This window comes from Bos indicus x Bos taurus, chromosome 17 (genome assembly GCF_003369695.1).
Source record: "Bos indicus x Bos taurus breed Angus x Brahman F1 hybrid chromosome 17, Bos_hybrid_MaternalHap_v2.0, whole genome shotgun sequence".
Lineage (NCBI taxonomy): Eukaryota > Metazoa > Chordata > Mammalia > Artiodactyla > Bovidae > Bos > Bos indicus x Bos taurus.
The window spans coordinates 37672358-37744446 of record NC_040092.1 but is presented as its reverse complement, the minus strand read 5'-3'; the positions used below and the strand labels follow the sequence as shown (position 1 = coordinate 37744446).

The 72089-nt window shown below is 39.5% G+C and overlaps 1 protein-coding gene across 1 annotated transcript; it reads left to right on the top strand.

The window, feature by feature from the left end:
* Positions 1–26120: 26120 nt before the first annotated feature.
* Positions 26121–33262, top strand: IL21 (interleukin 21). Its single transcript, XM_027565963.1, has 5 exons — positions 26121–26288; positions 26397–26432; positions 31069–31224; positions 33071–33148; positions 33239–33262. The coding sequence occupies exons 1-5, from the start codon at positions 26121–26123 to the stop codon at positions 33260–33262; spliced, it is 462 nt and encodes a 153-aa protein (XP_027421764.1).
* The last annotated feature ends 38827 nt before the right edge of the window (positions 33263–72089 follow it).

Sequence of the window (72089 nt, the reverse complement as noted above, 5' to 3'; positions counted from 1 at the left end):
GATGTGATGAAAACTACGTGCCACTCTCTATAAAAATGCAAACACCTACAAAGACTCAAACACTGTCCAACTCTTCTCCAGAGCAGTGGTTCTCAAATTGCCAGTCCAGTAGAATCACTTGGAGAATTTAAAAACAATACAGATGCCTAGGCCCTATCTCAGAACAATGAAATCAGCATGGATTACAGCAGGGCCGGGGTACAGTATAATAGTAAAAATCTCTTCAGGTGATTCTTATGTAAGGAAGGGCTGAGGGTCAGAGCCCTACGGCACTGCTGCTGCTAAGGCTGCTGCTGCTGCTGCTAAGTCTCTTCAGTCATGTCTGACTCTGTGCGACCCCATAGATGGCAGCCCACCAGACTCCCCCGTCCCTGGGATTCTCCAGGCAAGAACACTGGGGTGGGTTGCCATTTCCTTCTCCAATGCATGAAAGTGAAAAGTGAAAGTGAAGTTGCTCAGTCGTGTCTGACTCTAGCGACCCCATGGACTGCAGCCTACCAGGCTCCTCCGTCCATGGGATTTTCTAGGCAAAAGTACTGGAGTGGGGTGCCATTGCCTTCTCCGCCTAAGGCACTAACTGAACACAACAAGAAAAGTCTAGGAAAGTGTCTAGGAACAAAGAAAAGAATACCAAGAAAAAATCTCTAAAAATACCCAGGTAGCAGGATCTCCTATAGAAGGTACAAGAGATGAAGAGAAAAGAAGACAAGAGGGCAAATGACTGGCTCCTCACTGCTAATCCCAGACTGTTCTTGCTTTCTCCACCCTAAAATAAAATGCCTGCAGGCCACAAGGCCCATACCGCTAGCTAGTCTCCTAAATTTCAGTGTTTACACCACCCACCCCCTCCGCCCACTGCTACCAACATCCCTTCCCTCATTTCTTAAAATTTTAACTCTTAGTTAACTTCATGCACTTCCTTCAACACTGATATTGACAATTCTTGGAGATTTAAATTATAACATCATCTCCTTGACCTCATTTGTTTCAGAGATCTTGCCTATCCTCTTCCTCTGCCAGTCACATCTATGGTCATATGATCCTAGTGGAACCAAGCAGGACCCTGTGGAGCCCTTCTGGGTGCAAAAGCCTTTCCATGTCTCCTATTTCTTAGTGTTAGTTGCTTAGTCGTGTACCCATGGACTTTGTGACCCCATGGACTGTAGCTTGCCAGGCTCCTCCGTCCATGGAATTCTCCAAGCAAGAATACTGGAGTGGGTTGCCATTCCCTTCTCCAAAGGATATTCCTGACCTGGGGATCAAATCTGGGTCTCCTGCATGGCAGGCAGATTCTCTACCACTGAACCACAAGGGAAGCCCCCCAAAGTGTTTCTTATTTGTAGGAAAAATGCTTCAGCCTCCTAGACCTTTCCCAAGTTCCAAAGGGCAGATTCAGACAGTTACTAGTCAGGGAAGGGAGTGAATGAAGAAACAGAGAAGCAGTCAAGAAACATGAGTGCAGTGATGAAGAAGGGTCCTGGCTCCTCCTCGAAGGATGTACAGAACAATATAGCTCTGAGTTCTGCTACAGGATCTAAGACCGCCACCTAGGGAGACAACACCCTTACCACCAGCCAATCAGAGGATGGTCACCCTACCATCAGCAGACCTACCCCCAAATTTTGCCTATAAAACCTATTCCTTGAAAACCCTGGAGAGTTTGTACTTTTTGAGCATGAGCTGCCTGTTTCCCTTGCTTGTGCAAGGCTCCTGTGTTTAGGTTTACTTGGCCTCAGTGTGCATTGGGCACATGAACTTGGGTTTGACAACACCAGGCCTTATCATTATCAGTCATTTAAGTTCCTTTATATCCTCAGTTCCAAGCATCCTACCCTCTGACCAACACCTTCTATCCTTCCAGTTTATTCTCTGTAGTGACCCAACTCTAATAATCCCTCACCTCACCTCTTACGACTTACTGCTCCTACTAACTTTGGATTGTCCCTTATTTCATCTTTTTGTCATCACTTCTCTCATTATTCATCATTATTACCTCCCCCCTTTCTCATTTCATTGTCTTAACCTACTATGAGTACAACCATGGTTAAATTCACCTCTTTACTTATTCTGTTCTCATATACCACAGCTGGGTTTGGCTGGAAAAACATCCATGTCAATTAATTTCAGTAAAAATGCATGACCAACCATTTGAAATAGGTCACAGGATCTTCTGACAGTATCACTAATTCTTTAGTCCATTCACTATACCTCCACTCCCACATGATTGTGTGTGTGTTACTGGCTCCGTTGTGCCTGACTCTTTGTGACCCCACAGACTGTAGCCCTCTGTCCGTGGGATTTTTCAGGCAAGAATACTGGAGTGGGTACCCATTTCCTTTTCCAGGGGATCCTCCCAACCCAGGGATCAAACATGGTCTCCTGTACTGCAGGCAGATTCCTTACCATCTGAGCCACCAAATGATTATTTTACATCTTATTCCTACAATACTGCCTTTCCCATCTGTACTCTCACTAATGACCTTGCTCTCATTTTTCTCAGAGAAAAGGGAAGCAGTCAGAAGAGAGCTTCTTCATGCCTCACCACCGTAACTACCTGTGTTCACACACTCAGCTTCTCCTCCTGCTGTCCTGGAAGGACCACTTGTGCTCCTGTCTAAGGGCAGGCTCTGTAGATCGCACCTTTACTTGATCACTCAACAACACTGCACAGCCATGCTCCCCCTTCTCTATTGTTATGTGTTCTCATTTCTAGTGAATCATTTAAATTAGCGTGCAAATAGGCTACCATTTTTCCTATCTTAAAAATAGTTTTGACTGTTCACCTCTCTCTACCTACCATTTCATTTCTCTGCTCCCCTTTACAGGCAAAACTCTTTGAAATAATGATCTGTCTCTTCCTACTGACTCTATTTCCTTTCCTCCCATTGTCTCTCTAATCCACTATTCCCCACATTTTTGTCCTCACTAATTAACTGAAATACCCCTTTTCAAGTTCACCAACTACTTCCACATTGCTCTCTCCAGGTCAAATTGCAGTCTACATCTTTATTCCTCTATTAGCATTTCTCTGGGTCCCAGCACTCCCTCTCTTCACTTGGCTTCCACTCTGTTGGGTTTTCACCCTTCTTAGTGTCCATTTCATGTCAGTTTCCTTTGCTCTTTGTTACTCCAGACCTTAAACTTTTGAAGTGTTTAAACTTGTGACTTAATTCTCATATTTCCTCTTTTCTTCATCTACGCTAACTCTCTTGGTGGTCTCAACCAGCTTCTTAGTTTTAAATACCATATACACGCTAATCATACAAAATGTAGATTCCAGCCCTGAATGCTCCCCCAAACTGCAGATTTCTCTCCACTGGCTATTCCCTCTGCCTGACATTTTCCTTCAACAGATATTCACAGGGCTTACTTCCTCACTGCTTCATTCTTAAGACCTTCTTTGCACACACAAAGAAAAATAGCTCCTACCCCCAACCCGCACATTCCTTATCTTCCTCTGATCTCCTAAGCAGTTCTCAGGGTCTGATGTACCTTACATAATATTTTATGTTACTATCCATTCATTATCTATCTCTCCACCAGAATATTACCTCTATAAAGGCTGGGGTTCTTGGTCTACCTTCCTGGCACAAATTGTGTATTCAATACATATTTCGTGACTGAATGGATGATCCAAAACTCCAGATTCTGAAAACCAGTGGGAGAAAACATAGAGAGCATCCCTCTTGCATACTAGATCACTAATAAAGAGAACTTTAAGGGTGTTTAGTAGACTCTCTTTATTTATCTGTGCATGGTGGTAGCTGAAGTTCATTCATTGAGACCCAGTGACCAGATGGAAAACCTGGTCGGGGAGCTTGCTCTTTGCAGCTGTATTTCCCCGGAGGGATGCTCCATGACTGTGGTAGGGATGTACCTTCACAAATTAGACCAGAGTCAGTCCTGTACGACTTGCCCCATTTGATGCTCCACAAGGAAGAGTCTCCATGGCTATGCGCACACTGCTAGAAAGTCACAGATGCAACTGCAAGTTAAACAGAAAGTCCTGCAGTCAAGGAGCATGGTTTAATGCTTTTCCTATGCATATTTAATCACGCGGAGTTTTTGTTCATAACTCCTTACTATTTACTTGAAATACATTTTTTTCGAACTCAAAATGAGAGTGGGATGAAGTACACTAGAGGCAACTCTGTAAAGTAGAACCTGCAGGGATAACTCTCTTCTTCATGCCTTCAGCCAACCCACTTCAGCTATTTGTGTGAGAAAATACTAAGGTTTGAGGAGTTAAGGAAAGAAAGAAAAGAAGAAAGGAAGGGAGAGGGTAAGGAAGGAAGGGAGGGAGGAAGGGAAGGAGGAAGGAAAGAAGAAGGGATAAAAGATTAGAGAGTTGCAGTAGTTCAAGCTGAATATAGTGAGCACTGGACTGCTGGTCAAAAGAGAAGCACCTGTCAGTGTGCATCGTTAGAAGAATGGCTCATGAAGGCTAGCATTTGGGGGGCTTTGCTGTTATTAGAGTTACAAGAGATTTTGGTTATCCCTTGGGGTGATTGAGGTTAATGCAGTGAGGCAGGTGACGGCAAATCACATCATTTGGTGCTGACTACTCATTTATAGGCAATCTCTTGTTATGGAGAATATCAAGGATAAACTTGGAAAGAGCAGGAGTCTTATTGTGACGCATGCATCTTGAAGAGCCTGTGGAAAGAGGGAGGGACTCTGCTACCATCTGCCATGGTGAGAAGGGTGAGTTTACTGACTGAGTACACTTATGTCTGAAACCCTCAAGGTTTTCCCCACACTTGTGCTTGAAGCCTCCTCTTATTCTTCCACACAACACCTCCTGAGTCATTTCCTAGCCACCTGTCGTTATAACGTGTGCGTGTGTTGGGTGCTGGGGGGAGGGGTGGACAACGTGTAGGGCCTGAGAACTGTCCCAATTTATCATACCTGGGACAGCACTGTCGCCACATTTAAGAGCAGGCGTGGCAAAAAGCTGTGAGCGCTAGAGAAAAACAGGGAACCCAATGATAGTATTGTTGGAAACTAGGTCCTATAGGAAAGTATTAAACCAGTCTGGTTAACGAGTTAGAGAGGAACAGACCACATGTTGTCTTCAAATATTTAAGGGAATGAACCATTGTGCTTCTGTGGTAGAATTTGGAGACACAAATTAGAAGGTATATTGACTAATTTTAAGAGGATTTTTTCTTTTGTTGACCCTAAAGTTAAGGTCTAGATGAATATTCTAATAGACAACTTATACCTTGAAGGACTTGCAGGTCATAATAACCGTGGTTTTGCAAGCTGGTTAGAAGCAGCTCCTTGATGGGTGTACTCTGTCCTCCCTGAGCTGGCTTCTAAGCACCAGGACAGCCAACTGCTATGAAGAGGGAGCTCCGTCTTTCACACTGTTATAGGTGGCGGCATTCCCAAGCATGTCACTTAACTGCATAATTCAATGCTTCAGCCTTACCTTAGCAGGGATAAAGTCCCCCTACATTTTAATTTTTTTAATCTAACCTTAGAAGGACTTTGCTAACTGATTTCTAAAAGAACAAAGTAGAAGTTCATGAAGAGAATTTGGCCAAGATTTCACTCAACTTTTAACACTCCTCACCTGCCCACCAACTGTTCTGTGTCTAAAATGTTCGTGTTCTGAGCACATGGGGCCCTTGGGATGCCTCCATAAAACACCATTTAGTCCATAAGGAAGTCTTTTAGCTGCTCTGGCAGGTGGCAATTACATGTGTGGTGACAACTTCTCTGAAGACCCAGACTGAGCCATGCAAAGAGGTAGAAAACAACATCAGAACATTTCAGACATGATTTTAGGATTTGATTAGAAACTATCAACTTATTTCTGGATTTTGAACTGTTTTTCAAGACATTTCCTGTGATTAAAACAAGAAACAACTGTATATATACATATCAGTATTATATGTTATATATATAATAACATACATAATACACATTCAATTACTACTATGTATATATGTTGTTGTTGTTGTTTAGTCAATAAGTCCTGTCCGACCCTTTTGCAACCCCATGGACTGTATCCTGCCAGGCTCCTCTGTCCATGGCATTTCCCAGGCAAGAATACTGGAGTGGGTTGCCATTTCCTTCTCCAGGGGACCTTCCTGACCCAGGGATCAAACCTGTGTCTCCTGCATTGGCAGGCAGATTCTTTATCACTAAGTCACCAAGGAAGCCCAATATATGTATATGTATGGACATATGAATATATATATATATACATATTAATGAATGAATATTAAAACACTGAAGCTGACTACTAGATAAGCTTATAAGCTAGAAATCCTCAAAATAATATTTGCTGTGTGTGGTAGGTTGCAGTTATGGCCCCAGTTTCTCATTCATCCCTCTACTTATATCCTTCTATGCTTACTTTGGGCTTGGCCACATTACTTGCTACTTGCTTTAGCTAATGAGATAACAGTGAACTTGACCCAAGTAAAGACTTGGAAAGAGATTTGCTGTTTCTTCTTTTTCTTTTGGACTCCTGCAACCACCATCAGAATTTGCCTAGGCTGGAGGGATGTGGGAGCCAAGTAAGAAAGAACTTAGAGGTCTGGGTCAAGGCCAACCTGCCATTGATCACAAAGGAATGAGGGAACCCAGCCAAGGTCAGTTAAGCCTATCCCATATCAGCAGAGCTATTAAACCATCCCATAAACTTGTGAGAAATGATAAATGGTGGGTTTTTTAGCCACTATACTTTGGGATTGTTGGTTAACAGTAATGGCTAAATGTACACTCTACTTCTTAGGTGCTTCAGGAATTATATGCTTAAGGGATGTTGAGGTGTCAGTACAGATACCAACTGATTCAAGAAAAACTGCTTGGCACTTGACCCTTCCTTAGAAAGATCAAAAATGTCTTAGGTGGTATTACAATAGTGTTAGGAGACTGAGGGCAGTAGCTTTGTCAAGGCCTACAAATGAATGCCCTTATTTACTACAGATAAGTGACCCAGAGGATGTTATCACTGGCTGAGTGACAAATGTGGATAAACTATTGAGTGTTAGTGAGATGACCAATGCTAGATGGATGGCTGCGCTTGGTTTCCTAGAGATATGGAATCACATTGACTAAATAATAATGATAATAATAACAATAATTAACAATTATTGAGCACTTATTCTGTATATTTTCCTACATACTTTACATGCCTTATCTCATTTAATTCTCCTAATAACTCTATGAACTGCCTACTAGGTACTATCATCTCTACTTTACAAAGAAACAAACCAAGGCTCAGAGACATCTCCAAGGCCAAAGTGCTCTTAAATCACAGAGCCAGGATTCAAACTCAAGCAGCCTGACTCCAAAGCCTACACTCCTGACATCTCTACTATGTAATCCAGATACATAGTTTTTAGCAGGGGATGGGGAAAGGGAAGGGGAAGACCACATTTAGTTTAACTCCTTCATCTGGCAGATAGACAACAGAGTCTTTGGTACAGAGATTCTTTGACTAACGTGGATTGAAGGAACTTTCTCCAGTTTCAGTACAAATCACCAAAAGTTGAACAAAAGCCAAACTGTTTTTGTGAGGCTTCAACTAGACCAGCTTCCACATTTAGCCAAGCCTTTGTGGAATGCAGAGTGGTGCCCAGGAACGGGCTGAAGCATGCAATTACCTCATCAAGTCCCTTGCCCAGGTATAAGTCTCCATCCTCTGAGAGGAAGAGACACTTTTGAACACAATTCTTTTGCACACAGAGGGAGCATTTTTTAAAAAATGTTCACAAAAGTACCATATGTGCTAGGAAGTCCCTGCTAAAACATCTACAAGTTGTGCTCAATAAAACACAGCTAAAAGACCATCCTATTTTTTCACACTTGGAAAAACTAGAGTAGAAAAGTGTGACTAGTTGGCGCTCAATAAATACTTGTTGAATGAATTTTAAATGAACAAAGATGCCCTCATTATACCCAGACACATAGGGACCAAAGTGCATGGGACATGCAAATTCATAACTGAAGACTGAAAGACCAAAGCCATGGTACAAAGCCATTCATGAGAAATGATTGATACAATCTAATTTTGCACGCTCTTTAGAAATAAAACAAAAAACAAAAAAACATTATATGCACTTGTTTCCTGAGACGTCATAAACGAGTCTTTCATGAAATTCATACTCAAAGTTTAGAGCCATATTTATTCATCTGAATTTATTCCCCAGCAACCCTTCTCTGCTAGAACAAAAGAAACCAATTACCCTTGCCAGGCTAGGTGGCTTGCATTACAAATTTTAATGTTTCACCAGAAAATGAGCAAGCTGGTTCTCTCCTCCATTCTCAGATCCTCCCCCACGGTGGCCCACACCTCTGCTGACTGCAGCATCTGAACTGAGTACCCATGAAGGCCACTATTCTCTCTCTGCCTCTAATAACCCGGTCTAACAACCGTGGTGAGTAATTTCCTTACCACTTCTGTTGTGAACAAATGCTAATAATGCTGCGCCACACAGATGGAGCACGGCTACTGAAAAAGAAACTACATAAATTATTTTTTCAAGTTGTCATCAAAAGAAATGCTTTTCTGCAGGAAATTCATTTTAACTGCTCAAGGCATTTGCCTAGGTTTCTGCTCAAGTGACCGCTTCTTTGTTAATAGTTAATGGAAATAGTTTGTCTTATCTAGGGAACAACTGCTAGTTTTGGTTTTTTTTTTTCCCCCGTGGATGTAACTGCAGGCCAGTCACCATGCATTTTCTAGAACCTGAGTTATCTGCTTTCAAGATGCTGAGGTAAACAGACTGTGGGTGGTCTCCTCCCATTTTGGTGCCTACTGTGTCTCATTCTATTTGCAAGAATCAGAGTTGAGCTTGTGATTGGTTTCCTGTTATATCCAACTGCATTTCTTTTATATGCCCAAACTCAGCTAATGAATAAATTCACTCATTCATTTAATCAGCCATTCATATATTCAGGAGACAAGTGCCTTTCGGTGTCAGGTATGGTGCTGGACCCTGAAAAGATAGTCTTTACACCCCACCGTGGCAGGAGGCAGCTATCAGAAACTTTGATGCCTACAAGGGGGAAAAATGACTGAGGAATTTAAGCCAATATTACAAAATGAATTCTAATACAAAGCTTAATAAAGTAATACCACCAGCACATTAAATGGCTGAAGTTCTTATTTCATAATTCCCCCAACTAATTTTTTCTGGTAGATGAATTCATATGTAATTAATACTGTTGTAAATTCCATATCTTACTAGTGTCTTACACTAATGTCAGTTTTACTAACCTTTTCTGAGTTCATAAAAGTACAGATTATTTTTACTGACGCATCATTTGTAAGATGATGATAAGTACTTTTGCTCATGGTTTTAGTTACTATCAATATCTCAAAGACAAACCATTTTATGAGCAAAGACTATACTTCTAACCTGTGCTGATCATCTTAAGATTCTGACACAGGTCACCAGCAGTTAATGCGCTACAGAAATTATGGCAAGAAAACTCACTGCAACTGTAAAACAAACCTCAAATGCACATTTGTCTGATCATATTTAGTGTCATTTTCACACATAAAGACAAGCACGCTTTCATTTCCTCAAGCATGGGTATAATTAAGTGTTGCTTTGTATCTTCGTAGAACAGTGACATGATAGCATCTAGGAGAATACCAAATACCAAACACAGGCTTGGTAAATGTTTTCTGATGATGTAATGCTTCCTATTTATTGTTTTAAATAGCAAGCCATTTTATCATTCAGATTGGTACATTCTTATGGTAATTGCTGAATAATGAATTAAAAATCCTCAATTTAGAAAATTCAAAAAAATTCCTTGAAAGCAGTTTTGTCACCTTGCCTCCTAATTTTCAGAATGGTTATTTAATCTACCAGTGACTAAGCCGTAGGAAAAATCTTTCTGTGTTATTATGTAAAGGAAAATGTGGGCGGAGGGAATGAGGTCTGGTTTGTATCCATCGCATGATTTGGACAGTCAGAGGAAAAAGGAAATCTCTGCTCTCCCCAGGTAGGATTATGAGGTTGCTTAGAATTCCACTTTTGGGGAAGTCCACTATCAAGGTGATGTACATTCTCAAGTAGCAAATTGACTCAGCATGTTCCTAAGCCACAGACCTCTTAAGTTGACGTGTGCTAAATTCACGTCACTTGCCCATTTGCTCTCACTAGGTGACAGGGAAACCGTGTGTTTTCCCCACCTCATGCACACACAGAACGGAAGTGTACTGAGTTCTCCTGTTGGTCTTGTTCTTATTCACATTTCTAACAATCAAGACATTCTGTCCCTGATCACAGCTATTAATTTTATTAATTCTCTTCACCTCTCCTCTGTGGTATTCCAAAGAACTTATAGTAAACAATTATAGATGATCCTCCTTTACCCAATGCATTTCCTATTTCTTGAATAGTCAAGAAAATTGTCTTACACATTATAAATCTGTTTAAAAATCAAGTAGAATTGTCAAAGTTCTAACTGCAGTATTCCCCAATGCTTACACTTCTATTTAGCAAATACATTTTATATCAGAAGGTGACAGCCACCACTATGACATTTAAAAAATATGAGCCACAAGATAGTTTTTTTGATCCCTGAAAAAAGCAGGGAACTAATATTTATTAATGGGTCTCTGCTATGTGCAAGGAGCAGTTTTGACGGATTTAAATAAGTTATATCCTTTAAAAGCAAAATATCTTCTCGTCATCTTTTTCACTAATAGATGATTTTTACTGTGAATAATGAAGTTAGAGAGGGCAGAGTTGATGGAAAATAAACAGAAATGTAAGACTTGGGCTTCTTTTCCCTAACAAGTTATGCATAATTTCATATTATGGGTGCTAATTTATTGCCACCCTCATCATGCATGTGTGTGCGTGTTCAGTAGTGTTCAGCTCTTTGTGACCCCATGGACTGTAGCCTGCCAGATTCCTCCGTCCATGGAATTTTCTAGGCAATAATACTGGAGTGGGTTGCCATTTCCTCCTCCAGGGGAATCTTTCTGACCCAGTGATCGAACCTGTGTCTCCTGCATTGGCAGGTGGATTCTTTACCACTGCACCACTTGGGAAGCCCACCCTTATAGTTTCTGTATCAAAACATTTATTTTCAGCACTAACTGGCATCATTCTAGGCCACCTTATTACCTAGTCAATAGCAATCTTGATGTTTAGCAATTACATCGCCTCTTTTAAGTGCCCCTTTGGACTGGTTTCTTAAACTCTCTGGGCCTCAATTTTCTTCTCTGTAAAATAGATGACAATAGCAGTTGCCTCACAAATGTGAGGACCAGGTAGCTTATGGCAGTTCATTAACTCTAAGTTGCCATCAGTTATAAAAAGCAGCCTGCTCCCAAGACATTAATATACAAATGTGTTGTCCAAGAAATGACATAATACAGTAATAACTAAAAGAACTAAATAACTAAAGAACAAAAATCATCAGAATAACACCTGGCACATAGTATATGCCCAATACATGTTAACTGTAAACATCTATGAGCAACCAGCTCCGCAAGCAGGGAACTCCATCAGTCACTTTAAAACTTTTTTTCCTAGTGGGTAAACCTTTTTTTTCTTAACTAAATTTTATACAGGATCCAATGTATAAAATGACTAAAAGATTTTTTTTCTGATTGAAGCTGGGTTTAAGAGGCACAAAACTGTGCCCACCCTCGGCAGGACAGACTCCGTAAGGAGCCCTTTCAGGGCAGCAATATCACTTTCCTGTCCTATTTGAGATAATGAGTCCCTGAAATTCCTATGAGGGCTAGTTTATTAATCACTCCAAACTCCGTCAAATTTCACCTTATTTAAATGTCACCTAATTTGTGGAATTTCATCAAATGCCACCTTAGTGGCGTTACCTAGTGCCCAACACGTGGACTGCACAGAACATATGTTTAATGTACTTTTTTATCTTCCTCTACTTGGGTCTTCAAACTCCTTCCAGTCTGTCACATGTGACTGAGATCATCCTTCCATTTCAACCAAGTCACCTCTTGACTCTCCCCAGCTGTAGTTTATTGTTCTCGGAGGACCCAGCGTGAAGGATGTCATGCTTTTGTTCCACCTGCAGTTTTCTGCTATTGGACTTTTAATTCTAAAGTCTTTTTCTTGAATCTCTCTTTGAGCTCTGTCTCAGGAAGCCTCCAGCCAATAATAAGTAAAATTTAATTAACTATGATTGTATGTCAGTTATGAGTTTATCAGAAATAAAGATGGTGTGAGGGTCTGAATAAGAAATAAACTGGGATGAAAGAAAACAAAGACAGGGAGAGTAGAAAAGAGGAGGAGAAATCTGGAGTAAATGAGCAGCAAAAGAGAAAGGGGGAAGAGAGAGATCCAGAGAGGAAACCAGGAGACCAAAGGAGCTAGAAGTGGGTGCTCAGAACTCTGGAGGTACTGTGGTTCATTTGGGTTGTGGGCGGTTGGGGTCATTTTTCTCTATGATTACTGCTGACCTTCAAACACCTTAATCCTTACATTTCTAAGGTCTCTATTCTAAATGCTGACCTGCTTCACTAAGTGTTAGAGAAATGCGGATCAAAACTACAAGAAGGTATGACCTTACACCAGTCAGAAAGGCCATCATCAAAGAATCTACAAACAATGAATGCTGGAGAGGGTGTGGAGAAAAGGTAACTTTCCTATACTGTGGTGAGAATGCAAATTGGTACAACTATTACGGAGAACAGTATGGAAGTTCCTTAAAAATTAAAATTAGAACTACCATAAGATCCTGCAAACCCACTCCCGGGCATATATTTGGGGAAAACCATAATTCAAAAAGATACTTGCACCCAGTGTTCATTGCAGCGCTATTCACATTAGCCAGGACACGGAAGCAACCTAAACGTCCACTGACAGAAGAAGGGGTAAAGAAGATGTGGTACATACGCACATTGGGCTGCTTACTCAGCTATTAAAAGAATGAAGTAATGTCATTTGCAGTGAAATGGATGTTAGAGATTGTTTTACTGAGTGAAATAAGTCAGAGAAAGACAAATATTGTATGATATCGCTTATATGTGGAATCTAAAAAAATGGTACAAATGGACTTATTTATAAAATAGAGTCACAGATGTAAAAAACAAAATTATGGTTTGGGGGAGTAAGGAGGAAGGGATAGATTGGGAGATTGGGATTGACACATATCCACTGCTGCTGCTGCTGCTGCTGCTAAGTCACTTCAGTCGTGTCCGACTCTGTGCGACCCCATAGACGGCAGCCCACCAGGCTCCCCCATCCCTGGGATTCTCCAGGCAAGAACACTGGAGTGGGTTGCCATTTCCTTCTCCAATGCATGAAAGTGAAAAGTGAAAGTGAAGTCACTCAGTCATGTTCGACTCTATCGACCCCATGGACTGCAGCCTACCAGGCTCCTCCGTCCATGGGATTTTCCAAGCAAGAGCACTGGAGTGGGTTGCCATCGCCTTCTCTGCACATATCCACTACTATATATAAAATATGAATCAGCTCGTAACTTAGTTGGTAAAGAATCTGCCTACAATGCAGGAATCTGCCTGCAATGCAGGAGACTTGGGTTTGATTCCTGGGTCCAGAAGATCCCCTGAAGGAAATGGCAACCCACTCCAGTATTCTTGACTGGAAACATCCCATGGACAGAGGAGCCTTGCAAGCTACAGTCCATGGGGTTGTAAGAGTTGGACACAACTTAGCAACTAAACCACCACATATAAAGTAGATAACTAATTAGGACCTACTGTAGAGCACAGGGAACCCTATTCAATATTCTGGAATGACCTATATGGGGAAACAATCTAAAGAAAGAATGCATATATGTATATGCATAACTGATTCATTTTGTTGTACAGCAGAAACTAACACAATATTGTAAATCAACAATACAATAAAATTTTTTAAAATGTTGACCTGACCATTAAAAATTATTCTCTGAACACAGTAGCAAGGATCAGAGCAGGAGTAGTTCTTTAAAAAATTTATTGTTTATTTTTAATTGGAGGATAATTACTTTAAAATATTGTGATGGTTTTTGCCATACATCAGTATGAATTGGCCATAGGCATACATGTGTCCCCTCCATCTTGAACCCCCCTACCTCCTCACCCTATGAAAACCAAGGCAAGAGTGGGAATCCCTCATCCCTGTCATACCATTAAAGCTTCCAATTGATATACATACAGATAGCAGAAGTAACAACTTCTGATAAATACACTGACATGACTTGTGATGACTTAACTATGGATATCCAACAACACTGAGCCATCCATCTCTTACTTTCATGAAGATTTAATTTTATTTGGCTTTCTTTGTAAGCACGTTTCTTTCGTCTTCCTCTATACTAACTGCCCCCTCAGTGTCTATTTTGAAGCTCTGGGAGCTAACTGGGGTGGAAGATGAGTGTTCTGATTTCTCATTACCATGAGAAGGCTTGAAAACATGGTAAATGAACAATAATTGATGAAATACATGTAAATAAGTTCAATCCAAAAAATGGACAAAAGTCCTAAATATATTTCTCTAAAGAAGACACACAGATGGCCAAAAAACACATGAAAAGATGCTCAACATCACTAATTATTAGAGATATGCAAATCAAGACTACAATGAGGTATCACCTCACCTCAGTCAGAATGCTGCTGCTGCTAACTCGCTTCAGTCGTGTCCGACTCTGTGTGACCCCATAGATGGCAGCCCACCAGGCTCCTCTGTCCCTGGGATTCTCCAGGCAAGAATACTGGAGTGGGTTGCTATTTCCTTCTCCAATGCATGCATGCCTGCTAAGTTACTTCAGTAGTGTCTGACTCTGTGCAACCCCATGGACAGCAGCCCACCAGGCTCCTCTGTCCCTGGGATTCTCCAGGCAAGAATACCGGAATGGGTTGCCAATTCCTTCTCCCCCAGTCAGAATGGCCACCATTAAAAACCTAGAAACAATAAATGCTGGAGAGGATGTGGGGAAAAGGAAACACTCTCTTACATTATTGGTGGGAATGTAAACTGTTACAGCCATTAAGGAGAACAATATGGAGATTCCTTAAAAAATCTAGGAGCAGATCTACCATGTGACCCAGCAATCCCACTATTGGGCATATACCCTGAGAAAGCAACAATTTTATTTTTTTCATTCACCGAATACTTTTATTTTAAAAATCAATTTATTTGTTTTAATTGGAGGCTAATTACTTTACAATATTGTAGTGGGTTTTGCCATACATTGACATGAATCAGCCATGGATGTACCTGTGTTCCCCATCCTTCACCCACCTCCCACCTCCCTCTCCATCCCATGCCTCAGGGTCATCCCAGTGCACCAGCCCTGAGCACCCTGTCTCAGGCATCGAACCTGGACTGGTGATCTATTTCACATATGATAATATACATGTTTCAATGCTATTCTCTCAAATCATGCCACCCTCACCTTCTCCCACAGAGTCTAAAGTCTGTTCTTTACATCTGTGTCTCTTTTGCTGTCTCGCATTTGGGTCGTTACCATCTTTCTAAATTCCATATATATGCATTAGTATACTGTATTGTTTTTCTTTCTGACTTACTTCATTCTGTATAATAGGTTCCAGTTTCATCCACCTCATTAGAACTGATTCAAATGCATTCTTTTTAATAGCTGAGTAATATTCCATTGTGTATATGTGTGTGTACCACAACTTTCTTATCAATTTGTCTACTGATGGACATCTAGGTTGCTTCCATGTCCTGGCTATTGTAAACAGTGCTGCGATGAGCACTGGGGTACATGTGCCTCTTTCAGTGCTGGTTTCCTTGGTGTGTATGCCCAGCAGTGGGATTGCTGGGTCATATGGCAGTTCTATTTCCAGTTTTTTAAGGGATCTTCACACTGTTCTCCATAGTGGCTGTACTAGTTTGCATTCCCACCAACAGGGTAAGAGGGTTCCTTTTTCTCTGCACCCTCTCCAGCATTTACTGTTTGTAGACTTTTTGATAGCAGCCATTCTGACTGGTGTGAAATGGTATTGATTGTGGTTTTGATTTGCATTTCTCTGATAATAAGTGATGTTGAGCATCTTTTCATGTGTTTGTTGGCCATCTATATGTCTTCTTTGGAGAAATGTCTGTTTAGTTCTTTGGCGCATTTTTTGATTGGGTTGTTTATTTTTCTGGAATTGAACTGCCGAGCTGCTTGTATATTTTTGAGATTCTTTGTCAGTTGTGGAAAGCAACAATTTTAAAAAACATATGTACCCTAATATTCACTGCAGCACTATTTACAATAATCAGGACATGGAAGCAACCAAGATATCCATCTACAGATGAATGGATAAAGAAGATGTGGTACATATATACAATGGAATATTATTATACTCAGCCATAAAAATGAATGAATTTGAGTCAGTTCTAGAGAGATGGATGAATCCAGAGCCTGTTATACAGAGTGAACTAAGTCAGGAAGAGAAAAACAAATATCATATATTAACACATATATATGGAATCTAGAAAAATGGTATTGATGAACGTATTTGTGGGGAAGGAATGGAGACACAGATGTAGAGAATGGACTTATGGATATAGTGGGGGAAGGAGAGAGTGGGACAAATGAAGAAAGTAACATCAATATATATACACTGTTGCTGCTGCTGCTGCTAAGTCGCTTCAGTCGTGTCCGACTCTGTGCAACCCCATGGACGGCAGCCCACCAGGCTCCCCAGTCCCTGGGATTCTCCAGGCAAGAACACTGGAGTGGGTTGCCATTTCCTTCTCCAATGCATGAAAGTGAAAAGTGAAAGTCAAGTCTCTCAGTCATGTCTGACTCTTAGTGACCCCATGGACTGCAGCCTACCAGGCTCCTCCGTCCATGGGATTTTTCCAGGCAAGAGTACTGGAGAGGGGTGCCATTGCCTTCTCCTATACACTCTACCACGTGTAAAATAGATAGCTAGTGGGAAGCTGCTATATAACACAGGGAGCCCAGCCTGGTGCTTTGTGATGACCTAGAGTGGGGCAGGGGAGGGAGGCTCAACAGGGAGGGGATATGTGTATAATTACAGCTGATTCACATTGCTGTATGGCAGAAACCAATATGACATTGCAAAGCAACTTTCCTCCAATTAAAAAATTAATAAAGTCTGAATCTATACCATAAAAATTTCCTAGTCATCAAAAAAACCAGCTGTAAAATTAGATTCTATTTACACTTCACTGTGGAATTTACTTTTCACCATTTGTGAGAGTATGAGGGGGAAATGTTTAATTTTAGTTCTGTATCTTTTATTTTTAGATTATTGTTTTTTACTTGAATCTGCAGAGTTGTTAGAAACTGTGGAATAAATTACTGAGATAATAAAAAAATAAATACATGTAAATAACTTAATCATATTTTGGCTATTAAGTTGTTAAGATAATTGATTTCCTTAGTTGATTTCATCTATGTTATTCATGATTCAAATGATTACAGCAGTTTACTCACTTATTTCTCTCTTCTTGTATGGATATAAAATACCAGAAAACCAGTTTACACTGTACCACGGCGGGTAAAATAAATGAAAGACAGGCAATCGGATAGTCCAACTCAGACAGGAAGCTGAGTTAATTATTTAATTAGCTCTGACTATATATATATATATATATATATATATATATATATTTACATTTTGGATACCACCAAGAATAATTCTGCAAAAGGACTCCTTACTTCACTCCAAATCCACATGTCAGAAGCATCACCAATATGGTTTAATCCCATTATGGGGTCTCTTGAACTGCAGAGGCTATTCTGTTATAACCCAAAGGCGTTGGCAATGGAGGCAGTTTCCTTTTGTGGAGAGAAGTGGTTAAGCTCTGCAGACAGTTGTCCTCCAGGCACTTCATTGTTATTCAACTTTGTTGTGCCTTGGCTTCTTTATCTGTGAAAAGGGATAATCATAATACCTCATTTCATATTGTTGCTTTAAATGAGACAATGTCTGCAAAGCACTTAACTATATGTGTCTGCTCTAATAATTATTATCTTTTTGACTGGTCTAAGATTTTCTCCAGAGATACCCCACTCACTTTATTATCAACAGAAGTAGCTCTCAGGTGTAACTATTCTTCAGTTTAAAAGCTGATTTTAGGGCAACCTTGGCATTAATTGAGCAGATCTCACAGAGTTTGTGTTTTCCTGTTGTCCACTTTGTTAATCAGGCAATGTTGTTTATAAAGCTACCGTGTATACTGGATGTGGAGAGTCCATATTTAAAGAGTGCAAGTAATATAAAGCACTCAGCACTAAAATTGTAGCAAACACAACCGACAACTGATGCGCAGATGCCATGTTAGGATTCTCCAGTGCCTGTTCCCCTGAGAGTGGTATATGGTTAGACCTATATGTAAATAATAATTATATAGCATACCCAACTTTGTTCTAAAACAATGGTATTCAGGTAGCCCATGAATCTATTGATGTGTGGGCCACTGTTTATAAACTGACTAAGTAATTTTTGACCATATATATATTATTCATACTCTCAAAAAAGTATATAGCTAGCTTTATGATGAATTAAATGTGGATTCATTTAAAAGTACTTCTGATTCAAATGTATTCTTTTTAATGGCTGAGTAATACTCCATTGTGTATATGTATCATGCTTTCTTACCCATTCATCTGCTGATGGACATCTAGGTTGCTTCCATGTCCTGGCTATTATAAACAGTGCTGTGATGAACATTGGGGTACACGTGTCTCTTTCAATTCTAGTTTCCTTGGAGGGAAGTAAGCCAGAAAGAAAAACACCAATACAGTATACTAATGAATGTATATGGAATTTAGAAAGATGGTAATGATAACCCTGTATGGGAGACAGCAAAAGAAACACAGATGCATAAAACAGTCTTTTGGACTCTGTGGGAGAGGGCGAGGGTGGGATGATTTGGGAGAATGGCATTGAATCATGTATATTATCATATGTGAAACAAATAACCAGTCCAGGTTCCATGCATGATACAGAATGCTCGGGGCCAGTGCACTGGGATGACCCAGAGGGATGGTATGGGGAGGGAGGTGGGAGAGGGGTTCAGGAAGTGGAACACGTGTACACCTGTGGTAGATTCATGTCAATGTATAGCAAAACCAATACAATATTGTAAAGTAATTAGCCTCCAATTAAAATAAATAAATTTATATCAATTAAAAAAAAAGGCAGCCAGTAATCTCCTAGTAAGGATTTTGGATATCAATAAAAACATATTGGAAAAAAAAATAGAAGTACTCCTGAAATCAGTGACTCTTTGGCATTAGAATTCTTCAAGCTAAGACTAAACCAATTTCAATCACTTATTATTATAGAAGGTGAGGTATTTTTGATATCAAATAGGAGCTTATGTCATAAAACGTAAGATTCTAAGATCCAGTAACATAAAAACAAAATCTCTGTATGGCAAAGACACCATGGAGAAAATAATTTAAACATGTTTAACTTATCTTTAAGAGAGAAAGAGCCCTTATAGGTGAGAAACAACCCAATATATGGACAAAGAATATGAACAAGGCTTTTCACAGAAGAAAACAAAAAACACTGATATCAAAGATACGAAATATGCCAAACTTAACTTATTGATCAAAGAAAGGCAAACCAACGGTAGGATACTAATTTTTTTTTTTTGCCTTAGCATAATGGCAAACATTTAAAATATTCACAATACAAAGTGTGAGAATGGAGGGGGAAAGGAAACTGTATTGTCAGTGGGAGTGCAAACTGCTTTGACATGTTGGAAGGCAACTTGATAGTTCCTGTCAAATTTTTAAAAGGATATAATATTTCCACTCAGAAAGTGAAATGTGGGATATGTATCTAAAAGAAATATAGTTCACATATGCTATAGACATAGAGGTTTAAGGATATTCATTGCAGCGCTGTTTGTAGGAAATAAAAATTGGAAATAATCTAAATGCCTATCACCAGGGTTATGAATAAATAAATTATAATATAGCCATACAATGGAATATTAACCTTCTATGTAAAAATATAGCCCTGTGTGAGACTACTGCATGGATCACTGTCCCTGACATATTGTTGAGTTAAAAAGAAAAGTTGTAGAATATGTATGCTGTGCTTAGTCACTCAGTCGTGTCCGACTCTCTGCAACTCCAAGGACTGTAGCCCACCAGGCTCCTCTGTCCATGGGGTTCTCCAGGCAAGAGTACTGGCATGGACTGCCAAGCTCTCCTCCAGGGGATCTTCCTGAGGGATCAAACCCAGGTCTCCCACATTGCAGGCAGATTCTTGGCCGTCTGAGCCACCAGGGATGCCCAGAATATGTATGATAAGATTAAATTTTTATGTAAAAAAAGCGCATGTTTTTCCTGTCTATATCTTTGTTTCTTTTTCTATTCTTCTCTGCTGCTGCTGCTGCTAAGTCGCTTCAGTCGTGTCCGACTCTGTGCGACCCCACAGACAGCAGCCCACCAGGCTCCCCCGTCCCTGGGATTCTCCAGGCAAGAACACTGGAGTGGGTTGCCATTTCCTTCTCCAATGTTCTCTATCTCCATCTAAAATTCTAATTCCTTCAATATGTATGTTTACATCTATGCCTCTATATGTTCTAAGTACATAGGTAAAGAATATACGGTACTTCATAAATTCTCAACAGTTCACCTAGAAAGTGAAAATTAGGGAAAAAAAGGGAGCAATTTTATCTTATTGTATTTATTTAGAAAAAGGAAGCAATTTAAAATTTTGCTTTTTGCTTTACACAATTATGTGTATTTGAATTCTTTGTTTTATGATACACATGTATTACTTTTGTAAATACAAAGATTAAAAGTAATAATTTTCCCCAAGTGTTCCTCAGCCCTAGAAACAGAAATGGCTGTTCAGAATGAGTGAGACATTCAGCCTTCAGACTCCTTTCTCTGATATCCCGACACTGCCCCTTGGAGGATGTGGGGAGAAGGTTCCTATGAATGAGAAACTCACCAGACACCTTAGGAAGAGGACACACTGACAGCAAAGGCCAATGTTGTATTTCTTTATTTTCATGACTGTGTGTTGGGAGATGCAGGGTCAAGACAAATGTTTGTAGCCACTTCTCACCCTCGGGAAGGAAACAGGTGCAGGTCTTGAGTCCAAAGACAGTAGCATTCGTTTGATCAGAGCTGTTGGACAGGAGGCTAGGGAGGCTGGTGGAACTGTCATATCTCGTGTGGCATCAGGATGGAACTTGGTTGAATGGTATGGATCTTCTGATTCTTTTTCTCCATACTTTGTGCCTGATGGTCATGGAATGATGGACATGTGATCTGTAGCCTCACTGATGGGTGTCACGGTCGCCTAAGGATAAGCCATCTACCTTTGGCCTATAGAGTGGCACCTGTTACAATAATGTCTGTAACTCTAAATACCAGAGACTGCCCTTGGCAGAGTTTGTCTGGCAGGATATCTAAGCCTACCCATGAAAGGCCAAGGCAAGTGAAAGCAGAAAGGGAATACTTGACACCCAGTGGTCACAAGGAAGAGCTATGCAGACAGGGCAAGAGAGCTGGGCACAAGGAGTAACCAGTGCCATCTCAGGCCTAGCACATCTCTCCCAGGCAAAACTGTGACCTAACTTCACTCACTTCATACTTCAACCCCTCCTTCCCTTTATTCCTCTCACCCCCAGCCTGCTCTCCTTGGCTGGAAGCTTTCCTTCAGTGCCCTGGCCTCCTTCCTATCCTGAGCAGGTGGTCTATGAGCATAGTCCATTCAAGAAAATTCTTGAAATGTGTCTGTGAATCCTCTTGGGTGGGTGACTAAAGTTTCATGCTTTCATGGTGATGACCTGGGTTATATTCCTGGGAAGAGTACATGTAGCAGAATCCACCACCTCACTCCAAGGTGCTAAATAACCATGGAAGGAAGTGAAAGTAGTGGGCTTGTCACACAAGTGTGGCTTCAGCCAGGTTGTTGCCCCTTCACTAATCCTGCCACACCAGCAGCTGCCACTTTTCTGCATAGTGCTGTGCGGGTGCTGAAGAAGCATGGGTCCGCACTGCCCTTCACAGAAGCCTCTGAGCCTAGAAAATAAAAGAAGCAGCTGCCTGACATTTGCTTGGAGAAGCAGATGAAATTTAAGGTTTTCTTCTTCCTACAAACATAAACACAAAAATTTGCACACAATTTCAGAAGGCTCACGGAGGCCAAGCTGTGCTCCCCTGCACTAATGGGAAAGGGCCAGGGAGGAGCTGCCCCACCAGGGTTTTAAAAATCTGAGCTCAGATAAAACGTGTGAGTCACTCGGTTGTGTCCACTCCTTGCGACCCCATGGACTGTAGCCTGCCAGGCTCCCCTGTCCGTGGAATTCTCCAGGCAAGAATACTGGAGTGGGTTGCCATTTCCTTCTCTAGGGGATCTTCCTGACCCAGGGGTTGAATCCAGGTCTCCTGTATTGCAAGCAGATTCTTTACTATCTGAGCCACTAGGGAGGCTGAGCTCAGATAGGATATGTGTAAAAATGAGAAAGAAAGAATTTGTTTTTCATTCTTTCTCCTTTCTTCCATCATCCCCATTTTCTCTCCCTCCTTAGGAATAAATCCTTGATCCTAGCCTTGCTCTTCATCTGGACGTAACTAGATGCTGTTGAGACTTAGTGTGACATTTTCAGATAAAATACAGTCAGTTGTGCTATAATGTGACATACACTTTTCTAAAAACCAAGTGCACTATATAAAATCACACAATAAACACCACAGAACTTATGGGGGAAATAGGATTAAGGGCATAACACTGAAATTCCGTCAGTGATAAAAGATGACAGGAACCTAATGAAGAAAGACATCAGTCTTACACATGTTAAATGGTTAAGAAACACATAAATACTATAATAAATATGGCATTTTGCCTAGGAAAAGACCTGAAGTTTGTTCATGGAGGTGAGCGCAGGAAGAGTCAAAGCTACAAACTATTGAGAAATGGCAGCAGAGGCTTCCCAGGATGGAAAGCTGTTTAAACACCAGATATGGACAGTTAGCTGGTGAGTGTTTGAGGTGTGTATGCATTTTGTATATTCCTAAATGGCCCAGTTCAGCCGGATTCTGCATTTGCCTAGCATTTCTTGCAGACAAAAATCACATATGAGGAAACACAAAATTCTGGTTATACTCAAATTGTGCCCTGGTATATTTGTCACAGTGAGATAAATTCACATTTTCAATACAAATATTACGGCAGGACTGACTGAATCTAAATAAAAAAAAGATTACAATCTAAAGAGTAAAAGGTCATTAAGACCGCAATGAAATGACGCTGTAAAAAGGTAGCAATAAGTTAGTATTTCTAAGCAGAGAATACGTAACTCAAGTAAATCTAAGTCTCTCTACTTCACTGTAAGGTCTGTCTCAACACAGTGATAAATTCTAGCACAATGCAAATTGGGCTCCATAGCTTTGAAACACACTGTTGCTCTTGAGTGAGCCCTCTCAGCACCAGGAAGAAGTTGTTAAAAGACACCCAGACTTCCTGGAAAGTCCTCATCGGACATTCTTCTCCCTTATATCCCATACCCAATGGTAGCAACACTAATCTTACTTGCCTCTCTTCTTTATGATTCCTGATCCCTTCTACCTGCACCCCAACAGCCCAGCAAACCAAATTCCAGCCTTTACTAGTTCTCTCTTAATCACCTTTTCCTTCCTCTCTCACCCCTTTTCCAAAAGTAAAAATTCCACACGTAGGTGTGTTACTTTCCTATTACTACTGTAACAAAGTACCACAAACTCAGTGGCTTAAAGCAACCCAAATTCATTATTTTACAGTTCTGAAGTCCAAAATGAGCTTAAAGGGGCTGAAATCATGGTGTTGGCCGCATTCCTTCTGGAGGTTCTAGGGAACAACCTGCTGTTTGTCTTTCCCAGCTTCAGGAGGTCTTTGGCTTCAAGCCCCATATCACTCTGACCTCTGCTTCTGTCATCACATTTTCCTTGACTCTGACCCACCCCCTCCAAACCCACCACTTCCTCTTATAAGGACCCTTGTGATTACGTTAGGTCACATGGATAATCCAGGACAATCTTCCTCCCAAGATCCTTAATTTAATCACACATGTAAAGTCCCTTTGATTACCTTGATGGTAACATATGCACAGGTTCCAGGGATTAGGATGTGGACATCTTAGGGTGCCCTTATTCAGCCTACCATACCAGCAGTGATATTCAAAATGCTCAACAACCGAAATGCTACTTAAAGCGGGGGATCTGACTCTCAGAAAGGTCTTAGGTCTTGATGTTAGAGTGGGACCATGCAGATTCTGGTATGCTGGCTGATGGACTGTGGAGGGCCAGGAGGTCTAGCGTGATGGCGAGGCACTCCAGAGTTGGGACAAGTGATTCTAAGCAGCACTAAAAACTTCAAAGTTTTTTATGGCAAATACAGCCACACCCATGCGTTTTTGCTGATCTACCTGTGCTCTTCCTTCCATGGATCAGCTTAGCTTCTCTAGGCTTTTATAAATTTTCCTCTCTACCCTCATCCATAATCAGCACACATATCTTCTGAGATTTTATTGTGTGATGTACTTGGCCCTTTTCCCCCTGAAATGTCTAGTTAAGCCTCATTACAACCCTATAATTAGATTCTATACTTATCTTCCTTTTGCAATAATATATCCAGGGTCATATGTACAACAATTAATATGTAACTCATTGTTAGGGCCTGGATCTGAATTCAAGCATTTTGCTTTAGAAATTGGGCTCTTAACCACTGTGGTTAGTATCTTCAAGGAGACTCATGTCTCTTTAACAGATAAAGAAAGCGTGAACAAAGCTGATGCAGGCAATGTTGAGATGCAAAGTGGCAACCCCAAGTCCAAATGCTGTTCGTGGGTTAATACATCAACCCTACCCTGTAGAATTTAATGATTATAGGAAGGACTTTTTGATCACACGGTAAGATTTTTATTACTCTGTAGGACCAAACCTGAATATTCTTGAATAGATATTCTATAGTATAAAGATTAAAAACAACCTTCAAAGCAAGTCCAAATTCCAATTTATCTTAGCCACATAACATTTTAGAAAAAAGTATAGCTGTAAGCATGTGATGAAATAGATGAAGAAATAAATGGATAAAAAAATCCATAGCCAAGAGTTTTATTGTAAGACCCAATTGACTGTGCTACAATACTACTTCCATGATTCTATAATATCATATTCAGCTTTCTCAAATGAGTAAAAAGTAGCAGGGACAGGAGAAGCTGCAGAGAGGAGGATGACAGAACCACTTGTGGACTTTGAGCCTTTCATTAATCTCTACCCGATCATAGTTAGAAATGTACTGTTCATACCCAGAGAAAATGATATCTAACAGAAATAAGTAACACTACTCAAAGAAAAAAAGAGTCGCAGATATTTTTGGATTTTGCTGTTTGAAATAAAATTTTGGTTGGAGAGGAATGAGTATTAGCTTTTTCATTCACTTAATTGTTGCATTATTTTTTAATGAAGGTAGAATGAGGTCTTGATTGGGGATGGAATAATATGTATAAATCAGATGGTTAAGTAGAGTGTTAGAGGCTGAAATTAATGTTACTTAAAGATGCTTGGGAGCAGAGCTGGAAGCAACTTCTACTTTAAACCATTTAACCTGATTAAGAAACTAAAATATTCTTGCTAATTTGGAAAATACACTTGATGTTTAAAATTTCCTAAAAGGTAGCTGTCCTCCTACCTTTATGATGGATTATTGGATGATCTCAGTCAAAAAGCCTAGTTATTACCATAAGAAAAAGTCCTGCAAGAAAGCACATGTTGCCACTTTACTCATTATTGAAGTGCCCTTATGACTGTCAGAGAAAACAGGTAAGATGCTAGGGGAGGCAGAGAGAGAGATCAAAGTGTTTTGTTTACTTCTTTGAAATCTTGTAGTACTGACTATTTACTGTGCATGCTTCTTGATTCATGCTGAAAATTGGAATTCACCCGTGTCTCTCTTTTTCCTGTCTAAGATGCAGATTGGGCACATTTTGTTAACTCCATCAATCCCTGCCCCCACGCATTAGCGCATGCACACGTATACCTAGCCAGTGGAAAAGAAAAAAGAGTTACTCACATTCATCCATTTTACAAAGATTTCCAGGCTGCAATGGGAGGGCTTTACCTCTCCCTGAAGGATGAATAAATAGGTAGCTTTTCTGACAACCTGTTCACAAACTGAAAACTGAGACCAAGGTCTTGCTCTACTGGCACTTATGAGATCCACTCCTGGCAACATGGAGAGAATAGTCATTTGCCTGATGGTCATCTTCTCTGGGACAGTGGCCCATAAGTCAAGCTCCCAAGGGCAAGATCGCCTCTTTATTAGACTGCGTCAACTTATAGACATTGTTGATCAGCTGAAAAACTATGTGAATGACTTGGTAAGGCCATAGTGGGCACAACCAAATTCAAATAATATTCTTCAGTTACTATAAAAGGAGCTTTTTGACTTATAAAAATAACTCAGAACTAATTTTCTTTTGCTCTAGGATCCTGAATTTCTGCCAGCTCCAGAAGATGTAAAGGTAAGACCAGTTGAATTTGTTTGTGAAAATGCATTTGATAAAAGTTTTTAAATCCAATTAAGGAAGCCATTAACATGATTATTTAGCAATAGACTTAATATCAATGAATTTTGTGGTTTAATAATTAGTTATTTAATAAATACATTTACTATATAGTTATTTCTGATTTGCCCAAATATTCTTTGATTTACTAACAAGCCAACCTATAAAACACTACATACCTTATATGATATATTTTTATCTTCAAGTATGTCTAAGAGTATTCCCAAGTAGTACTGTTGAGACAGAAAAACAAAACTAGAAAATAAATCTATATACTATGATCATTTTCTGAACAATGACCAAGTAATTACATTTTAAGAGTCTGTGCATAAAAGTTCTTGAGCCTTCTTTGTAAATCTATGAAACATAGACACAAATCATAGAAGCAGGATTCAGTTTTTGATAATTAGAAAGGAAGGGAGAAAGAAAGAAAGGGAGAAAGGAAGGAAGGGTAAAAGGGAGAGAGAGAAAGAAGGAATAAAAAGAGAAGGAAGGAAAGAAAGAAAGAGTAGATTACAGAACAGCATGGAGGAATACTGGTGTGGAAATCAAGGCTATTCTTTAGAATGTAATTGCCATATACCTTGGCCTGAATGGGTCTTGTCTTCCGCCTTTGGTGAGGTCTTTTGAAAGGACAATTTTCAACAACTCATCCCGTTCTCTTAAGCCATTTAAATCCATGAGGTCCCAGGAAGAAGAGGCGTAGCATGTAGTCCAAGAGTACTGTGTGCTGATCTTTCCCTTGGTAACTTCTATCTAGTCTTAATGTTTGGTATCCTGAGGATATAAACGCATTTGGGGGGAACAGTTTCACTGTCACAGAGCTTTAACTGCATAAATTAGAATAACTATAAAAGTACTACCAGTAATTAGGACACTACAAAGGGGAGACTTATGAAGATACATTGCAAAGAAAACAATTATCGTAAATGACTGTGTAAAAGTTTAGAAAGTGAATGAGTCACAACTATTGCTTTTCTCTAAAATTCACTCTCTGTCTCTGAACCTAACCACTCTCATTTACTAAGTCCTTTTCTAATAAGGAGCATCTAAAATGAAAGTAGCACATTCAGCTTATTGGAAAGACTTCTTCAAAAAGACTGTTTCTTAATGTCCTAGTTATCCAAACACGTATTTTGCAGCATCTCATGTCCTTGTCTAACTGCTGTGGTTAGAGTCCTTTCTGGAGTTGCTTAGCTGCAGTCTGTGACTTGCAAAATAAAGATATCCCATTTTCTAACTTGAGTTGATCCAGTGGGTACTCTCTTTATATGCTTTGTTAAAGCAGATGTTTTTTATCTTATATCATAATGACAGGATTTTGTCTCAGTGACATTGTATCTATCTAATAATCAGATCAAGCAATGCTACTATGATACAAGTGAATAATGGTATAACTAAGATTTTTAAGCCATGCTGGCAGGCAAACCCAGGAGAGAAGAAAATAGATCAAGGTCATAGTAGCATTATATCAAGTTTTTTAGGACTTGCATCAAAGCAGAGTCTATATGAGATTTTAAAAGATTAAAAAGTTCAATGAAAATAAATTCATTAAAATGTTGCATATAAATGTTGATGGTGATTATCTAAGGTTGCTAAGGCCTCACCAGGTATCTTTCTTTCTCTTTCTAATTATATAACCAGTGGTGCTCATCTGGTGGTGACTTTGCCCTCTGAGAACATTTGGCATTTTCTGGAAAACTTTCTGGTTGCCACAGTTGTGTGTGTGGAGGTTTCTATTGGCATCTAGTAGGTAGAGGCCAGGGATGCTACTAAACATTCTAGAATGCACAGGACAGCCCTAACAACAAAGAATTATCCATCCCTAAATGTCAACAGTGCTACTACTGAAAAACCCTGATAGAAACCTAGCTTGTAAGCGGGACAAAGGTAATTTTACCCCATTGGCAAAACTTCCTAGTGTGAATGGCCAGGGCTTTCTTTGGGAAAAAACTACACAGGTCAAAAGGAAACTGTAAGGAGGCAAGTATTTTCAAATACTCAATTGCAATCAGCAAAGCCAAGTGCACCTACTTGCAAAAGCAGCACTTGACTGTTCTCTGGCTAAAGAGAAGAGTGGTTACTCTCGCTTTTGATTTCCTTACTGCTTCCTCTATTCTGCAAAACTAATGCTTCCAGGTGTTAAAGGATGAGGGAAGCAAAGCCTTGCCTCTGAGTCTGCAAGGCACAGCAAAGGAAAGCAGTGGCTCTGCTCCCAGATGGTGGTGCTGCACATGAACTCAGGGTCATCCTGATTGACAGGGCACCTGCAGCAGCTTGAATCAAGATTAACCTCTCTACTCCCTGCCTCAATGCATCCTTAAAGCAGTTAGCAGGGCAGCTTCTCTGCTTCTTTTCCTGTTTGAGGCTGCCTTTGGTGTGCATCTGAAGCCAAATCCAGCAGCTGTTTGTCCTGGACCACAGATTGCCAGGGACAGCTGTGCTGCTTGCAGAAAGCACAAAGCAAAATTCCACTGTGTACTGACACAGGTGAGCAAGGAAGCGCGGTAGAGAGAGCACAGCTGCATCAGTAGGAGCATCGGCGTCCAGATGCCATTCAGAGGCATTCAGAAAGGCTTTCTCAGGTGCAAAATCTTTGCTCACTTGTCTTGACCACTCTTGGCAATACTGTCTTGAGGGAGTTCATTTCGTAGGCCCCTACACTTCTTTGGAACCTAATTTTCTTTCAACATACACATGTTAATGTTAACTCAGCAAAATGGGCCTCTGTGAGAAATGCTGGTTTCTCAGATCATCACGGATGAAGCAGTTAGTGTTTTCAGTTTCAGCTGGAAAATTTACCTCTTTAAATATGAATATTATTTTTTTCCAGTAAGTTAAGCCGGTTGTGGTCAAAAAGAAGAGAAAAGAAAAAACTTCAACAAACATGAACATGTGGTTTTCAAGGAAAAAAAAGTGCTATAATTAACATTTATAAATAGTTTCTATTAAATAAGCATTTTGGCAAACATATGTAAAGGACATTATTTCACCCTTATGACAGGCAAGCAGCTCTGATATAAGGAAACCAGATAAGCTGGTTTTCGGCTTGTGGCTACGTATGCAAAGCAAATCTGACGGGGTTGTGTCTTAAAGGTGCATGATATTAACCAACATTCATATTGGGTAAGCATATAGGCTGGAAAATGCAAAGCAGGCCAGATGCTATTTTCAGCTGATTGTCCATGGGAAGATTCAGGTAATATTGTTGTATATATGATGGGCCTTGTAGGAACTGAGAGAAGTTGCAGCTTCTGGATACATGGCAGTAGCTTCATGCACATTGGTGAAATGAAGATATAGCAACTTTGTCGGGGGTGGGGGAGACCAGCATCATATACAGACATTTGCTGAAAGAAAAAATTAACCTGAATACAAGTTCTCAGATCAGTGTGAAAATGATTCCACCAAGTCAGTATACATTGTGTTCTTCCAGTAAATTCCACTTCACTTTCAGTTCAATTTCTAAGATTCTGATTTATTCACTAGCCACTGGTTATTTGACTAAACCAAGAATCAACTTTTTGATCCATGATCTGCCCAATTCCCCATGCTCTGAGACATTACTCTTACTTTATAAGGGACAGTCTTCCCTCCCTTGTGGGTGTGGGGGTGGGGAGGGCACATCTCAAATTCTATTTCTCAACCACTTGATTCAGGCAGATCCCACCGTGACTGACTTGAGAGTGTGAATGGGATTTTAGAAAAGTCACACATGGTCTACGGCAGGTGGACTCTATCTTAGATGTGGAATGTACCATCTGAGGTAGGCACCCACTTCATTTCCCCAAAGGAGGGGTTTTAAACTCACTTAATTAATTTGTCCACTCTGCAAATATTTGTTGAGCATTCACTAGCATTCACTATGCCAGGCATTGTACAGGAAAGGTGTTGTTCAAGACATATATGTCACTATTAGAAACTCCTATGTACATTGAAGAGAGACAAATGAAACAATTTTTAATCAGACTACCATAGCATAGGGGCTTCCCTGGTGGCTCAGATGGTAAAGAATTTGTCTGTAATGCAGGAGACCCAGGTTTGATTCCTGAGTTGGGAAGATCCCCTAGAGAAGGAAATGGCAACCACTCCAGTATTCTTGCCTGGAGAATTCCACGGACAGAGGAGCCTGGTGGGCTACAGTCCATGGGGTCACAAAGAGTCGGACATGACTGAATGACTAACACACCATAGCATAATTCACCCAAAGCTGCCACAAGCCATAATGTAACTCTTAGAGTGTCACAATTTTTAAAGTGTGTTCTACAACCAAACTAACCCTCCCAGAAACACCAAGAGTTCTGCCCAATACTCAAACCTCAAAATGACATTAGGAAGATAGAACTGTGGCAAAGTGAGGCTCCATCTTCTTGTCTGTGAGACAGGGAAGCATCCTTTCGCCCCTAACATGGGGGAATTTCACATGATAAGAGTCTCCTCTTCAGCCCAAAGATTAAGTAGGACAAGAATCATTCCTCATTTGTCTGCTGAAATGAATGTGATCCAAGGCACTGCAGGAAAAAAGGATTGGGAAGGTAATTTTTACTTTCTGAATTACTTTCATTAACCTGCACACAAATAATTTCTCTTTCAGAGACACTGTGAGCGGTCAGCTTTTTCATGTTTTCAGAAGGTTCAACTAAAGTCAGCAAATAATGGAGACAACGAAAAGATAATCAACATATTAACTAAACAGCTGAAGAGGAAACTACCTGCCACAAATGCAGGGAGAAGACAGAAACATGAAGTAGTAAGATGTCGTTTGTCATCTATCTTATTTGTACTTATTAACTATATCTATTACTTTACACAATTTCACACACACACACACACACACACACGCATACACACGCAGCCAGAGCCTCCAGTGCCTTCCTTCCAGTTACATGTTACACCTTATCATATAGAGTGTTTTGAGAAGTGAAATCACCTCTTTTTAGTCCACAGACCTGAAAGTACTAACAGCCAATTAGAACTTGCTAATGGTCTCTGGTAGCTGAAATAAGTTAATATAGCTTTCTGAGGTGAGGAAGTCATTAGGCAGAGGATCCAATTGTGACTTAAGAATTAAAATATATTCTCCTCTCATTATATGATCACATATAACTTGCAATTTTATTAATAAGAGCTAGACCCTAGCTTTCCTACAAGAAAAGAGATAGCCTTCAAGACACCAGGATAAATCTCAATCTCTGCCTTCCTCTTTTAAAGAATATTACCATCCTATATAATTGCAGAGTCAGTGCTACATTTAAAGTGATAGACCCCATTATTTGGTTAGGGAATTTCAATATTCCCTACTTTTTGGGGTCCTGAGATCCTTTTGTATATTTCCTCATATGCCAACTCATGAGCAATGCTGATAATCTCATGAGTAATTCAAGCACTAATCAAAACCAGTGGATGAACACATAAGATAAATTACTAGAATTTTTTTTCTTTCCCTCTTCTAGGGGATTGCACGTGTGAGCAAATGAACTCTTAATTACAGTATCAAAATGATTTTTATTTCCTTTGATTGCTTGGCAAGGTTAGAATGTGAAAAGTATCTCTCCAAAACTTTTCTCAGGAAGACAAGCACTGAGCCTGTCTCTGAAACAAATATCAAAGAAACAAAACGGTAGTACTGGCACTGAACTTAGAGCTACCCAGTGAAGCACCTTCATCTGAATGATGGGAAAGCGAGACCAAGGACGTTAAGTGACTTGTCCCAAGCCCCACACATACTAAGGGCCAGAATGAGAATTAGAACTTAAATCTCTTATCTTTCAAATATCTCATACCACAACATCAAACTGGCATTAGAGATGCTCAATGGCAAGCAATGGTCTGGTGTCTGGTATTCCAATAGGAATAGGATAAAAAACATAAAAAAGATGTTTTTTAAAAAGAAATATAAGTGGGCAATACACATATAAAGGATTGTTTAATCTCCTCATGAACAAATAAATGCAAGTTAAGAAAAGAAATCCTATTTTTTTCCAATTAAAAAATTTTAACAATGCCCAATAATGGTAAGAATATTCTATATGAATAGAGATAAAATAGTTTAATAATGTACTTTAAAAGCCTTAAAATATTTTATCCTTTTAACTTAATTTATTAATTCTACTTTTAGTAGTTTATTAAATAAAATAAAGTATATGAAAAATTACTCAGAGATGTTCACTGCAGCACTGTATACAATAGTGAAAAGTTAGGAGTAATTTATGTGTCCAAAAATAGTAACACTTCAATTCTATGTATGAATACAAAGCAACCATTATGGGGTATATTTTTGAAGAATATTTAATATGTAGAAAATGCTTGTGATATGTTAAGTGTAAAAAAGGCAAATTAATAACCAGTGTAAACATAAATGTGAAGAAAAAAATTACCAGGACACATATCAAAATATTGCAGTTATTATCTCTGAGATTAGGATGTCAAGTGATTTTTCTCATTGTTATTTTCTGAACTATTTCATGCATTTCTCAAATTTTTTTCAGTGCACATGATTTATATCTCTAATTGGAAAACATAAAATTTGAATGAACATTTTATTTATATAGGAAAAACGTTTTAGAGAAAATTATTATTCTTTCATTGATTTCTAGACATGTCCTTCTTGTGATTCTTATGAGAAAAAACCACCCAAGGAATACCTAGAAAGACTGAAATCACTCATCCAAAAGGTATATAACAAATTACATTTGATTTTCTATTTCATCCTTACCCAGATGGCGTCTTAAGTTGAGGTTACTCATGATATTCTATTTTCACAGATGATTCATCAGCATCTGTCCTAGAACACATGGGATATGAAGGTTCCTGAAGATCTCACTTGAAGCCAGACACTATATTGCATACTTTAACACAGCCATGAAACTCACTTCTTGGTATTCCAAGTGGACAAGTACAATGTATAAGTGATGGGGGGAACACTCAGATGTGTGTTCAAGGTCAGGATTATTTCTCCAAAATCACTATGCAGTACTTCGGTTTGATCTACATGCTCTGTTTAGTCAACTTGAAAAAATTTTCTACTCAATTTGAGTCTGATTTCTTATGTTATAGATTTCTATGGCTTCTAAAGTTTTTACTTTATCTTACTGCTCACCTATGACACTTCTTGGAGAAGCTTAAAAATTTTAACCAAAAATTCAGTTTGGGAATTTGTTGATCTTATATTAACCTTGATCTTGATTGCAAAAATAATGAGGTTTCTGATGATCAGAACTTAAAAGGTGTAATACCTTAACTCAATCTGAAAAATACAGAAGCATAGGGTGAAAATAAAAGTTGAAGCCTTTGTACTTTTAAGTGTTTAAAATCGATATCTGACTGTTTAAAATAGATATCTGAAGAGGTTTTTTTTTTTTTTTTTAAATCTCAGAATGTCTAACATATAAATATATGATTTATTTATGTACTTGGGGGATAGCTTTACCCGATGGCTCCCAAAGTTTTGACTTCTTCATTGGAATCTGTCAAAAATATTTTAATACTATACATATGAATGTATTTACGGGATAGACTCTTCTGGACTTTTTCCCTCTAAATGAGTATAATAGTACCTTCCCCAACTCAAGTCCCTTTATAAGTTAACATTCTAAGCCTTTGGAAATGGCAATTAAAATCGGACATACGTTAGATGGTCTTCTGGAACTAAACAGAATTTTAAAAAATCTTGTAGCTCACTTCTTAAATTGTTATAAAGACTATATGGGAGTGAGCTTATAATACCAAATGTTTGTTTCCTTCTTCTTTTCTTTCTGCTTTTTAAACAGACAGACATTTTGTGTTTGTATGCTCTGCATAAGGCAAATTCAGTCACCTATACAAAGTTGAGATCAGAAGACAAATCAGGAGTCCAGGACTCCTAGTAGAAAACAGACTTTTGCATAAGCATTCCAATCTTTACTATCAGTCATGGGTAGTGAAAACAAGCAACCTGCTCTAACTGCCATTTCATATCAAGTCCAACAGTTTATTTAAATATAAAGTTAAAAACGCTAGAAAAATTTTCACTAGAATGTTATAAGCTATTTGAAAATCTCTTATTGTTAAAGTAGCTGTGAGTGTGCAAGAGGACATTGTATGGAAAATGCTTTACACTCTTAAGAAGAAAATGATCTACTTAAAAATATTTTTTGGACAAGTATAGATAATTTATGGTTCTAAAATGTATGTTAGGAATCCTTATTTCATCAACTCTCAATGAGATGTGTGATCATCAGAAACAGGGTGTTCTGTTTTAAATTTTTAAAATGTTATTACAAAGAAATCATATGCATTGTGATCATAATACGCATGTAAAGCCTGCCTCAGCATCAGGCCAGGTTGTTGGGAAACAGTGGAAAGTGTTAGCATGAATTTGACTTGGGAAAGATGGAGTCCTTATTTCTAATTTCTGGCTTTATAGTTGTTGGTTTCTTTGACACTGTGATTTTATATTTAAAACAATGTATTTATTTTGGTGTGTTTACTGTTAAAAATCTCTGCTTTAATCCTTTTGACCAGAAATTCTACCTTAAAAGCAAAAATAATTTAATGGGGCGAGTTTTAAACTGAGTTTAAAGATTCAGGTAAAGATCCTGGCAACATCCCAAGGAAAGCAGTGCATCAGAATATACAAGATGAAGAAGTGAGACTCAAACTGCTCCATCTTCACTACTCTGTGTCCAAGACCAGCCCTCCAAAAGGATCTGGGGCTGACCTGTCACAATTGCTGTTCACCTATGGATGGTGGTACAGGAGACCTGAAATCTCACTGGATATGAAGTTATGGTCACTTGCTTAAATTGTTTTGGTTCCCATCTCTTTATCTGTACAATGAGGGTGTTGGACTTAGTCTCTAAGGAATATTCTATCTTTTTTGAGCTTTATATGTCTATGAGTCTCTAAAGTTCTGGATACTCTCACAGGAACATCTGACCACAACTCTGAGTAAAACTTTCTACTGAACCGATCATTTGTTCAACATTATTTCAACAGCGTTTTTAGCAACACTTGCTGTAGGAACAAGGGATATGTTTCAAAAAAAAAAAAAAATACTGGGAAAGAAGGAAAAAAGAAGGGAGAAAGAAAGAAGGCAGGAAGAAAAAAGAAAGGTTTCTCTAGGTCATGGGGGTTCAGGGAAAATTAATCATGACTTTTACTATTTTAGCTGAAAGTGTCTTCTTTGGACACATAAAATTATAGCATTATTATTCTATATTATTGCTCTGTTGTATTATTACATTTGCATCTGAAAATTTAGCTTTAATATGAATTATGTACTTTATAATTTAATGATTATTTATTATATATTTGGTTTTAAATGTTTATGTTCATGGCTTCTTATTTAAGACCTGGTCATATTAAATACTACCCAGTCAGTACAACTGTCTTTTGTGATTCCCTGGAAACCTGTAATTTAAGTTTCAGTAGAAAATAAAAGATGATCCTTAGTTTCTGAGAGCATGACGTTTTTACACGTATGTAATAAAGACAATCTTTTCTCCTTACATACTTTCACTGAAATAGGACTTTCTACTTCCTGTCCCTACTTCAGGGACACCACTTCCTGTGCAGCTCTCCAAGAGCAATTGAAGATATCCTTCCTAACGCCTATTGCACGCATATTCTTGCACAAAACTCATTTCTCCTTTGAAGTTTGTCCCATCTAGCTTTGCTGTCCCCTTACTTTTTATTGATGATTGTCAACTCCTGAACACTCCTCCATGTTCACCGAGGACTCAGGCATGTTCTGTTCCTGAATCAAATTTATTCCATCACCCGGGGTGACTTCAGTGACCATAAGGAGGATTCCACCAACACTATAGCTTCCCAGAAACTTGAGTACCTCAGTTTCAAACACGGGCATCTTTTACTCTATCATCAGATCATTCCCATGGCCAGGTACCAGACTATATAGCACTTGGAACCAGTCTCTGTCTGAAATCTTTATATATAAAACTCCATCACCTACTAGTCTCTTTGCTTTCAAACTGCCCTCCTTCTACTAATGTGTCCTGAGACTTAACATGATAGCCAGGCCTTCACCCTATTGATTCTCTCAGCTTATTTGTTCCCCTCTTTTCCCACTGAACCTGGGCCCCTGTCAAACCCTTGAACTTCAGACCCAGCAGCACACACGATCTCATTCTTCTCAAGGACCTGCCTACAAACTCCCTACCTAGATGTCTGTCTTGCTTCCCTAATCCAGCTTCAGACAGTGGCTCTGGCCCCTTACCTTTGGAGACCCTCATAAACTCCCCTATTTGGCTTACTGAAGTCACTTCTCCACTTCACTTTCAGCTCGAAACATTCACCTGCTTTCAGCGTCTACCTCCATCTACTCTGTGGGCATGGCCTCACCTCATGTGGAAAAGGGAGGTTTGGGTATTCATGTAAAGTCAAGCTCACTCAAAGAGTAGTCTACCTATGTGTCTAGAAATCTCATCTCCTATCCACTTCAAACCATTATCATCTGATTTCTACCCAAACCACACATTACCAGTGTATCATTAAAACTGTCCTTTCTCTGCTCAACAATGACCTCCAAATTACCCAGCTCACAGATGTGTCTAAATCCTTATTTCATCTGATCTCATTGTGGGCTTTACTTCCTTTGATTACTCTCTCCTTTCCCTCTTTGACTGTGGAGCCTGCTCGTCATCCTCCTGCTTGTTTGCCTCTCTGACCATATTCTCAGCGTCACTTGTTGGTTTGCTTTCCTGCGGCTCTGCTTGGAAGATGATGTTCTTGAGGATTCTATCCCTGGGCACCTTTTCACTATAAATCTTTTCCTTCAACAGTCAAATAAGTTCCTACCGTTTTTAGTTCAGTTCAGTCGCTCAGTCAGGTCTGACTCTTTGCAACCCCATAAACCGCAGCACACCAGGCCTCTGTCCATCACCAACTCCCAGAGTCCACCCAAACCCATGTCCATTGAGTTGATGGACATCCAACCATCTCATCCTCTGTCGTCCCCTTTTCATCCTGACCCCAATCCCTCCCAGTATCAGAGTCTTTTCAAATGAGTCAGCTCTTCAGATCAGGTGGCCAAAGTATTGGAGTTTCAGCCTCAACATGAGTCCTTCCAATAAATACCCAGGACTGATCTCCTTTAGAATGGACTGGTTGGATCTCCTTGCAGTCCAAGGGACTCTCAAGAGTCTTCTCCAACATCACAGTTCAAAAGCATCAATTCTTTGGTGCTCAGCTTTCTTTATAGTCCAACTCTCATATCCATACATGATGACTGGAAAAACAATAGCCTTGGCTAGACGGACCTTTGTTGGCAAAGTAATGTCTCTGCTTTTTAATATGCTGTCTAGGTTGTTCATAACTTTCCTTCCAAGGAGTAAGCGTCTTTTAATTTCATGGCTGCAATCACCATCTGCAGTGATTTTGGAGCCCAGAAAAATAAAGTCAGCCATTGTTTCCACTGTTTCCCCATCCATCTGCCATGAAGTGATGGGACCAGATGCCATGATCCTAGTTTTCTGAATGTTGAGCTTTAAGCCAACTTCTTCACTCTCTTCTTTCATTTTCATCAAGAGGCTCTTTAGTTCCTCTTCACTTTCTGCCATAAGGGTGGTGTCATCTGCATATCTGAGGTTATTGATATTTCTCCCAGCAATCTTGATTCCAGCTTGTGCTTCCTCTAGCCCAGCGTTTCTCATGATGTACTCTGCATATAAATTAAATAAGCAGGGTGACAATATACAGCCTTGACGTACTCCTTTTCCTATTTGGAACCAGTCTGTTGTTCCATGTCCAGTTCTAACTGTTGCTTCCTGACCTGCATACAAATTTCTCAAGAGGCAGGTCAGGTGGTCTGGTATTCCCATCTCTTTCAGAATTTTCCACAGTTTATTGTGATCCACACAGTCAAAGGCTTTGGCATAGTCAATAAAGCAGAAATAGATGTTTTTCTGGAACTCTCTTGCTTTTTCCATGATCCAGCGGATGTTGGCAATTTGATCTCTTGTTCCTCTGCCTTTTCTAAAACCAGCTTGAACATCAGGAAGTTCACGGTTCACGTATTGTTGAAGCCTGGCTTGGAGAATTTTAAGCATTACTTTACTAGCGTGTGAGATGATGTAATTGTGCAGTAGTTTGATCATTCTTTGGCATTGTCTTTCTTTGGAACTGGAATGAAAACTGACCTTTTCCAGTCCTATGGCCACTGCTGAGTTTTCCATATTTGTTGGCATATTGAGTGCAGCACTTTCACAGCATCATCTTTTAGGATTTGAAATAGCTCAACTGGAATTCCATCACCTCCACTAGCTTTGTTCATAGTGATGCTTCCTAAGGCCCACTTGACTTCACATTTCAGAATGTCTGGCTCTAGGTGAGTGATCACACTATTGTGATTATCTGGGTCATGAAGATCTTTTTTGTACAATTCTTCTGTGTATTCTTGCCACCTCTTCTTAATATCTGCTGCTTCTGTTAGGTCCCTACAATTTCTGTCCTTTTTTGAGCCCATCTTTGCATGAAATGTTCCCTTGGTATCTCTAATTTTCTTGAAGAGATCTCTAGTCATTCCCATTTTATTGTTTTCCTCTATTTCTTTGCATTGATTGCTGAGGAAGGCTTTCTTATCTCTCCTTGCTATTCTTTGGAACTCTGCATTCAAATGGGTATATCTTTCCTTTTGTCCTTTGCTTTTCACTTCCTGTCTTTTCACAGCTATTTGTAAGGTCTCCTCAGATAGCCATTTTGCTTTTTTGCATTTCTTTTTCTTGGGATGGTCTTGATTCCTGTCCCCTGTACAATGTCATGAACCTCCACTCATAGTTCATCAGGCACTCTGTCTATCAGATCTAGTCCCTTAAGTCTATTTCTCACTTCCACTGTATAGTCATAAGGGATTTGATTTAGGTCATACCTGAATGGTCTAGTGGTTTTCTCCAATTTCTTCAATTTCAGTCTGAATTTGGCAATAAGGACTTCATGGTCCAAGGAATGGGTGAATTTAACTCAGATGACCATTATATCTACTACTGTGGGCAGGAATCCCTTAGAAGAAATGGAGTAGCCATCATAGTCAACAAAAGAGTCAGAAATGCAGTACTTGGATGCGATCTCAAAAACGACAGAATGATCTCTGTTCATTTCCAAGGCAAACCATTCAATATCACAGTAATTCAAGTCTATGCCCCACCAGTAACACCAAAGAAGCTGAAGTTGAACAGTTCTGTGAAGACTTACAAGACCTTCTAGAACCAACACCCAAAAAAGATGTCCTTTTCATCATAGGGGACTGGAATGCAAAAAGTAGGAAGTCAAGAAACACGTGGAGTAACAGGCAAATTTGGCCTTGGAGTACAGAATGAAGAGGGCAAAGGCTAATAGAGTTCTGCCAAGAGAACTCACTGGTCATAGCAAACACCCTCTTCCAACAACACAAGAGAAGACTCTACACATGGAGATCACCAGATGGTCGACACCAAAATCAGATTGATTATATTCATTGCAGCCTGTTGTTTTAGATACCCCTGTATATATCTTTGACCCCTAAATCTACAGATAAAGGCTATTCCTCTCTACAGATTTCCAGGTCCTTATGGGAGACATTCATGTTTATCCTCCAGGCTCTTCACCTTTATCTCACATGCCAAAATTGATCTCATCACTTTCCCCAACTTCCATGACCTTCTTTGTTTTCCAGCTCTCCCTGATCTTTATCATTTCTATTTTTAAAAATTTTCTTTTTTGATTTATTTTTATTGAGGTAACACAGGTTTCTAACATTTTACATTTCATATGTACAGTAATATATTTTGACTTATGCATAACCTGTAGTATGCTCACCACCCAAAATTTAGTTTCCATCTGTCACCATACACTTGATCCCCATTACCCATTTCACCCTCCCCCTCCTGCCTTTTCCATTCCAGTACCACTGCTCTTTCCTCTATACCTATGTTTCTGTTTTTGGTTGGTTTGATTTGATCATTTATTTTGGTTTTGATTTGCTTCTTTGTCTGTTTATAACATGTCTGAGTGAAAGCATATGGTATTTGACTTTCTCTGTTGGACTTACATTACTTAGCATAATACTCTCAAAGTTTATGCAGGTTGCTGGAAAAAAAAAAAAAAAGATTCCATCCTTTATAGGCTGAGTAGTATTCCACTGTATACTATATCTTCTTTATCTGTGCTTCTGTTTCATGGGCACTTAGGTTACATCCATATCTTGGCTATTATAAATGATGCTATGACGGCAGTGTTCTCTAATCTTAATTGATGGGAACGCATCTCCCAGCCTCCAAGTCTCTCCCCTTCTCTCTCATACACTGTATCCAATTCACCACTGGGCTTTGCTATTTCTAACTTTTAAGTCCATCCTTTCATTTCTATTTCCTCTGCCATTGTCTTAATTCAGGTTCTCAGCAATGGCTGTGATAAATTTTGTTGGGTTTCTAGCTTCTTGTCTCCTCCTCTTTCCAATCTATCTCTGCATGGCCACCAGACTGATGTTTTAGAAAACCTAAGTATGATCAAATTCTCCCATACTTAAAACTTTTCACTGGCTCTCCCTTGTATGGTGGTAGTGGTTTAGTTGCTAAGTTGTGTCCGAATCTTGCAACCCCATGGACTGTAGCCTGCCAGGCTCCTCTGTTCATGGGATGCTCCAGGCAAGAATACTAGAGTGGGTTGCCATTTCCTTCTCCACTCTCTGTATAGCCCATGCAAGGAGCAGGGGATAGAAAATCCTTTATTGTCTGCTCCACTCAGCTCCTACTTTGAACTTCACATTCCAGTCAATCTAATCTATTTCTATTTTCCTGGACATACCACATTTGTTTTATCCCTCTGTGTGTTTTTACTTGCACTGACCTCTCCTCTATTATGTTTCCACTGTCTCTTTAGCACCCAGAAAACCCCTCAAGGGTCCATCAATATTCAATGTAGTCATCACTTCCTCTAGAAGGATTTCCTTCACCTTATTCTATCTCTGTGACAGTGTTAATCTCTCCCCATTTTCATTTTTTTCTGCCTTTTTTTTTTTTTTTTAAAGAAATAGTAGCTGGAAAGACACACACTTCTGTGGTCTCTGGAATTCTTTATTGCCTTTTTTTTTTTTTTTTTTTTAAAGAAATAGTAGCTAGAAAGTCCATTTTCAGAAATTGAGCATACTTTGGTTGTTAGACTTACTGTGGCATATACAAACAATACACAAGTTTATTGATTTATTTGTCTGCTTCCCTTCCCAGAATATAAGCTCTTTGGCACAAGAAAATGCATTTCACTAGCACAATGCCTTATAAATGTTAGATAACCCACAGTAGAAAATAGATGTTTACATAATGGAGTTGAACAAAACACACCCAGCTGGCTCAGTGGTAAAGAATACAGCTGCAATGCAGGAGATGTGGGGTTGATTCCTGGGTCACAAAGATCCCTTGTAGAAGGAAATGGCAACCCACTCCAGTATTATTGCCTGGAGAATCCCATGGACAGAGGAGCCTAGCGGGCTATGATCCTTGGAGTCGCAAAGAGCCTGACACAATTTAGCAACTAAGTTGTTGAAATGACAACAAAACACAAATACATGATTATGCATTGAAATTTCCCTTGACACTTTTCTCTTTCACATTGAATTTAATTATCACCAAAGCCAGTGATAATTGACAACTGTTTTCAAAAAATATCTCTAGAATCCAGCTCCCACTTTATCCAGGTCACTACAAATTTCACCCAGATGATGGTATCTTCTTAAATAGTTATCCTGCTTTGGTCCTTGCCTTTCACCAAAATCTATTTGCAACCTGAATGATCCTTTAAAAACTAATCAGAATATGACATCTTTCGGCTGAAAACCTTCCAAAGGCTCACACCTCATTCATGTAAAGCCAAAGCCCTACAACAGGGGCTACAAGGCCATGTCCCATCTCCCTGTCCTCTCTCTAACCTAATTTTCACTCTTCTTACTCAACTCCTGCCACACTGTCATTGTTTTCCAACACTCCAGCCACATTCTTACCTAAGTCATTTGCACTTTTCCCTTCCTTTGGAATGCTTTCCCACAAATGTCCATGTGGTCTATAGTCTCCTTCATTACCAGGTTCAATTGTCATCTTCCCTCTACCAGGTCTTCTCTGACTGTGGCTGTGTTTTAAATTGCAACCCCTCAACACCCCTGCTTTATTTTCCCCCATATACTTACCATTCTGGACATACTGTTGTTGTTCAATTGCTAAGTTGTGTCCAACCCTTTGCAACCCCAGGGACTGCAGCATGCTAGGCTTCCCTGTCCTTCACTAAGTTGGACACTAAGCTACTAAGGAACACTTAGTTGGACACTAAGCTACTCCCTGAGTTTGTTCAAATGCAAGTTCACTGAGTTGGTGAGGCCATCAAACCATCTCATCCTCTGTTGTCCCTTCTCTTGCCCTCAATCTTTCCCAGCATCAGGGTCTTTTCCAATGAGTTGGCTCTTCACATTAGGTTGCCAAAGTATTGGAGTTCAGCTTTGGGATCAGCCCTTTCAATGAATAATCAGGGTTGATTTCCATCAGGATTGACTGGTTGGATCTCCTTGCAGTCCAAGGGACTCTCAAGAATCTTCTCCAACACCACAGTTGGAAAGTATCAATTCTTTGACTCTCAGCCTTCTTTATGGTCCAACTCTCACATCCGTACATGACTACTGGAAAAACCATAGCTTTGTACAGACGTTTGTTGGCAAAGTGATGTCTCTGCTTTTTAATACATTGCCTAAGTTCATCATAGCTTTTCTTCCAAGGAGCAAGGATCTTTGAATTTCATGGCTGTAGTCACCATCTGCAGTGATTATGGAGCCCAAGAAAATAAACCTTGTCGCTGTTTCTACTTTTACCCCACCTGTTTGCACTCCTCTGGGATGTTCTCCTGCCACATGTCCATGTGTCCTATTGCCTCACTTCCTTCATTACCGTGTTCAGTTGTCATCTCTCCACCAGATCTTCTTTGACTCAGGCTGAATTTTAAATCGCAACCCCCTCCATACATACCCCTGCTTTATTTTTCTCCGTAGTACTTCCACTCTAGACATACATATTTTAATAATTTATGTGTAGAATGTAAGCTTAATTCTACAGAGATTTGGTCTTTTTTGTTTACTGCTATATATCTGGCATCTAGAATGATGCCTTGAACATGGAAGGAACTCAAATATTTGCGGAAACTACTGGTGGGTTCTGTGACGGTTGGCATTGAAGTTCTGCCCTTAGGGTTTTTTTGGTTTGTTTATTTTATTTGTAGGAAATGACTTTTTATTTTCCTGAAGCATTTTCTTGAGATCACCTTCCTACACGAAGGGGTGCTCTGCCCCCACTCCCAACTTCAGCCATAACGGATGCCTTCTGAGTTTTCTCAGGCAGCACAAAGCAGACCAAAATTGTCAAAAATAAATAAAGAGAAGAGTTAAAAAATAAAAAGAGAAGAGCTAATGTAGATCTTTTTGAGGCATCTCTAAAAATACTCTCAAAAGGCATCTGGAAACAGGATAACCCCTTTATCATGGGAGGGAGCTCATTTTAGGGAAATCTAAATGAAATCCAGTCAGACTTGCTCTTAGTGTGAGCAAGCCTGAGGAAACATTCTCGTAATTTTTTTATTGATCTCCTCATTTCCTTAAAAATTTTTTTTTCATTTATTTTAATTGCTTTACAGACTTTTGTTGTTTTCTGTCAAACCTCAACATGAATCAGCCGTAGGTATATATATATTACCTTCTTGAACCTCCCTCCCATCTCCCTCCCCATCCCACCCCTCTAGGTTGATACAGAGCCAGTGTTTGACTTTCCTGTGCCATTGGGTTTTAATCCCCAATGCACAGGTTGCTTTCTTGTTTTTATGCAAGTAATATACTAATTTTTTTTTCCCCTTATAGCTTTCCTTGACTTTTGGGTATCATGCATTTTCTGCAAATTTCCCCCCATCCTCTTATCAGATGTAACCACACCTCTTCTTTATTTTTGCAATTGGCCTTCCGAAATCCAAAAATTGGAAGATAAAAATGAAAACATAAATTCCACTTATCATTAAAATTTTAGCAAAAATATTTTTCTAAAGAAAACTTCTGGGGTTTTATTGTCTAGAGTTCTTTTGCTGGTAGATAAAACATCTCAATGATTTCCAGTCATACAACTGAAACTCTTCCATATGATTATCTTTTCTACCCTTACAAAAATAGAAAATTCAAAGTATCATACACCCACTTATGAATCTCTTTCTCTACCTTCCCATTCATAATGAAATATTCTTTTTAAGAAGCCTTCCTCAAATGTTACAAATTATTTTATTTTTTTCACTTTCTTTAGTTTTCCTTCACTCATTTGAATGAGATGGTCAAGTGCTATGGAGAACTGCTATAGAGAAATACAAGCAGAGAAAGGGGCTAGGGAGAGGGCATGTGTGAGGCAGATGAGGAGTCAATTTTAAACAGGGAGGAGAGTGAAGTTTTTCCCAATTGCTACCAAGGAAGATTCTAGGTTGTGGTACCTTAGTTAAAAATAACATCTTTAAATAACATCTTAAAAAATAGCATCTTTAAAGCTGTCTTTTTAAACTAACTCTGATCATGTTACCATCTTACTATCAGGCTGAGAGATGGTCGATTTGGAGGAGAAAAGTTTGTTATCTGTTTTTTCTATATAATCTTTGATTCAAGAACATATCCAAATTTAACATACAAAAGGAAAAAGGATAAGAGAGAATAGAGAGAGAAATACAGAAAGAGAGAGAACAATAAGTATTTCTGATCAAGTTTTCCTAGAAGTAGAACCTGAGTCAAGGATTCCAGTGCAAGTGGTTTACTAAGGAAATGGGAGAAAAACCTGGAAGGGATTGAGGAAAGTAGGACTGGGAAAGGGAAATTCAGGCCTGGGTTCAGGTGAAGCCCCAGATTCATCTAAATCCTGCAGGGTGCCCTAGAGCAACAGTTACACCTTTGACTTGTTAGTTCTGCCTGGAATGCAAGGGACTGAGTTTTTGTACTTTCGCAGCCACTTACATGTCTGTGGAGCTTTAAGACACAGGTAAGGCTGCTCCAGTGCCCAAGTGCCATCCTTTGGTCTTACATCACCAAAGGGTACAGGTTGGATGGGTACACAGAGTTGATGAGAAGGATCTAAGGGCATCTGGGCAGGCACCACCTATATCTACTACAGTAAGTGTGATTATTTTTTTCATTTAAAAGTTTATTTTTTAACTAAGAAGAAGGCTTAGGGCAAAGATTAACTTTATTATAAAAATGAGGCAGTTTCAGGATATATTTGTTTAAATATAATTATATATATTTATTATATATATTATATATATATATATATTTTTTTTTTATATAGGTTATCTCCTTTTGGGGGCTACAATCTAATTCTCAAAAGCCCAGTTTGGGAGCTAAATCAATTTGTAGCACAAAGAGTGACTTCTCAAGTTCAACATGGTCCCACATACCACAAGTCCAGAAGGGCCTGTTACCCCTCCTTACCAAACTACTCCACCCCATGGTGGCCATCATCACTTCATGCCACAAACAGAACAGCCTTTCTCTGATAAGGATATTCTTATTCTTAGAATGTAGGGTAGTGTGTACATTCCAAGCTTTTTTTTTTTTTTTAATTTTATTTTATTTTTAAACTTTACAATATTGTATTAGTTTTGCCAAATATTGAAATGAATCCGCCACAGGTATACCTGTGTTCCCCATCCTGAACCCTCCTCCCTCCTCCCTCCCCATACCCTCCCTCTGGGTCATTCCAAGCTTTTAGTAAGCCTCTCCCTTCCTTTTTTGACTCAGTTGAAATCAACTGTTCCTTGGATGGTCCCTTTGGAGAAATGCCATTGTAAATGGAATTAAAACATTTTTTTTCTGTTGATGGAGAAATCAATCTTAAAAAGAGAGAAGAGTTTGGAGCTGGTCACTCAGAATGGTGGAGCAGGACAGATATGGCCAGAACATGGTGGGTGGGAAAGAGCTCAGTGTCATCTGACAAAGCCTTTCCAATACGCTATTCATACATTCCTGATGAGGATAGAACTAAATAGCACTAGAATTTTAAGTAAAAAGTGTCATGAACAACTTTTGGTCTGAGGTTATTACTGGTGGATTAAAGCCTGATCAATGACTTGAGTTGTGACCATGAACAATGTGGGTTGTTGGAACATTTTCTATTTGCTTTTATTATTATTAGCACCTCTTCCTTTCCTGACAGCTTTTCACTGAATGTGCCCTTTTAAAAAGAAAATCTTTTAAAGGAGAGGACATACTGCCACCTATTGAAATAATGCAATTATTGATACATACAAGACACCCAAATTCTAAAACGTCAGGACTGTGTTGCCCCACCCCACACAAAAGCAAATGGTGTGAACTCTGAAACATTTTCTCAGCTCTTTCAGTCCTGGACTTTACAAAAATATTCACTTTGTATAATGAGATCATTTCTAAAAGGAGCTTCAGGGTCAGGAACAGCATTTCTTCTTGGACCTACAGATCTCAGAGTGAACAAGAACAGGAGTGTTTGAAAGCTGCTTTGGGGCTTCCCAGGTGGCGCTAATGGTAAAGAACCTGCCTGCCGATGCAGCAAACATAAGAGATGTAGGTTCAATCCCTGGATCGGAAAGATCCCCTGGAGGAGGGCATGGCAACCCACTCCAATATTCTTGCCTGGAAAATCCCATGGACAGAGGAGCCTGGAGGGCTACAGTCCATAGGGTCACAAAGAATCTGACACAATGAAGCAACTTAGCATGCACTGGTACCATTAGCTACTGTCCTGCTCACACAGGAGCAACTGAGAGGAGAGCACACCACATTCTTAAACAGGCAGAATGCCTGGCCACTGGCTCCCAGGAAAGTAACCTTAATCTAGCAGGGGTCCTCTTTATGGGTCCTTTGACCAGGACACTGTTATCCTCTTTCCCTCACTTAGGATGAAGCCAGAAACAGTGCGGATTTCCTCAGCTGTGAAACAGCTGTAATCATTCCAGCATCTCTGACATCAGAGACTGCTCACAAAAATGGAATAAAACAAGGCACAGGAAAGTGCCTTGTAAAGCGTGTACACATCTGACAATGTAGAACCTTGTTTTCAGACTTATTCTACTGCTAGTGACAATTAGTGCTGAATTCCCCTTTACTGTCTGCTTTTAGAGGATTGCTCTCCTGATGAACAGTTCATCTGGGAAACTCTTCCACAACCTTGGCATCACTGAACTGTATTTTAATACAGTTTCTTACAGGGCAAACACTGTTCCCAGTAGTTGCCACAGAAGAAAGATTTGAGATTGCAAGACATTAATCAAACACATCAGTTAAATCATCCTTTTTAGCTGCCTCTGGTCATGCCTTCTCCTTCCAAAAGGTTACCATGATTTTCTGTGTAACATAGCCCTCTGCAATAGAGTCCCAGTGGTGTAACCAATTTGGTATTATTTTCTCATCTACTTTTGCTCTTCTCATGAGGTCTAGTCTAGTAATGGCTCAGAAATTCTGGCCTCTGTTGCTTCTACTTTTAATGCTGAAATTTCCTTTTCCCTTTTGAGGAGCAACAATCCAACCAAGAAAGAACCCCAACCATTGCTTCTGTCAGCCTAGTATCTTTTCCCCTTCCTCTGGCATTAGAACCCTTTTTTTCCTTTATGAATTCGTCCTTGACCAACCCGCAGTCCTTGTGGTCAACTGGGGTTGGTCTCACCTCTTCCCCTGCTCCATAAGTGGGAACATCATATAAGTTAGAGCATAGAGAAGCCTTCTTATTCATGATTTTTGTTGTAATTATTTAGAGAGAAATGTTCTCTTTATACTGAGGTTGTTAAGCTTACAGGATTTAGGCTGGAGTTGTCAATTGTCCTCTTTGCCACTCTGGGGAGTGCTTTCTGAGCACAGAGAGAAGCAGAGTAAGAGAGACAGACTGTGCCTGAAGAGTCACCATGAAACCTAATTATTTAAGCTATTAATGCACTCAATATAACAGTAATCCAAGTCTATGCCCCAACTACTAATGCCAAAGAGGCTGAAGTTCAATGGTTCTATGAAGACCTACAAGACCTTCTAAAAAAGACATCAAAAAAAGTCTTCTTCAACATAGGGAACTGAAAATGTAAAAGTAGGAAGTCAAGAGATACCTGGACTAACAAGACAGTTTGGCCTTGGATTACAAAATGAAGCAGGGCAAAGGCTAACAGTTTTGCCAAGAGAATGCATTGGTCATAAAAGCACCATCTTTCAACAACACAAGAGACAACTCTACACATGGACATCACCAGATGGTCAATACTGAAATCAGATTGATTTTATTCTTTGCAGCTGAAGATGGAGAAGCTCTATACTGTGAGTAAAAACAAGATGACCCAGATCTGGCTGTGGCTCAGATTATGAACTTCTTATTGCCAAATCCAGACTTATATTGAAGAAAGTAGAGAAAACCACTGGGCCATTCAGGTATGACTTAAGCAAATCCCTTATGATTACACAGTGAAAGTGACAAATAGATCAAGGGATTAGATCTGATTAGAGTGCCTGAGTGTCAGACTTTATTTTTTGGGCTCCAAAATCACTGCAGATGGTGATTGCAGCTGAAATGAAAACATGAAAGCACGGCAGATGAAATTAAAACATGTTTACTCCTTGAAAGGAAAGTTATGACCAACCTAGAGACCATATTCAAAAGCAGAGACATTACTTTGCCAACAAAGGTCCGTCTAGTCAAGGCTATGGTTTTGCCTGTGGTCATGTACGGATGTTGGAGAAGGCAATGGCACCCCACTCCAGTACTCTTGCCTGGAAAATCCATGGATAGAGGAGCCTGGTAGGCTGCAGTCCATGGGGTCGCGAAGAGTCGGGAACGACTGAGCGACTTCACTTTCACTTTTCACTTTCATGCATTGGAGAAGGAAATGGCAACCCACTCCAGTGTTCTTGCCTGGAGAATCCCAGGGATGGGGAAGCCTGGTGGGCTGCCATCTATGGGGTCGCACAGAGTTGGACACGACTGAAGCGACTTAGCAGCAGCAGCAGCATGTATGGATGTGAGAGTTAAGACTGTGAAGAAGGCTGAGTGCCAAAGAATTGATGCTTTTGAACTGTGGTGTTGGAGAAGACTCTTGAGAGTCCCTTGGACTGCAAGGAGATCCAACCAGTACATTCTGAAGGAGATCAGCCCTGGGATTTCTTTGGAGGGAATGACGCTGAAGCTGAAACTCCAGTACTTTGGCCACCTCATGTGAAGAGCTGACTCATTGGAAAAGACTCTGATGCTGGGAGGGATTGGGGGCAGGAGGAGAAGGGGACGCCAGAGGATGAGATGGCTGGATGGCATCACTGACTCGATGGACTTGAGTCTGAGTGAACTCCGGGAGTTTGTGATGGACAGGGAGGCCTGGCGTGCTGCGATTCATGGGGTCGTAAAGAGTCAGACACGACTGAGCGACTGAACTGAACTGAACTGAACTGAGAGTGCCTGAAGAACCATGGATAGAGGTTCGTAACATTGTATAGGAGGCTGTGATCAAAACCATTCCCAAGAAAAAGAAATGCAAACAGACAAAATGGTTGTCTGAGGAGGCCTTATATAGCTGAGAAAAGAAGAGAAGCAAAAGGCAAAAGAGAAAAGGAAAGATATACCCATCTGAACGCAGAGTTCCAAAGAATAGCAAGGGAGAGATAAGAAAGCCTTCCTAAGTGATCAATGCAAAGAATAGAGGAAAATAATAGGATGGGAAAGACTAGAGATCTCTTCAAGAAAATTAGAGATACCAAGGGAACATTTCATACAAAGATGGGCACAATAAAGGACAGAAATGGTATGGACCTAAGAGAAGCAGAAGATGTTAAGAAGAGGTGGCAAGAATACACAGAAGAATTGTACAAAAAAGACCTTATGACTCAGATAACCACGATGGTGTGATCACTCACCTAGAGCCAGACATCCTGAAATGCGAAGTCAAGTGGGCCTTAAGAAGCATCACTATGAGCAAAGCTAGTGGAGGTGATGGAATTCCAGCTGAGGTATTTCAAATCCTAAAAGATGATGCTGTGAAAGCGCTGCACTCAATATGCCAGCAAGTTTGGAAAGCTCAGCAGTGGCCACAGGACCGCAAAAGGTCAGTTTTCATTTCAATTCCAAAGGCAATGCCAAAGAATATTCAAACCACTGCACCATTGCACTTACTTCACATGCTAGCAAATTAATGCTCAAAATTCTCCAAGCTAGGCTTCAACAGTACATGAATCGAGAACTTCCAGATGTTCAAGCTGGAATTAGAAATGGCAGAAGAACCAGAGATCAAATTACCAACATTGGTTGGATCATAGAGAAAGCAGAATTCCAGAAAAACATCTACCTCTGCTTCATTGACTATGCTAAAGCCTTTGACTGTGTGGATCAAAACACTGTGGAAAATTCTTAAACAGATGGGAATACCAGACCATATTACCTGCCTCCTGAGAAACCTGTATGCAGGTCAAGAAGCAACAGTTATAACCAGACATGGAACAACAGACTGGTTCAAAATTGGGAAAGGAGTACATCAAAGCTGTGTATTGTCACCAGGCCTTTTTAACTGATATGCAGAGTACATCATGCAAAATGCTGGGCCAGATGAAGCACAAGCTTGAATCAAAACTGTCTGGAGAAATATCAATAACCTCAGGTATGCAGATGACACCACCCTTATGGTGGAAAGCAAAGGGGAAATAAAGAGGCTCTTGATGAAGGTGAAATACGAGAGTAAAAAAGCTTGCTTAAAACTCAACATTCACAAAACTAAGATCACAGCATTTGGTCCCATCACTTCAAGGCAAACAGATGGAGAAACAATGGAAACAGTGACAGACTTTATTTTATTGGGCTCCAGAATCACTGCAGCCATGAAACTAAAAGACACTTGCTCCTTGGAAGAAAAGCTATTACCAACATAGACAGCATATTAAAAAGCAGAGACATTACTTTGCCGACAATGTTCCATCTAGTGAAAGCTATGTTTTTTCCAGTAGTCATGTATGGATGTGAGAGCTGGACCATAAAGAAAGCTGAGAGTCAAAGAATTGATACTTTCCAAATGTGGTGTTGGAGAAGATTCTTGAGAGTCTCTTGGACTGCAAGGAGATCAAACCTGTCAATCCTAAAGGAAATCAATCCTGAATGCTCATTGGAAGGACTGATGGTGAAGCTGAAGCTCCAATACTTTGGCCACCTGATGTGAAGAGCCTACTCATTAGAAAAGACCCTGCTGCTGAGAAAGATTGAGGGCAGGAGGAGAAGGGGGTGACCGAGGATGAGATGGTTGGATGGCATCACTGACTCAACGGACGTGAGTTTCAGCAAGCTCTGGGAGATGGTGAAGGACAGGGAAGCCTGACTGCAGTCAGCCCATGGGGTTGAAAAGAGTCAGACATACCTAGCAACTGAACAATAATACAATGCCCCCTTTATGTTTAAACTAGTTTCAGTTGTATTTTTGTCACTTATGACCAAGAGAGCTTTAGTAGACTCCTCAGTTCCACCAGTTTAAATTACCTTAAAAATGACCTTTATAAAAGAAAGATAGTATCCTGATCCTCACCAAGCCCCTAGTTAAATGAAATTGAGATGTGAAATTCCCTCCTACAATACTCCCTCTGGCTAACCATCTGTGGTAAACAAAAAGAATCCCTTTCTCCTACCTTTGAAAAACACGCCTGGTCAGGTTATGAAGACTACCAGTAAGCATTAGCTCTTGACAGTAAGATGGCTCCTTGCAGGATACAGAGCCCTATGTGGAGTCTGTTCCCAGTCCCCGACCCACACATGCCTTTAGTAAACATTACATGATGTAAACAGCAGATAGGATCACAATCATAGAGAAGGGTTACACTGAGTAAAAGGTTCAGAGATTCCACAATTACTTGCACTGTTTATGTTTCCTTCAACAATCAGGAAACCCTACTTTGTCAAGCACTGGTCAGCACCATATTACAACAAATAGAATCTGGGACTATAACCTTCCATTTTTTTCTGATCTGGAGTCTATCGTTGTTCCATAGAGCCAGAAAATCCATTTGGGCTGGAAGAATATTAATTTTCCTTATTCTTTCCTGCAAGCATGAGGAGTGCCATGGACACCACATCTGCTGTTTCAAGTCAGAGGTTTAATCTAATTATTAAAAAAAAAAAAAAGAAAGAATGTATCATTGTATCCTATTTACTATATTAATCCATAATCTGGGGCTAATTGCCAAAGGACTGGTTTTTATTATTGACATCAATATAAATTAACGGTAAAATCATCAAGGTTAGAGAAAAGAGGAGGATAATTTTTTCTATAATCCTCAGGACACTCTTGAGATAACTGGGCCTGAGAAAATCAATATTCCATGTAAGAACTACTAAAGAGGCAGGACCTTCCACTCTGGTTGTCAAACTTATTAGTCTTACTAGGTTTATTTACTCAGTGAACATTTATGGAGCACAATATGCCAGACAATACAATAGACATTACGGGTAGCTGACTAAGTAGATATTACCCTAAAGTCTTGTGGGAGACACATATATTTAAATTCATATTATATTAATAGTACAAGATGATGTATTCTGAGATGCATGAATGTTCAAAATACAGTGGGAAAGCTCTGACTCTGGGAATGGCAGAGTAGTTTTTATTTGACCAATCCTCCCAAGGACAAACTGTCTCAAATCTTTGGAAGGCCCTGAACTGGGTAAACACACAGGGGACTTCAAGGAGTCCAGTGGGTATTTCAGAGGCCATCCAAAGACTTGAGGCAGTTCCTGTGCCAGTTTAGAGGTGTCCTACTTGTGCCTCCCCCAGTTTTGGTCTTCTCTCACTCAATTCCCAGCTACTCTAACACCCTAAACTGTCTTCTGACAACTCAAATCAATAGACTGAAGCCTTCTTTTTGAGCTCTGGTTGCACCACACCTATGGATACAAGGTATCCTCAAGGCATTGGTCATGTAAATATAGCTCTCACTCAGTGTAGTTTTCTTCTTTCAAGAGTCAAACTTGTTCAATTTTGCCTGCTTTTGATTTTCAGCAAACTATAAATAGTGGTTTTTCATGTTTTATCAAAAATGAAGGCAAAGGACATTTCCAAATAAACAAAAGCTTATAGAATTCCTATAAGAACTATTGAAAGAAGTTATTTAAACTAAAGGCATTAATAGCAGACAGAAATTCTGATATATAGGAAGGAATAAAGACCACTGGAAATGGAAGATAAGTGAGTAAACATAAAATAGAATTTTTTTCTTTCTTATAATTGTTTTCAAATACCTGTTTCATGCAAAAATTGTAACATCTTATTGTGGAAATTATTTAAAATAAATAACAAGAGCACACAAGATGGCATAGTGGTAAACTGGAATTACACTGTTTCAGGGTTCTTAAATATAATATGATATTAACTCTACAGAGATTATAAGTTTGAGAATGCATGCTGTAATCTTAGTAACAACTAAAAAGGATTAAAAATCACTAAAATTGGGAGAATTAAAATGGAATAACAAAAATATTGAATTAACCTAAGAAAAGGCTAGAAAGAAGGAACATAAGAACAAAGCATAGACGGGACAAAGAGAAAACACAATGGAAAATGACAGATGTAAATCCACCAATATATAACTAATTACACTAAATGAAAATGGAATAAACTCTCTATTTTAAAGCAGAAACTACTAGGCTGCATTAAAAAATAAGACACAACTATATGCTGGGCTGGAGGAAGCACAAGCTGGAATCAAGATTGCCAGGAGAAATATCAATAACCTCAGATATGCAGATGACACCACCCTTATGGCAGAAAAGTGAAGAAGAACTAAAGAGCCTCTTGATGAAAGTGAAAGAGAGTGAAAAAGTTGGCTTAAAGCTCAACATTCAGAAAATGAAGATCATGGCATCTGTTCCCATCACTTCATGGCAAATAGATGGGGAAACAGTGGAAAGAGTGACAGCCCAAAATCACTGCAGATGGTGACTGCAGCCATGAAATTAAAGACGCTTACTCCTTGGAAGGAAAGTTATAACCTACCTAGAGAGCATATTAAAAAGCAGAGACATTACTTTGTCAACAAAGGTCCGTCTAGTCAAGGCTATGGTTTTTCCAGTAGTCATGTATGGATGTGAGAGTTGGACTATAAAGAAAGCAGAGTGCCAAAAAATTGATGCTTTTGAACTGTGATGTTGGAGAAGACTCTTGAGAGTCCCTTGGACTGCAAGGAGATCCAACCAGTCCATCCTAAAGGAGATCAGTCCTGGGTGTTCACTGGAAGGACTGATATTGAAGCTGAAACTCCAATACTTTGGCCACCTGATGCGAAGAGCTGACTCATTTGAGAAGACCCTGATGCTGGGAAAGATTGAGGGCAGGAGGAGAAGGGGACGACAGAAGATGAGATGGTTGGATGGCATCACTGACTCAATAGACATGGGTTTGGGTAGACTCTGGCAGTTGGTGATGGATAGGGAGGGCTGGCGTGCTGTGGTTTATGGGGTTGCAAAGAGTTGGACATGATTGAACGACTGAACTGAAGTGAATTTCACTTGATTCATGGAACATTCCAGGTTCCTATGCTATATCTTTCTTTATAGCACTGGACTTTACTTCCACCACCAGACACATCCACCACTCGGGGTTATTTTTGCTTTGGCTCAGCCTCTTCATTCCTTCTGGAAATATTTGTCTGCTCTTCTCTAGTAGCATACTGGGCATCTACCAACTTGGGGAGTTCATCTTTCAATGTCATATCTTTTTGCCTTTTCATACAATTCATGAGTTGAACAATATGAACAGTATAATCTTTTAGTGTTTTGTATATATACTTAAAATATTTTTTTTATTAAAAGTAAGTCATCCTCTTTACCCATTACTTGTAACCAGCTTGTTTCATAACATGCTATTTTCATGTATCATTAAGTAATTGCATCAAAAAAAGAGAAATGTGTATTTATTTAACATAGAGCTTCAAAACAGATGAAGCAAATACAGACAAAACTAAAGGAACAAATAGACAAATCCACAGGTATTTAACACACCTCTCTCAGTAACTGGTAGAACACTGAGTATATAAAAGGTTTGAACAACACTATCAACCAACTTGATCTGACTGCTATTTACAGAACATACATCTAAGAACTTCAAAGTACATATTCTATTTAAGTGTGCAGGAAGCAGTTGCCAAGATAGGCCATGTCCTCAGCCTCAAAATAAATCTCAATAAACTTCAAAAGAAATAAATCTCGAAACCTTAGAGTGTATATATATATATAATCACAATGAAATTAAATTAGAAATTATTACTACTAAGAGATCTAGATAAGCCCCAAACATCAGGGAATTAAAAAGAGACTTCTAAATAATCCATGAGTCAAGGAAGAAATCACAAGAGATATTGGAAAATATTTTGAATTAATAATAATAATACAAAGTAAGCAGTAATTACTATTTTCATCATTCTACTTTGGATTTATTTTGCATGAAACACTAGAACCTATAATTTCCCAGTTTTTTTCTGGTGGTATATATAGAACTGATTTTGTATTTTGATCTTAGACAAATAGAGAATACCAAGAAAAGCCAAAAATTCGTTCTTTGTAAAGAGTAATAAAATCGACAAATCCCTAGCAAGGCTGATGAACAGAAAAGGGAGTAGAGTAGCCAATTTGAATAAAAGTGGAGACATCACTATAGATCCTACAGATACTATAACAAGTAAATATTATTTAAAAATTTTTATATCAATAGATTTTTAAAAAGGAGATGAAATGAGACCTTAAAAGATGAATTTATCAAAATCGACACAAAATCGACAAAAAGGCATAGACTGTCAACAAGCTCTATATCTATTAATGAAATAGAGTCCATAATTTTAAAATATTGTCTCATGAGGAACATTCCAGGCCCAGATGGTTTCCCTAGTGAATCCAATCCATCATTCATAGAAGCTATATGGTTTATACAAACTCTTTGAAAACAGAGAATGAAAGAATAATTCCAAACTCACTTTATGAAGTCAGCATAATTCTGATATCAAGACCTAAGAGAAATCATTTGAAAAAATAAAATCACAGACCAATAGTCTTCATAAATATAAATGCAAAAATACTTTAAAATTGACATCTTATTCAGCAATATATATGTTCGTTAGATTATGATCATAAATAAGCCATATCAAGGCTTCCCTGATAGTTTAGTTGGTAAAGAAACCACCTGCAATGCATGAGACCCTGGTTCGATTCCTGGGTGGGGAATATCCACTAGAGAAGGGATAGGCTACCCACTCCAGTATTCCTGGGCTTCCTTTGTGACTCAGCTGGTAAAGAATCCACCTGCAATGCAGGAGACCTGAGTTCCATCCCTGGGAAGATCCCCTGGAGGAGGGAAAGGCTACCCACTTCAGTATTCTGGCCCGGAGAATTCCGTGGGCTGTATAGTTCATGGGGTTGCAAAGAGTCCAACACGGCTGAGCGAGTTTCACTTTCACTTTGGGGACTTCCCTGTAGCTCAAATGGTAAGGAATCAGCCTGCGATGCAGGAGACCAGGGTTTGATCCCTGGGTCAGGAAGATCTTCTGGAGAAGGAAATGACAATCCACTCCAGTATTCTTGCCTGGAGAATTCCATGGACACAGAAGCCTGGTGGGCTACAGTTCTTGGGGTTGCAAAGAGTAGGACAGGACTGAGCGACTAACACACACAGATTATGACCAACCATACTTCATGCAAAGAATGCAAGAATTGTTTACAATTCAAAAATCAATGTAATTCATCATATTGATAGATGAGAAAAAGCAAATTATTATTTCAATGGATACATAAAAAGCATTTGATAAAATTTAAATTTTTTTCTGATTTAAAAACAACAACAACAAAATCTCTGCAGATTGAAATAGAAGAAAACTTCTTTTTTCCGATAAAGGGCAGTTTTCAAAAACCTACTGCTAAGAACAAACTTACAGGTCAACTATTAAACTCTTTACATTTCAGAGAAGGAGTGAGGAAAGAATGTCTACTCTCTTTTATTCAAAGCTGTTTTAGAAATCCAAGCAAGTGTAATGAGACAACAGAAAGTATAAACATTGGAAAGGAAAAACAAAGGTGTTTCTATTTACAGACTGACATGATTGATAACACAGAAAATACCATGGAATATAAAAAAAATCTATTAGAGTTAATAAGTAAACTTATCAAGGTCTCAATATATAAGGTCAATATACAAAATCAATTCTATATCTACCAGCATCAAAAACTGGGAAATGAAAAGTTTTAAACCTCATTCATAATAGTATCAAAAGTATAAAATGCTTAGCAACATATTTAATAAAAGATATGTAAAACCTCTGAACTGAAAACTACAAAAACATTGTTGAGAGAAATTTAACCCTATAAATGGAAAACTATATTATGTTCATGGATTGGAAGACTGAATATTGCATAGGGTCAATTTTACCCAAAACTGATCCATAAATTCAATGCAATTATATTACATTAATAATCTCAACAGACATTTTTTTGGTAGAAGATGGCAGTCAGTCAGGCAGTTCAGTTGCTCAGTCATGTCCGACTCTTTGTGACCCCATGCACTACAGCACGCCAGGCCTCTCTGTCCATCACCAACTTCTGGAGTTTACTCAAACTCATGTCCACTGAGCCAGTGAGGCAATCATCCTCTGTTGTCCCCTTCTACTCTTGCCTTCAATATTTCCCAGCATCAGAAATGAGTCTTTTCAAATGACTCATCAGAAATGAGTCTTTTCAAACGAGTCAATTCTTTGCATCAGGTGGCCAAAGTATTGGAGTTTCAGCTTCAGCATCAGTACTTCCAATGAATATTCAGGACTGATTTCCTTTAGGATGGACTGGTTGGATCTCCTTTCCATCCAAGGGACTCTCAAGAGTCTTCTCCAACACCACAGTTCAAAAGCATCAATTCTTCAGTGCTCAGCTTTCTTTATAGTCCAACTCTCACATCCATACATGACTACTGGAGAAATCATAGCTTTGACTAGATAGAACTTAAAATTCACATGGAAATGCAAAATACTTAGTTTATCCAAAATTTTCTTGAAAAACAAAGTTTAAAGTATCATATAATTTGAATTCAAGAATTACATAAAAGTATGTAATTAAGACAATATGGTATCAGCATAAAGATAGACAAATAGATGAAAGGAACAGACTAGAGTCCAGAAATAGCCCCACTTATATATGGACAAAAGAGTATGTACCATATGATTCCATTTATATGGAATTCAAGAATAGGCAACAATAATCTATGGTGACAGAAATTAGGATAGTTGCCTATTTGGGTGGGGGAGGGGCAAGTAGAAATGAACTGGGAGGGAGAAAAAGGGAATTATTTGTATCTTGATTGCAGCAAAAGTTCCATGGATGCGTATACATTATTAAAACTCCTTGAGTTCTACATTTAAAATCTGTGCATTATACTGCATGCAAATTTTCCTGAATAAATGAAAGCTACAGTTGAAGCCTACGGATGGAGGTCCGTAACATTGTACAAGAGGCTGTGATCAAAACTATCCCAAAGAATAAGAAACGCAAAAAGGCAAAATGGTTGTCTGAGGAGGCCTTACAAATAGCTGGGAAAAGGAGAGAAGCAAAAGGGAAAGGGGAAAAGGAAAGACATACTTTGGAACAGATATACTTTGGATATATACAAAGATATATTTCAGAACAGAGTTCCAAAGAATAGCAAGGAGAGATAAGAAAGCCTTCCTAAGTGATCAATGCAAAAAAAATAGAAGAAAACAATAGGAGAAAGATTAGAGATCTCTTCAAGAAAATTAGAGATATCAATGGAATATTTTAGGCAAAAATTGGCACAATAAAGGACAGAAATGGTATGGACCTAACAGAAACAGAAGCTGTTAAGAAGAAGTGGCAAGAATACACAGAAAGTGAAAGTGAAAGTGAAGTCGTTCAGTCGTGTCCGACTCTTTGCGACCCCATAGACTGTAGCCTACCAGGTTCCTCTGTCCATGGGATTTTTCAGGCAATAGTACTGGAGTGGATTGCCATTTCCTTCTCCAGGGGATCTTCCCAACCCAAAAAAGACCTTATGACTCAGATAACCACGATGGTGTGATCACTCACCTAGAGCCAGACATCCTGAAATGTGAAGTCAAGTGGGCCTTAGGAAGTATCACTATGAGCAAAGCTAGTGGAGGTGATGGAATTCCAGTTGAGGTATTTCAAATCCTAAAAGATGATGCTGTGAAAGCGCTGCACTCAATATGCCAGCAAGTTTGGAAAGCTCAGCAGTGGCCACAGGACTGCAAAAGGTCAGTTTTCATTCCATTTCCAAAGAAAGGCAATGCCAAAGAATATTCAAACCACTGCACAATTGCACTTACTTCACATGCTAGCAAATTAATGCTCAAAATTCTCCAAGCTAGGCTTCAACAGTACATGAACTGAGAACTTCCAGATGTTCAAGTTGGATTTAGAAAGGGCAGAAGAACCAGAGATCAAATTGCCAACATCCGCTGGATAATCAAAAAAGCAAGGGAATTCCAAAAAAACATCTACTTCTCAGCTATAGCAATGTAGCAATGAAGCTACACTGACTACACTAAAGCCTTTGACTGTGTGGATCAAAACAAATTGTGGAAAATTCTTAAACAGATGGGAATACCAGACCACCTCTTCTGCCTCCTAAAAAACCTGTATGCAGGTCAAGAAGCAACAGCTATAACCAACATGGAACAATTTTGACTGGTTCCAAATTGGGAAAGGAGCACATCAAGGCTGTATCTTGTCACCCTGCTTATTTAACTTATATGCAGAGAACATCATGTGAAATGCTGAGCTGGATGAATCACAAGCTAGAATCAAGATTACAGGGAGAAATACCAATAAACTCAGATATGCAGATGACACCACCCTTATGGCAGAAAGTGAAGAGAAACTAAAGAGCCTCTTGATGAAAGTGAAAGAAGAGAATGAAAAAGTTGGCTTAAAACTCAACATTCAGAAAACGAATATCATGGCATCTGGTCCCATCACTTCATGGCAAATAGATGGGGAAACAATGGAAACAGTGACAGACTTTATTTTCTTGGGCTCCAAAATCACTGCAGATGGTGACTGCAGCCATGAAATTAAAAGATGCTTGCTTCTTAGAAGGAAAGTTATGACAAACCTGACAGCATATTAAAAAGCAGAGACATTACTTTGCCAACAAAGGTCCACATAGTCAAAGCCATCCTGTAGTCATGTATGGATGTGAGAGTTGGACCATAAAGAAAGCTGAACACCAAAGAAGTTATGCTTTTGAACTGTGACGTTTGAGAGGACTCTTGAGAGTCCCCTGGACTGAAAGGAGATCAAACCAGTCAATCCTAAAGAAATCAATCCTGAATATTCATTGGAAGGACTGATGCTGAAATTGAGACTCCAATACTTTGGCCACCTGATGCGAAGAACTGACTCATTGGAAAAGACGCTGATGCTGGAAAGATTGAAGGCAGGGGGAGAAAGGGATGACAGAGGATGAGATGGTTGGATGGCATCACCGACTTGATGGACATGAGTTTGAGCAAGTTCCAGGAGTTGGTGATGGACAGGGAATCCTGGTGTGCTGCAGCCCATGGGGTGGCAAAGAGTTGGACAGGACTGAGTGACTGAACAGAACTAAACAGTTGAAGCCTAGGAAGAAAAGGTTTCCTGGAAGAGGTAGATGTTTGAAAAGCCAGTACAAGTTAGTCAGCTGAAGGATGGAGGAAGGGAATTTGAAGTAGAGAGTATGAAATGTGGCAAAGCATAGAATCATGAAATAGCACAGTGCTGTCAGGAGGAGGGTCTTAGAGAGAGGAGGCTAGAAGAGAAAGAGGGCCAAATTGGAGATGCTCATGAATCAAGAAGTTTGAAGTTCATGTTGAAAGAGGAAGCCACTGAGGCATTTTATGTTTGCAAGATCAGACTAAGAGCAGAGTAGGGAGTGGATGTGAAGGGATATTATTCAGGGTCAGGGAAGTCAGACTCTAACGACGCTTCATACAAGAAGTGGTGAGAGTTCAGCCAAGGCAGAGAGAGGCTTGTAGGGAGAGAGAAATCTTTAAGAGACTAAGGAAGTAGAATCTATGTGCTTAATGCAAGAGTGGATGCTAGAATGGGTGAGAGGGAGAGGAAAAGATTGACAGAGGAAATATGACTCCCAAAGGTCTCCATTCCTCTTGTTTGCCCATTAGCTTGTCATTAGCTTTTGAGAGTTGGTGGCACACAGAGTACCAGGGTAGGAGTTGTGAGTAAAAACTGGATGACAAGGGGGTTTCTCAATTTATCTATAATGTCAACTAAGAGGAAAGACATAGATAAAAATATGTTTTGCCTCCCAAAGTTCAAAGTTTTTACCAAGGTAAAAGAAAAACTTTACTGTGACTAAAAAAAAAAAAAAAGTGTAATAAAGAAAAAAGTTGAATCAAGCTAACATTGTACTTACCATGTTTCAAGCACTATGTTAGCCACATTTTACGCATTATCTTGATAAATCTCAAATCAAATCCTAAGAGGTTGATGTTATCACAGTCCCATTTTTCAGAGCATGTACTGAGGTTGCCTAAGACCACTTAGCTCACTAGCGATAGAGGCAAGACCCAAGACCACACGGACATTTGACTGTGGAAACCTGTGTAAGCACCAAGGGTACATTTTCATTTTTCATTTCAAGGCGATTTTCATTTCTGATTTCACAGCCCTCAGTGATTTGGAGGTAGAATGTAGAAAGATTGTTAAACAGAAGCCAGAACTGGGAAAGGATCAGGAGAATCGTTCTTTCCAAGTTCTTCTCTGGAGTTGGATTTTTGAATGTTATACATAATAAAAATCTGCCTGTTAAGTATTAAATTGTTCTCCCTGCCAAATTCATATGTTAAAGCCCTAACCATCTTAGTACCCCAGGGTGTGACTACATTTGGAGACAGGACCTTCAAAAAGGTGATTAAATTAAAAGAGGTTGTAAATTTAAGGTTAGGGTGGGCCTAATCCAATCTGACTGGTGTCCTTATAAGAAGAGTTTAGTAATCTGCAAGTTATGGAGAGGCCTCAGAAGATACCAAACCTGCTGACACTTGATTGGACTTCCAACTTCAAAAACTTTGAGAAAATTAATTTCTCAAAATTGCGTAAGTCATCCAGACTATGGAACTCTGTTATGGTATCTCTAACACAGTGATCATCTCATCAACCCATCCATCCATCCATCCCTATATTCTATAATATATGCTAAGCTCAAGAGATATATAAAACATTCAATAAAAAATATATCCTTATCTCCTACAGAGAAAAATGAGTGAAGAATAACTATAACATATAGCATATAATATGCAGAGTACATCATGAGAAATGCTGGGCTGGATGAAGCATAAGCTGGAATCAAGATTGCCAGGAGAAATATCAATAACCTCATACATACAGATGACACCACCCTTATGGCAGAAAGTGAAGAAGAAATAAAGAACCTCTTGAAAGTGAAAGAGCAAAGTGAAAAAGTTGGCTTAAAACTCAACATTCAGAAAACTAAGATGGCATCCAGTCCCATTACTTCATGGCAAATAGATGGAGAAACAGTGAAAACAGTGGCTGACTTTATTTTTTAGAGCTCCAAAATCACTACAGATGGTGACTACAGCCATGAAATTAAAAGATGCTTACTCCTTGGAAGAAAAGTTATGACCAACCTAGATAGCATATTAAAAAGAAGAGACATTACTTTGCCAACAAAGGTCCATCTAGTCAAGGCTATGGTTTTTCCAGTAGTCATGTATGGATGTGAGAGTTGGACTATAAAGAAAGCTGAGCGCCAAAGAACTGATGCTTTGGAGCTGTGGTGTTGGAGAAGACTCTTGAGAGTCCCTTGGACTACAAGGATATCCAAGCAGTCCATCCTGAAGGAAATCAGTCCTGAATATTCATTGGAAGGACTGATGTTGAAGTTGAAACTCCAATACTTTGGCCACCTGATGTGAACAACTGACTCATTAGAAAAGACCTTAATGTTGGGAAAGATTGAAGGTAGGAGGAGAAGGGGACAACAGAGGATGAGATGGTTGGATGGTATCACCGACTCAGTGGGCATGAGTTTGAGTAAACTTTGGGAGTTGGTGATGGATGGGGAGGCCTGGCATGCTGCAGTCCATGGGGTTGCAAAGAGTCGGACAGAACTGAGCGACTAAACTGAACTGAACTGAATAGCATATAATAAATGTTCTGATAACTTTATGTTTGGTTTTAGGGCATTAGACATGGTGTCCTGGGGGAAGTGACATTTAAATTGCTGGCTAGTGACTTGCAGGAATTACTGGGTCTAGAAGAGTGGTTTTCAACCTGGCCACTACTGACACACCACCACACGGTTTTTTGTGTGGACTTCTCTTGTGAATTATAGGATATTTAGTAGTTTCTCTGGCCTCTACCACTTAGATACCAGTTGCATTCATAACCCCAAGTTGTGACAACCAAAACAGTCTCCAGACATTGCCACATGTCTCCTGAGGGGCAAAATCATCCCCTAGCTGGTCTAGAGGGTTGATATGGCTTTCTAGGCAGAGGCCACAGCATAGACTCAGGCCACAGACAGTATGGTCAATCAGGATGCTAGAGCTGGCCATATATCCCTATAAATATGGAAACTGAGACTCAGGAAGGCTCAGTGACTTATGCTAGACTGTGTACTGGTCAGTGTTAACCAGAAGCAAGTGCAATAGTGAGGGTAGATGCAAATCCAGAAGAAATCTTTAACATGATTGCTTTTGTGTTTTTTTTTTTTTTTTTTTCTTTAAATAACCAAGCTCTTGCCTAATGTAGCATTTGACACTGTGGGTCAAACATGTTAAGAGTTTATTTCCTATGCCCGAAGTGGCAAAACCTGAACTGATGAAGTAAAGCTGAAACAGTAGGGAATCTGATATTTTTTTTTCCCCAGTTTTCAATGGAATAGCCTAAGATTTCTGCCTTGGTAACTAACAATTAGCCAGTAATGGTGCTTGTCTGTGTGTGTGGCAGGGGCAGATGCTGACCCTGATAAAAGTTAGCCAGCATTGCCATCACCTTCTGTGACAGGGAGGCAGCCTGCAAACCTGTGCCCGTCTGGTGGGACAGTCCACTGTGGCAGGAGTGCTGCTAAGAAAGCATCTGGATCTGTGGGGGTTGAGTGATGGACAGGCCTAGGAGGCCAAAGTTTTTTTATAAACAAGCAGCAGGCAGAGGACATAGGCAAGGTTGTCTGTTCCAGGATGGCTCCATAGGGACCTGTTAATAGGGACAACAGAAGCTACAGTCTCTAGGTAGACACACAGTTTGTTTTGAATATCACAATGTGCCACCCCAAAATATGCCACTGTAGGAGAGGAAAAGATTGTGCTTTTTTATAATAGGTTCACTGACTAGGACCCTATAAATTAGACTGACAAAAGACAGCTTAACAAGAGAAAAGCATATTATATAAACTTATGATGCTATATAAGTTTTATGTAACACGAGAGCCTTCAGAAGAAATGAAGATCTGAAGAAGTGGTTAAGCCTAAGCATTTTCATACTAGATCCGATCAAGTGTATAAGTCATGGGAAAGTGTGATAGGATACAAGGTATGAGCTAAGGATGGTAAGCTGGAGGAAACTTACCAAGGCCTATTGGTATGGGTTCCTCTTGGTATTTCTCTGTCCTCAGAGATACACATACTCCTTTTCTGAAGATATAGGGTGGGCGGCACTCACATAAAGGTCTTAAAATCTGCTTTAGGGGAGAAAGAGGAGGCCAGAGAGTCCTTCTGGCACCTGCCATTTCTCAAACTCCTTCATCTTAAAATATTCAATATGCTAAGGTGCCATAAATATTCTGGGGTAATGTGTCCTGAGCTCTTTTTCTACTTTGGAATAAAGATCACTTTGAGCTAAATATACTTGACATTCAACAGCTGTAGAAAGAAGCTACCCCAGATTTTTCCCTATTGGACTAAAAGCAGAAGCTCCTGAGAATTATGGACTGCCATAAATCCCTTATCCAAGGAGGGTTTTATGGCCATTAAGAAGATGGAAAGTTGGTATGGAGATTGACCAGCACAGGCAAACCTTGCTAAAATAGCCCTTATCTTCTCTTAGTTTCCTCCATATATTTATCTTTCCATAGTTTTCCATACTTCAAAGCCCAAAACTCTTTGTCTTTGTCTTGTCACATATCCATAATTTACTATTCTTTATCAAAAATGCTATGTAAGTTCTCTTTGGGTCTTCACTTCTTCTCTAGGAAGGCTCCCCATTTATCATAAACATTAATATCAAGTAAAATTTGCATGCTTTTTCTTCTTTTAATCTCTCTTATCCATCTAATTTGCAAGGCCCCAGGAAATGAACCCAAGAGGGTAGAGGACATTTTCCTCCTTTACAGTTTGTTTGTTTATGTGTTACTTCATTATTTTGTTCACTATGTTCACCTATGTTCACTGATTGTGAAGAAACATTTTGAGGTTTTCTCCATCCATTCATCTATGCAACCATCATCCATGTTCATCCATCTAGCCATTTATTTATATTACTGAATCATTTGAGAGTTACTTTAGATATCATGATACTTCATCTCTAAGTAGTTTATCAAGACTCTCTGAAAACAAAGGTTTTTTCCTATACAAACATGATGATCACACCTAGAAGTTTAACACTGAATTAATGCTATTATTTAATACCACACTACTCGTAGTGTGGTCTAAGGGCCAGCAGCATCTGATTTCATCTCTAGGAACTCTCAGATGGTGTGTGCACTGGATGGGAGTGGGAGGGGTACAGAAATCTGTATTTTAACAAACCTTCAAAATGATTCTGTTCCTGATAAAATTTGAGGGCCAAATCTCTAGATTAAAACAGATTTGAGAGACTTCACAACTAAATGCTATGTATGATACTTAACTAGATTTAAATTTGAGGTGGGGATGGAATGGGGAACAGAGAAATAGGATGTTACTGGGACAATTTGGGAAATTTGAATGTGAATTGTACATGAAATCAGGACTTCTCAAAATTGAATGCACACAGAAATCACCCCAGGAAAGTGGTTAAAATGTAGATTCTGAGTCTGGGGTGGGTCCAAGCTTCTGTATTTCCAGTGAGGCTCCTAGATGATGCTGATGTTGCTGGTCTTGGGACCAGGTTTTGAAAATTAATCTAGAATAACTCCCCAATCTTTTTTTAAAGAAACTACACTGGCATTTTTGAAGAGCCCAAGCTGACTGTATTGCAAAGCATCTCACAATTTGCATGTACCTAACTGTTTTCTCATTGTTAGATCCAGATTAAATGTTTTTGGTAGGAATACAATATAGGTGATGCTAGGCCCTTCTCTGTAGAACACATCAGGAAACACATGATTTGATTACTCTTTAATGCACCTACAGCTTCAACTCCCAGCCTTTCTCCTTCTACCCATCCCACCCATTTCCCCAGCAGGGATGGTGTCAAAGCCATCCAAGGAGACCTTACCCTGCACTTAAATTCTTGCTGGTGCTGTTGACAGGCACAACTGTGAAGAACTAATTGCAAAGCTGAATACCCATTAGACAACTTTATTTGATCTGTCTCCCAAACTCAAACCCCAGTGATACAAAATCATATAACTGTGTTTGTGAAAATCCTCCTATACTAAAGATGAATCACCAGTTTGCCTCAGAAATGAAAAGGAGACTGATTCAGGTAAGCTCAGTTACCAAAAATAACCTATGGAGGATGTTACACCAAAAAAAAAAAAAAACACACAAAAAAACAAAAAACACAGAAAATAGGCAGAAGCCAACAAGAGAAACACAGATGGTGTTATGACAGACCTACAAAAATTCTTTTGAAGATAAATATAGGTAACAGGGTTTGAACCTCCTCTGGAAAATAGCAACCAGTTCAGTAAGCATCCTTCCTTTACTGTCAAAGGGAATCTCAAAATAGAATAAGAATTTTTTGTCCACAGATACATATTTCATACAGAAAACTTATGGAATGGACAGACTGAGGGCAAAAAAGAAGAATGCATGATTTTTGTAATGAATGAGACACTGGTTAAAGCTCACTAATCAAAAGACACTTCAATACTTGATACTTTAAAGGCAAAGAAATAGAGGCAGAGTAGTTCTTGAGAAGAGTCAAGATACTTGTAAAACTCCCAGTCAGTGGGAGTTGCGGCATTCAAGTCCTGTCCTTGGAACATAATTATTTTTGAGAAGGACAATATAAGAACTGTAAATAACTCTGCATTCCTGGCCTGGTTAGTCTGCTCCAAAGGCACGCTGTGATTTCCACTGAAGGCAGGGGCATGTCTGGCTCTCTGAGCTGGGAGGCAGCTGGTCTAGCCAGAGGAGCCTGTCACACCCAGATGGCTGGGAGAGTCAGTTTTCCCCAAAGTTGGGTACACAGTCTGAGAGTCTAAATACAGCGAGGTTTCCAGACACAGACATAGCTGAAACACCGTCAGTCTATCCCAGACACAACAAGCATAATGAAACAAGAGCTTTTACCCATGACTTCCAACCTTAACTTTTAGGTTGATGTGTTGTTATTAACTAAGGGCAATTACAGGGGTGAAAGTCTTCCCAGGTGGCACTAGCGGTAAGGAACTTGCCTGCCAATGCAGGAGACGCAAGAGACGCAGATTGGATCCCTGCCTGGGTCAGTAAGACCCCCTGGAGTAGGAAATGGCACCCCACTCCAGTATTCTGAGAAGTTCCATGGGCAGAGGAGCCTGGTGGGCTACAGTCCATAAAGTCACAAAGAGTTGGACACGACTGAGCACGCACGCATTTGTGCATGCGCGCGCGCACGCGCGCGCGCGCGCGCGCACACACACACACACACACACACACACACACACACACACACACCCCATAAGAAAAGTTTAACTGCAAGTAAAGCGGGGGAGTGTAGTCCTCTAAATTTAAGGGACTTTTGTAAAAGTTGCCGAAGAAAAAGAGGCAGCTGACCTCACCTCTTCAATCTGGCACGCCTGTTCCAATCACTCAGAACCACTCCAGTGCCTCAAACTTGACACACACACTGTTGCCTCCAGGTCTTCATCCCTGCTCTTCTCACCAACAGCAGGTTCAGTTCAAGCTAGACAATCTCTTCCTTGGAAAGCCTCCTTGACCCCATCCTCTCCAGCGCTGCCCACACAGCATGCTGTACTCGCGGTCATGAGAGCATCTGTCCCTTTCACGAGCCTGTAAGCTCCTTGAGGGCAGAAACCTTGTTTTGTTCCATTTTGAAGTTTTAGTATCTAGTCTAGTGCCTGGCACACAGTATTGATCATGACAGAGATGGACTTATCATGTTCTATGCACTACTCTAAGTACTTCACAATGGTTCATTCATTTAATGTTCATGATAACATTATGAGGCAAGTGCTGTTACTATTCCCATTTTACAGGAAAAGGAAGCAAAAGGTATTTATATAACTTGGTCTCATTTATGTCCATGGTCTCATAGTTGGTAAGGAGTGGAGCCATGGTTTACACCTGGCCAGTTTGGGTCTGTGGATCATGTTTCTTAACTAAACCATGTTGCTTTTAAATACCAGATGAAAGGATGAATGAATGGTGGTGCTCTATGTAAGGATGAATGGATGACTGTGCACGTCTCTAGACAGTTAAAGAAGGCCAAGGCATGAGAAAAATGTGCCCAGTGTAGGCCTCTTGTACATGCCTGCTAAGTCGCTTCAGTCATGTCTGACTCTTTGTGACCCCATGGACCATAGCCCACCAGGCTCCTCTCATTCTCCAGACAAGAATAGTGGAGGGGATTGCTATTTCCTTCTCCAGGGGATCTTCCTGACCCAGGGATCGAACCCATCTCCTGCACTGGCAGATGGATCCTTTACAACTAGTGCTAATCAGAGTAGAACCATATTATCCTTGTCCCCACAACCCCCCCGACCCCTGCCTCCCTGCAGCATGTCCTGTGCTTGCCTTTTGCCTGTGGAAAACTTTAGTCAAAGAATAAGTTTAATCAGAGAAGTGAGAAATGCTGAAACAAAGGAAAACAGTCAAAGGAGACTAAATAATAATAATGTAGTCATTAAGCATAGTCAAGGACATTTAGTTTTTTCTCAAGGGCTATAGATAATATTCTGAACCATATCCTGTGAGCTGCCTTATAGATACCAAAACACCAGGTGGAAAAGTTAACTACATGATGACCAGACTGCACCCAGGACTTGAGCTGCCACAATTTGAGAACTGACCGCAAAGAAATGGGAACAAGCACACAGCAGAACTGAAGATTAACTGTTCTTAAAACAACCAAGATGATGCTAGTGAGACCACTGATGACCAACTGAAGATGACTGTTAGAGATGACTGAGCTGTTTCTGCATGTAGCCCCCCACCCCTGACTCTGTCTATAAAAGCTCTCACCCACTGCTTGTCAGGGTGGGGAGTCGGCCTTTGAACAGATGTCTGCCACCCTCTCCCCAAATTGCCAACATCTGAAATAAAGCAAACTTTCCTTTCCACCATACTGGCCTCTTTTTTTTTTGGCTTTTGAGCAGCAAGCAGCCACATTCCACACACACATACTCTTTTGGTAACAGCGCCAAATGTAAGAAAGGCCCAATTAAGTGAAAATTTGGGGGCACAAACTATTTCCTACTAAAGAAGGAACACACAAACACACAAAAGCAGACACTAAGGAACCCATGGAAATAGCATGGGTTTTGGAATTAGAGGACTAGATTTGAATCATGGCCCTGCTCATTTGAGGCCAGTTACTTGGTCTAAAAATACCCATGTCATCAGTGGAGGAAATGTGTGCATCCACCAGAGTGTCTAGAACTTAGGGGCCTTCTGAGAAACTGGTTCCCTCATGCTCAATAGAGATGACATCACCTGAATTTGATTTAACACAAACAGAAAATTGCCGAGGAAAGGACTGGAGTGGCTGATTCATTGGAGATGGGGAGGCAGGACTTGTCTGATTTCCCTGCCCTGTTCCTGAAACCAGGTTTTGGGCTTTTAAAAACAGAGATGAACTCAAAACTTTCTAAGCTTTGCCAATTCCTTAAATTCTAGAATTAGTAGGCAACACGCATGCCAGCTTGGAAAAATATGCTCATTATACAAATGGGATATCCTTGAGGACACAGTGCTTGGTATTTATATTTTAATATTCTTTCTCAAATAATAAAAGTAATTAAAGTTCACTGCAAAAAACATAATTAAAGCCCATTACAGTAATAAAGAGAAGTACTTATAAAAAAATTAAAGATCAGTTCATGCTAGTCATCTTGGAAGATCATTCTTAATTTCTTTCTATGTATATAAGTATGTATACTTTTTCTAAAAAAACAGAAATACAATTAAAGTGTATATAATATTCTGTTATTTCCACTTGATGATATGTTGTGGATAGCTATACTAACAGGCACATATCATCAACAGTAACCCACTGAAAGGAGTTACTGTACAGTAAATCCACTGTACAATAATCCACTGAAAGGATTTACTATAGATTATTTAACAATGCTGTTAAGTGACACCTATATGAAGCCATTATTATGAATAATACTTCAATAAAAATCTCAGTATGCACATCTTTGAGCCGCTTTTCTATTATTTGTTTAAATTCCTAAAATGGGAATTTCTAGGTTAAACATGGGCATTTTTATTTTGATATATATTGTCAAACTCCTCTAGAAAGGTGACATTTCATTATTAGTACAGAAAAGTCACCCATACAGTCTAACACTGGGAATAGCCATTGTTTTTAACATTTGTCAAATAGAGCCAAAAAAAAAAAAAGGGCTTCTCATTTTAACTTATATTTGATTGCTAGTGAATTACACATTTAAATGTTTATGGACTATTTGAAATTTTCTTTGTGAATTTCTAGTTCATGTTCTTAGCACATTTTCTTACCAATTCTAAAAGCATGTATTCTCCCTTGCAGATCTGATACTGTATAGAACCTTACACACAGTAGTTACTCAATAAAAATTTGTTGAATTCCCATTCATTGGCTGCAAATGGTCTGGATTGCCTAAAATACAAATATTGTATTGCCAAATACAATACAACAAGATATTGATATAAAACATTTTTCTTTTCCTAAATACGCCATAGAAAAACAATCACCGACTCAATGGACATGAATTTGAGCAAACTGTGGGAGACAGTGAAGGACAGAGGAGCCTGGCATGCTGCAGTCCATGGAGTCAGAGTTGGATACAACTTAGCAACTGAACAACAATGACATAAACACACACACACACACACACACACACATATATAACACATCATTTTATATTGTGTTTACTTTTAATGTTTGTAAAGACATATTTTCATTTTTAATGATCAGGGCATTTTAACGAGATGTGTGTGTACGTACATCTGGGCTCAGTCATGTCTGACACTTTGCAACCTGATGGACTGTAGCCCACCAGGCCCCCTGTCCATCGAATTTTCCAGGCAAGAAAACTGGAGTTGGTGGCCATTTCCTACTCCAGGGAATCTTCCTGACCCAGGGATTGAACCCAAGCCTTCTGTGCTGGCAGGTGCATTATTTACCATTGGCACCACCTGGGAAGCCAATTTGTAAAGTTTAAAAATAAAATAAAATAAAAAAAAAATGATATGAACTAGCTTTCCAATAACAGAACCTAACATTATAATATTGT

Coding starts and splice junctions, on each gene's coding strand:
- IL21 (XM_027565963.1), top strand. CDS start 26,121: ATGAGATCCACTCCTGGCAACATGGAGAGAATAGTCATTTGCCTGATG. Junction 31,225..33,070: donor GAAGACAGAAACATGAAGTA/GTAAGATGTCGT, acceptor ATTGATTTCTAG/ACATGTCCTTCTTGTGATTC. Junction 33,149..33,238: donor TGAAATCACTCATCCAAAAG/GTATATAACAAA, acceptor CTATTTTCACAG/ATGATTCATCAGCATCTGTC.